This window comes from Eutrema salsugineum, unplaced genomic scaffold (assembly GCF_000478725.1).
Source record: "Eutrema salsugineum unplaced genomic scaffold, Eutsalg1_0 scaffold_1, whole genome shotgun sequence".
Lineage (NCBI taxonomy): Eukaryota > Viridiplantae > Streptophyta > Magnoliopsida > Brassicales > Brassicaceae > Eutrema > Eutrema salsugineum.
Window position 1 is genome coordinate 20,989,453 of NW_006256909.1, and position 71,574 is coordinate 21,061,026.

The window sequence follows — 71,574 nt, forward strand, 5'->3', positions numbered from 1 at the left end:
ATTGGTTGACCCCGCACAATCAGACTATTGCCGCCAAGTGTTCCACATCCAGGTTTGTTTGTAATTTAAATTAATATGTGTTTATAATATAATATTATATTAATTACAAATCTAGTTAATAAATTTTTCATTTTCAGGAACGCTACTGACGATGCGGGAAATCCAAAGAACGTTCCGCACACTTCCGGCCAGGTTCCTTTTCCCGGGAAACGACTTATGATGATAAGTTTTTATTAATAAGTTTTTTTTTCAATAAACCTTATTTGTCTTATTAATAATTTCAAATTGATTTTGTAGGTCGAAAAAAACGGGGGAGAACTTCCTCCGATGACAAAGGTCTGCGCCGAGACCCATAAGAAGAAAAACGGCAAATTCACGGATCCTCGGGCCAAGGCGATCTACTACGCAGCATGTGCGAGGATCGAGGAGCGGCAAATGCAGGTCACGCAGCAGGCACCTCCGACGTCTCTTGGAGGTAGCTCGGTCTAGTCCACACCGACCTTGACGGTGGCGGAGATGGACCAGATCTTCGAAGTGGTAAGTTTAATTTACTTTATTTTTTTATATTTTGTTTAATTTTAACTATATATAGTGTTTTACATAAGTTTTCTAAGTTTTTTCAGTTTACCCCTCGGAAGAAGGGCAGGGTATCAGGGATGGGATCATCCGTGATACCCCGATCGCTACGGCGACTGGTCATGTCCAGGCAGAGGATCTAGTCGTTATCCGCTAGGAGCTCTACCAGATGCGGCGCAGTACGAGACAAAGATCGACCAGTTGTACGGTCTCTTCGAGATTATTGGCGCCAACAACCTGTTGCTCCAGGCACAGTTGGACAGGCTGCGGGGATCTGGAGTCGTCGGAGCATCTTCTTCATCCTCGAGGAGGCAACCACCGGTGCAGACGGACGAGGAGATGTTCCGGTCTCTCGGGGTTGATCCTCGTAGAGCCGGGGATCAGGTGGCGCCGGAAGCCTCCAACCGAAGAGCCAGCAAGGAAATTGCGGACTAAGATGGGGATCCGGAGCGGAACGATGCGGGAATAGATGACATTAGTTTAGATATAGATCTTTGATAGGTTTTTTTGTAATTAATATAAATTTTTTTATTTTTTATTTTAATTTTAATTAAAATATTAATTTTTTTTATTTCAGTGAATATTTTAATTCAAACTATTTTTTTTATTTCATTATAACAAAAACGTCGTATGATCGTCGTAATATATTTATTATTTATTTAATAAATCGTCGTAAGATCGTCGTAAAAAAATATAAAACAGTACGACCCAATAATGACAAAATATTTTTCGTATAATATACGATGTATTATACGATGAATATACGTCGCTGTTTTACGATGTCAAAAATAAAAAATAAAAATAAAACGACTGAATTACAACGAAATGTTCATCGTATAATATACGACAAACCTACGTCGGTTGTTAACGATGATTTTCCGCCGATAACGCTGAAAACCAAATTGAGGCAAATCAATATAAAATCGTCGTAAACATTACGACGCATTTACGACGTTCTATTTACGACGATGTTACGATGATTTTTAACCGTCCTAGATTTTACGACGATTTTACGACCAAATGTCGTTTACGACGATGTATTTATGACGGTTTAGAAACCGTCGCTATTTCGTCGTAATAGTGGTTTTACAACGAACTTACGACGGTTTCAGCCGTTGTAAAACGATGTTTTTCTTGTAGTGTATGGCTTACCGTGTGTTCCACAAGAGGACTCAAGCAATTATGGAATCTATCAATGTTGTGTTTGATGACAAAGGAGGCCCGGTCATCACAGAAATCAGTAGAGAAAACACAAAGGAGTGGTGCTATCTCTGTCGGAGACAAAACAGATGATGGTCTGGTCAAACAGGACACAGTAGAAGTGTTAGAATTAGACACACAGCAATTGCAGGTTCACAGAAATCACTCTGTAGAGGATGTCATCGGAGATATTGCAGAGAAATCAGAATATGAAGAAAGAAAAAAAACTTTAGGGAAATAGTGATGTTTGCCTGTTTTGTTTCATCAATTGAACCAAAGGGAATCACAGAAGCATTAGATGACGAGTTTTGGGTGATAACAATGCATGAAGAATTTGAGCAATTCACAAAAAAATGAAGTCTGGGACTTAGTACCAAGACCAAAGTCAGTAAATGTGGTCAGTACTAAATGGAAATTTAAGAATAAGACTGATGATGAAGGCAACATTTTTAGGAACAAAGCAAGGTTAGTTACTCAGGGGTACTCCCAGATTAAAGGAGTCGATTTTGATGAAACATTTTCTCCTGTAGCACGGTTGGAGTCAATAAGACTACTCCTTGGAATTTCCTGCATCTTAAAGATCAAGTTACATCAAATGGATGTAAAAAGTGTTTTTCTAAATGGTTTTCTTCACGTAGAAGTATTTGTGGCGCAACCTAAAGGTTTCAAAGATCCAGATCATCCAGACCACATATATAAGCTTAAGAAGGCTTTGTATGGTTTAAAACAGGCCCCTATAACCTGGTATGAAAGACTTACACAGTTTCTGATGAAGAAATGGCTTTAAGCGAGGGAGTGTGGATCAGACTCTTTTCATGTATGATGAACGGACGAATATATTGGTAATTCAAGTGTATGTAGATGACATACTGTTTGGTGGAACCAAACAATCTATGGTGGATCAGTTTGTTAAGACAATGTCAAGCGAGTTTGAAAAGAGTATGGTGGGAGAGTTGAACTACTTCTTGGGCCTACAGATTAAGCAGACTCAAGAAGGTAAAACTGTATCTCAGAGTACAAATGCATAAAATATGATCAATAGATTCGAAATGCAGATGAGCAAATCAGCCAGAACACCTATGAGCACGACTGTGAAGCTGGAAAAGGATGATGATGGAGTTAAAGTAAATGAGAAGTTATACAGGTCTATGATCGGTAGTCTACTTTATCTTACAGCAAGTAGACTGGATATCTGTCTCAGTGTTGGGATGTGTGCTCGCTATCAAGCTAGTCCAAGATAGTCACACTTGAATGCTGTTAAACGCATCATTAAATATGTTAAAGGCACACTGGATTTTGGTTTGTGTTACACAAAGAACACTAATGAACATTTAGCTGGTTTTTGTGATGTAGATTGGGCTGGATCTATTGATGACAGGAAGAGTACTTCAAGAGGATGCTTCTTTCTAGGGAATAACATGATAGCTTGGCACAGCAAAAAACAAAATTGCGTCACTCTCTCCACTGCAAAGGCTGAATACATAGCCTTGGGAAGCTGCTGCACTCAATTACTGTGGATGAAACAAATGCTCCATGATTATGTATGTCTACTGGTCCATTACTTGTTCAATGTGATAAATAACTGCTATAAACATATCTAAGAACCCAGTACAACATTCTCGAACCAAACACATAGACATCAGACTTCACTTTGTTCGAGAATTGGTGGAAGAGAAACTTGTGGAGATTACACATCTAGCATCTGAAAATCAGCTAGCAGATATCTTTACAAAACCTATGGATTTAAACACCTTCTTGCGATTGAGAAAATCGCTTGGTATTTTTGAATGCTAACATCTTCTTTGAATAGAGAATACTGCCTAGAGTCTCAGACTAAGAACACACTGCTTTTTAATTGTTTTGCATTTTGTTTATGTTTGCGTGCTTAGATTGGTTCAAGACTGCATTTATGTCAAGGTATTCGACAGTTATCCCATAGTTTGTGATCTTTAGTCCAAAGAGATAGACACTAATCCTAGAGTTGGCGTAAACCCGTCAGTCTCTAAGCTTGATCACTGTTTGGATTGGACAGAAGACTCATTCAAGTTATGAACACAGAGAAATGTATCCAAAGAAATAGACATTCATCTTGGAGTTGGCGTAAACCCGTCAGTCTTTGAGCTTGATCACTGTCTGGATTGGAACACACGACAATCTATATATTGAAGTTTGCTCGACTCAAATATGCAAGACACTCGAGCTAGAATTGGCGTAAAGCCGTCAACATTTGGACTCGCTCTGTCTATGCTTACTTGTAGTCATAGCATTAGCATTTAAATAAAAATAAAAATAAATAGTAATAACAGAGGAGTTTGTCTCCTAAAAATTATTAACTCGTGTGATATAAGCATTTCTCTCTGCTGATTATTGAAGGTCTGAAAGAAATTGTGATCTGATGAACTTGTGGTGTCAACTGATGCATACATTGATCTTGCTCAGTGCAAGGAAGAAGATCTCTATTGGCAAGGCCAGAACCCAAAAAGCTTCCGGTGGAACGGACTATTATCGGATGGGACACAGTCCGAATCCGATCACAACTGATAGTTATGACTTAACTGAAGTTCTGTTTCAGTTTTGTTTTTAAAAAAAAAATAAAAAAAATATAAATAAAAATTATAAAAAGATATATATTTGCAATGCCGTGTTCATGGTCTGAGTATTTGCAGTGTCTTTCTAAACAGAGTAGGGGTTCTGTGTTCAATGTTCGTCTGCTTCATAAGTGTCATTCATGGGTCCTTCTTACCTTCCTTGACTAAATGTGATACGTTGTCCTGTACGAAAGTGAGATTCTTAATTCACCGTGTGTTTAACCATAGTTTGATTCCTGTTTTGGTTCATCAGTGGGCTTCGTGCTACATGTTTAGCTTAATGGGCTTTAGTATTTGGATCTGTTTTTTTTGTTTTTGGGCTTTTGTGTTTCACCGTCTTGTGTAAGGCTTCTTCACAAGCTATTTATACCGCATCTCCTAGAATTTTCATCACCAAGCAAAAACCCTAACCTAGTTTCTCAAACTCTCTCGAGATATCATCCATATCGTCTACGCGTGCCCATGCTTTGAAGTTTCTTGAAGAACTTGCTCAGATGGTTGCTCTGACTACGGTTGCAACTTCTCCCAGTCCTTCGTCTTGGCGACAACACCCCCATACCTCTTAGATAATGCTCAACAATGGTGCCGTGGATGAGAAGAATAGTGATGAGTCAGAGGATAACAATGAGGATGTGCCGCTGTATCCATATGCTTACCTCTCCGCTCGGTATGAGATCCATCGCAAGTTGCATCTCAACAAGGATCACGTCTTCCCTAACTTGATGCTACCTCCTAGGCGTCCATTAAACCGGCGTTTCTACACTGTGGAAGGACAACAAAGACATGCTCAGTTGGAACTACGAGGATTCCTGGATCAACTCTTCTTGTCTCCAAGGGCATCTCAGTTCAAGGAACTTGAACATCTTCTTCGTTGTGCAGGTCTGATTTACTCCGTGATTGATGTACAATCTTACATCATTCAAATTGTTCGTGAGTTTTTTGCCAATCTTGAGGATATGGTATGTCATGAGGGTGTCAACTATGTCTATGTACGGGGGCAAATGTTCGAATTTTTGGCATATGTGATCAACAACATGTTGGAACTTGTCCCTTTTGATCCATCTCGTTACTCTGAGGTCCTTGCTAACCAATCCTTGGATGATGCGGCTGCTCTCCTGTCTGGTGGGAAAGTAGACTGTTGGATTGATTTAGAGCTCCCTGCCTTCACCCCACTGATGGTGCTGGTGTACTGGTGGGCCTCGGGGTTGCAGGTCTTTGCAGGCTGATATATTCATATCTTTGCATGTTTAGGGTGCATTTTTAATCCAAGAATAGAGTCTCCTGCATGCATTTTAGATAGATTCATTGTGTTTTATCTTTGTTTTAGACTTTTAGGACTTTTCATTAGGTCCAAGTGAGTCTTGCATGATTGGAGTGTCAAACATGTGCTCTGAAGGTCATTTGGAGTGGAAAAGGTGAAACCAGGTGATGAAATGGTGAAAGAAAGTGCAAAAATGATGAAATGGACATTTTGAAGTCTCTTGGCAAAAACCTGTATTGCAGGTCGACTTTTCTCGGTTAAAAACCGTACCGCGGGAAGGAAAGCTCGGCCAAATGTATAATCCTCAGCCAAAAATCTCCTGTATCGGTACGCTTCAAAGATCGTGTTACCGGAAGGTCTTTACATCCGATTCAGCTTCCAGGGTCTTCAGAAACGATCAAGATAATTGAGTCAAAGTTCCATAAAAGTTGGAATCAATGGATTTAGAGCAGTGAGCTCAAAGATATGGCCAACAGAGGAAGAACCTGTCTCGCAGCCATTCCGAGCCGATCCAATACGCCTCAGAGATAACGCAGAACGGAGCCTTTCCCATCCGATCCAGTCTCCGGTCCCCTCATGAAAGTTTGAGAGCTTCAATTCTTCTTTTGAGGAAGCTTCGAACCACCCCATTTGGAGTGCTGAGTCAGGAGATATCGCAATCAGGAGACAGGCGTGTTCCATATCAAGAAACCACAGCTTCCTGAGCCGATGCAGAAACCCGTTAACCAGAAGGCCTTCCTCTACCCAAAAATATTTTAGGTAATTGAGCTATCTTCCCTCTGGAATTTGAATCAGGACATTTGGACTAGTAGCCCAGGAGTTTTGCTGTATCAAACGCAAAGTGGTCCGAGAAAATGAGAAATGTTGCGACATGGGTGTGCGACTTAGTTAACTCGCAGCAGTGAAGGTTTAAACTCTGGGAGCAAGCTGCAACTTGAGTGGTGCGGGTAAGGCAACTCGGAGCAGGGTAAAGACTTCCAATATCAAATTGGGCTAAGTCCACAAGGCTGTGCGACTTGGGAGTGCGAGTTGGAAATGAAGTGAAATCAACTAGCTCACATACTCGCAAATGGCACCTACATGGGAGTGCAACATGGCCAGGGATATGACCATCTCGCACACTGGCCTCAAAACCCAACTGAACCGGTTCAGTACCCAGTTTGTCCTGAACTAACCCGGTCCGAAATCCTTAGCTATAAATACATTTTTGGGAAAAAACCCTAAGTATCTTTCTTAGCACTTAGGCTTCTTTGCCTCTTTTGTGTAAAACTTTTTGTGTTAAGAGATATCTCAAGGTTTAATCAGATCAAGAGCTCTTTCTTAGCACTTAACCATCTTTTCATCTCATCACACATCATTAATCATGATCAACAACACATCTTGCAAAGGATTAAGTGTATTGATTATGATTAGTGAGTAGTCACCTCATTAGGGTTCTAGATATGTAGATTAGGCTGCTGAAGTGTTAGATTAAGGTGTTTAGGTGCTAGATTTTTGTTTCTCATTCTCTAGATAGCTGTTTTTAATGTTGGGTTTCTGATAATCACTTAAACCCAGATTCTAGATATTTCATGCACCAAAAGTGTTTGATAAATGCCTGAACCAAGCTATGTTAGAGGTTTATGCATTAAAGCCATGAAAATGATTGTTTAATGCATAGATGATAAGTTAGGATTGATGTTTAATGATGTCTTAATTATTATGTCTCCAGTGATGATTGGGTATGAGTGATAATCTGATTTGTGTTTCGATACTTGGGAAAGATTAAAACTAATTTGGAATCCTAAGTCACTTGAGATCATTTATCATATTGTTTATCAACATCTTAGTTTAGCACCTACAGCATCCTAATTATCATGTCTAGAACTCTATTGTTTTATCATGTTTACATCATCTAAATCATTTGTTTCTTTTGTTTATTGCATGTTTACTTCTTAAATCTTGTTTAGGACTGCTTAGTGTCTTGTTTGAAACCAAAACTCACTTGTCTTGCTTGAATCAAGATACAAATCACATAAACTAGTGAACTAGACCCACAAGATGGATTGATATCCCTTTATACTACATCTGATAAAGGGGATTGATAACCCACAAGAATCCTAAAACTCTTTGTTTATCACTGGCCCGTTGGTCCAAAGTTTTAAATTATAAAACCATAATGTCTGAAAGTGCACAGATGTACGTTGTAGGACTTAGGGTATCTATCCACAGGAAATATTTCTAATCTTTATCTATTTCCAGTATCTTCATTGAACTAGAATAGGCACATGTATGGCTAACCAACTCTCGTTACCTTAACCAACTAATCACTTAATACGATAATTAACTCTCACTCTTATGCCGTAAATAAGATCATGCAATCACAACTGAATTTGTTTGCTCACATCTTCTCTACAAGTAGCTTTCGACTCCTGTAGCAACTATGTTCTTCTGAAGCTAGGTACGGATGATCTGATACAGGACGCTCATGGCTCTGAGCGATCCTAGGCTCATGAAATATATCATGAATGTATCCTCATGTAGTATAAAGAACTTAGAAGAGATGAGATCTAGAATATGGCTTATAACTCTAGAAATCCTAATCGAACATATATCCCGTCGATACTCTTTAGAAACTTGACTCTCTGGGACTAATCTAACGTGATGCAGGAAATGATAAAAGACATGAAATATGCATACAAATGGAATGGAAAAGCTAAATAGATAAAAACAAAAGTAGAATGAACAATGATTCAGGGGAAGAATCCCCATCTCCATCATCTAACCCTAAGAAAACAAATTTTGGTGTTTCAAAAACTCATTACAAGAGCACACACCCCGATTAGGACTGCTAATAAATGTATTTATAGGTCGTAAGGTCTTCCAGGTCTTAATTAGGGCTTCTCTGAAGAGAAATGACGAAATGGGCTTTGATGTTGGGCCTTCTGTCTCGGCGGCAGGTGGAATACACTTTTGCCGTGGGTGAGAGTCTTCTGAGACTGGTGAATTTGGTCAACTTTCTCTTCACATATCTCTTGATTGTACTGTTGGATTGTCCTGATGTAAAGTGCTATGGAAAGCTTGTTGTCTCCTCTTAAATGTCACCAATCTTGACATCTAATTTTCTCATCAATGGTTTTAAGAAGGCATCATGATATACATCTAGGACATTTTTACCTTATTGTTACCACTCTTTGTTTTCCTAGATGGCCAGTTCATTTTTAGCCGGTACCACACCCTTAACCCAAACCTTTATGTTCAAACCTCATGCATTCTCTCTTAAGTTTATATCGACAGATATGTGCAAAAACGCCGGAGAGAGAGGAACAACATAGTTTTCAGTCACTCAAGAGAAAGACTGAAAGAGACCAGGAGGGAGTGTGCCAGAAATCTTATGATGCCTCAGAAAAGCTCATTCTTAAAGGAAAATTTCGTGCTCCCTAAGACTCCAAGTCAAAAGGCAGTTTCCCCTTTCTTAAAAATAAAAAATAAAAAAGGGAAACTAAAATCCTAAAAGAGTCTTAGAAGCCGAAATTACTTGAGCCAAGGCAATATGTATTCACTTAAGGAGTTATGGAATCACAACCTGGACAAAAATGTAAGTCTGGGGGAAATATAAGGAGAACCTGAAGAAAGGAGATCAGAAATCTTAAAGCAAGAAGAATGTGGATGAAACTATGGGGGCATTTACAGCTCCATCCTCTCTTGCTGTTTTGTAATATGTCCTGTCTCTCTAGAAAAAGGTAACCCTAAACACATCAGCCTTACCATTAAAAAGCCTTTTTGATATCTAACCTTGAATGCCTTGTTTAATATCCTTTTGATGAGAACCACTGAAACCTTTAATGAATATTAAGAGCTAGTTGACTGGAAGTTAGTTCTAAGTGTGTGGATTTTTGCATGACGGATCAACGGCCTAGTTATGTTGGTGAGAATTTTCTAGACTTGATCTGATTGATGCATTGTCCAAAATTAAGGTCTATAAGTATGGTTGCTAATATTTTTGAGTTCCCTCTCATTTTTGTTGAATGATATTTTTCCAGATTTGATCTTGTTTTGTTTGAGGACAAACAAAGTCTTAAGTCTGGGGAGTTGATAACACCTCATTTTGACCACTTTTCACAATTGATTTCAAATACTTTTTCAAAGGTTTTACTTTGTTTTAGAAACTTTTATTATGATTTCCATGTAGTTGTACTTTTAAGGCTCTTTTCAGGAAACTTAAGGAATATGATGGCAAATTGGAAGAAATCCACATTTTTAGCTCAGAGTCAGACCGTCAGAAGTTCAGCCTCAAATGAAGTTTTTCACCGTCCGATCCAGCTCAAATTTGGGAACAATCAAGAGGAGACAACCAGCTTTCCATAGCACTTTACATCACAAAGATCCAACGGTGCAATCAAAAGATACATGGAGAACAAGTTGACCCAGTTCACCAGTTCCGGAAGACTCTCACCCGCGGAAAACACATGTTTTACCTGCCCTGAAAGACTCTCACCCCTGGTGGACCTTAGGACGAGCCACAAGGCCCAAAATCAAAGCCCACTTCGCCATTTCTCTTCAGAGAAGCCCTAAATGAGACCTATAAATACATTGTTTAGTAGTCCTAAACGGGTGTGTGCTCCTGTAATGAGATTTTAAGCCACCAAAATCTGTTTTTCTAGGTTTAGGCGATGCAGATGGGGATTCTTCCCCAGATCCATTGTTCTTTCTCCTTTTTATCTTATTAACTTTTCTGTTTCATTCTTTTGCATTCTTCTATGTCTTTTATCATTCATTCCATCATGTAGATTAGTCCCAGAGAGTCAAGTTGTTTGAAGATATCGACAAGCATATATATCGATTAGGATTTCTATTGTTCTTAGCCATATTCTGGATCTCATCTCTTCTAAGTTGTTCGTAAATCATGAGAGTAGATTCATGACCTATTCTCTGAGCCTAGGATCGATCAGAGCCACGAGAGTGCTGTATCAGATCATCCATTCCTTGCTTCAGAAGAACATAGTAGCTATAGGAGTCGAAAGCTACCTATAGAGAAGAAGTGAGAAGACGAATTCAATGTCCAATGCATGATCTTAAGTTTAGCATGAGAGCGAGAGTTAATTGCTAGATCTAAGAGATTAGTTGATTAAGGTGACGACAGTTGGTTAATCATACATATGTCTATTCTAGTTCATTGCAGATTCCCAGAAACATATGAAGATAAATTGCCCAGAAGCTAATTGGAAATGTCATCATACATCGATTAGAGTAACCAGGAGAAGTCTAAATCGCCACCTATGAGTTTGGGAGTCTTTAGTTTGAGTCGATATGTTTTAGATGTTCTTTTAACAATTCATCCTGCATTGCATTTCTTGTGAATACTAGATTAGGTTTAGTTTAGGATCTTAACCAAAAACCCCAAATCTTTTATTGGTTTATGAGTTTGCTTACTTCCCAGTTTGTTGTTTCTTGCAGATTAGACATCCTCCCTGTGGATCGACACCCTAAGTCTTACAACGTATATCTGTGCACTTGCAGACACTAGGGTTTTATAAATTTAAAACTTAAGGAGGACAACCGGGCTTGTTAAAAAACAACCATAGGCCCGCAACCCCATCACTACTGCGTTTGTTGTGCACTTGCAGTTTGTTTAGGGTAAAACCTGTAGTTCCCCACTGCAATCACATCAAGTTTTTGGCGCCGTTTCCGGGATTTGTCGCTGTTGATTTGATTCCTTAATCTAATTTCAATTCTAAACCACAATTTTTTCGAGTTCTGTTGGAGCTTTTCTAACTTCTCTTTTTATCTTTGCTTTGTTTTCTCTCAGTTGCATGAAAATTAGGAGAAATCCTACCAATATTGTACACCCCTAGACGAGATTGACAAACACGAAAGAGAACTTCGAAACTCAGACGAAAAACGCTCAGGATGGCTGATCCAAACGCCCATCGGGAAAATTCTTTAAACCGTGATCAAGATGGTCACAACGGAGACGATGATGATCATGATTTCATTCACAATGATGATGACTGAGAGGCTGCTCATGAAGCAGATGGACAGCCACAACTCGATGGAGAGGGAAATCAACTCCCTAGACATGCTGCTGATAACCAAATGAGACAAGACCAGGCCGATCCAGAAGAGCAAAGGGATGATGAAAACATTGTTCCACCTAATGGAAGAGGAGGAAATCAACCTATAAAACTTGTCAACCCTGCGAGAAGACAGCCCCGCAATAGACTTATTGCTGATTTTGATGCACCTTACCAACACTTTCAAAATAGATCAGCTATTCAAGCACCTGTGCCAGCAAGGGGTGATTTCAAGATAAAACCTCAAATTGTCTCTCTGGTGAAGCAAAATCAAATCCATGGAAACTCTACTGAGCATCCTATGGATCACATAGATTTTTTTGAAGAAATCTATGGCATGGTGAGAACCACTCCATGTTCTATAGATTATGTGAAGTGTAAGCTTTTCCTTTTTTCTTTAAGTGATAAAGCATTTAGATGGTTGAAGTCTATGCCATCTGGCTCTATTACTTCATGGGAAGAATGCAAGTCAGCTTTCTTGAACCACGTTTACACCAAGTCAAGATCTAACCAGCTGAGAAACAATATCCAAAGTTTCCAACAAGGCCCTGTCGAATCATTTTACGAAGCATGGAAGCGATTCAAGGAGTATGAGAGAGACTGCCTTCACCATGGTTTCTCTGGAGCAAATCTGCTAAGCACCTTCTATAGAGGACTTCAGCAGAAGTATCAACTTTCTCTTGACACTGCCAGCAATGGAGATTTTGGTTCAAAAACTGTGACACAAGGGAGAGCACTCATCGAAAACCTAGCTGTAACCAATAGCAACAACAATCCCGAGTATGACAGATCATAGAAGACTATCATTAGTCATGAGTCAAGGGAAATTGCTGAGCTAAAAAGCATGTTAATTCAACTTCTTAAATTTCAAAATAAGATTATACATGCTTGTGATACTGCTGTAGGTAATGAAGAAGATGGATGATATGAAGATGATGACATATATTCTCAAGAAGAGGAGGTGAATTTTGTTAGAGCACAAGGGATATATCAGAACCGATTCAATCCAGCTTTCAACCAAAATTTCAGGAATGCCAACTTCAACAATCTTTCATAAAGAAGTCATTGAGAACCCCCAGAACCAGCCCTATCTGCACCAGCAGATGAATTTTCAAAACAAGTTCCAAAACGGAAACTATGGAGGAGGAAATTTTCAACAAAGACCACCTTTCAATCCTCAACAGGTGCAGACCAGCTCATTAGAAGCAACCCTCTCCCAGCTAAGCAATCAAGTAAAATCGCTTGAACAAAACATGATGCAAAAATCTCAAAGCAATGACAATTTGTCCAGAGAAATGGGAGTAAAGATCGATTGTATGTACAATGACTTGAATGAGAAGTTTGAATCTCTTGCAAACCATGTCAAGAAGTTGGAACTACAAATAGGTCAGACTGCAGATTCTATGAAAAGGCAGCCAGGAGTCTTGCCAGGAAGAGTGGAGGATAATACAAAAAAGTTCTGCAATGCCATGACAGCAGTCACTGAAGGAGAACAGGTGCAAACTCTAAGGAGAATTCAATCCATGAATCTCTCATTAAAGAAGCAAAAACCGAGCATGAAGGAGGTCATAACATTTCGGTTAAGGTAACAAAACGTTTACCCGTCCAAAGACCCAAAAAGTCTAAGGATCCAGAGCATTTTTCTTTCACTTGCTCTATTTCTAGGATTGATTTTTCAGACTTTTTATGTTATTCTGGTGCTAGTGTGAGCATTATGTCGAAATATGTTGCTGAGAGACTTGGTATAAGAACACTTGTCCCATCTCCAGTAAGGATAGTCTTTGGTGATTCATCTCAAAAGAGAACAGAAGGAATGATTCAGAACCTGCCATTAGTCATTGGAGATAGACCTTTGATATTTGGTCGCCCATTCTTAGCAACTGTAGGTGCTATCATTGATCATGCAAATCGCTGTTTAGTTTTCTTAAATGTGGACAGAAAAAAGTTCTACAGAACTACACTGGATCAAGCTCGAATCCGCAAGGACAAGCTCAAGGAGAAAGTTTCGGAGAACAAGAAAGAACTAAAAGCACTTGCATCTAAACAGTTTGCAAAGATCAAGATAGTGGTACCACCAGACATCAGCATGCTGAGAAGACAAAACATATCCTCAAAGATGCAAAACTCTTAAGAGAGGAAAGGAGATTGTGATTCAAGATGAAGGACATCCAAAGTTCAAGCTCAAGAGGACTCTAAGGACTCTTATTTTAAGAGATCCTGCTTCTTCTTCTCAATCCTGATCCCACCAAGAATCTAGTTAAAAGACATTAAACAAAAACGCTTGATGGGAGGCAACCCATTTGGTATGTTTTTTCTTTTCTTTTTATTTCTTTTATATTTGATCTTTTTCTTTTATTGTATTTCAGGCTTTCATCAAACCCAGAAAAACCAAAAACATTTAAAAAACCAGTAAATACAAAAGATAGGAGGAAGAAACCGGAAACTAGAAAGAAGCAGGGAAGGCCGTAGCCATTTTGCCGCGGCCGCGATCATCTCAGCCGCGGCCAGGCCACATTCTGCCACGGTTCCAGACCGTGGCCAAACCATCGTCTGCCGCGGCCGCGATCACGCCACCCGCGGCCAAGCTCTATTTGCTTCCCGACTTGTTTTTCCTGATTTCTCATAAGCCGGAGCTTAAAAATCCTGATTCATCCCGGGATTAAACCGGAGATTCCTAGAAAATCTTTTCCGTGCCAAACACGCCAAGGTAAGTCTTTCAAAACTTTTAAAATAATTTCTTTTTAGAAAAAACACATTTTTAAAAGAAAAAGAGGATTTCAAAGATCAAAAGGCATATTTTCACCATCTTCTCCAACAAGCTTAGAGATTTTGAGAAAAGAATAGATTTCAAACTTGACAAATAGCTTTCAAATTTTTGATTCTGTCGCACTCCTTTTTAAAGGAGATTCCAAATCTATGATCACATCACACTCTCATCAAGGTATGGAGAATTGTGACATCCCGATTTCCGGTATATGTGAAAAAGCTTATAAGAATTGATTTGATTATCTATGTCACTAAAGTGCACTTATCTTTTCTGGTCAAATGTCTTGAGAGAAATCCAGAGTTAAGTGTGCTTATGCTGGAGTAATCTCAGAATGGGTGACCTACTGGAAAGTAGTTTGCATACCGTGCGAGTGAAGACAAAGCACATAATGATTGGCACGGGGCGGTTAAAGACATTCAGAATTGATAACTAATCCAGATGAAAAACGGAATCGAAGTCTCATAGATTTAATAGCCAGTCCATCTAATTCCCGGAAAGGAAGAAAGGAACAGAGTGTCACACTTTTACTTTTCAAATCCAAATTCTAGGGGAATGCGTTAGCTTTTTAGATTATGGGGGCCAAATGTGTAAATCTATTAAAATATAAGACCCGTTTGTCAGAAAATGAAACAAGAAATTATGGAGACTCGGAGTCGGAGAGAAGAAGGGAAAACGAAGAATACACAATACAAAGAGCTATTTTTTTTTCAAAACTAAAATCAGACACTTTGCTCCGATCGTCGATGGATACTCAGATCTGAGGATTAATCCCGTCTTCATTTTCTAGTGGAAAAAAATCAAAAAAATATCCGATTTGGGTTGACGGAGACGAAGCCGGAGGTAGAAATCGAAGGAATCCTCAATGGATGATTTCACAGGCCTCTTAGCGAGAGACTTTGGATTGAAGCCTCAGGGAAAATCTGCTCCGATGGCGCCCCAGACCAACTCTTCTGCCGCTGATTTTAGCAGTTTCGCTTCTTCCTACAGCTTCGCGAACGACTCATCGAAGAAGAAGTCCGATTCGTCGCCGGTATTTGACGATCTGAGTCGCGATGGTGATGATCTTCTCTTCAGCGATGTATTTAGCGGATCCTCCGATTCTCTCTCTCAGCCTAAGCCCTCTGCTCCGGCCTTTGACTACGATGCTATGTTCAGGGAGCGTACAACACCCAAATCGGCGTCCATGCCTGTTTATGACAAGCCTGTGTACGATGAGGATGTGTTTGAGGCTATCCCTGAGCTCAAAATCCCATCGACTTCTCAATCAGCTAGGTTTGATGACGTTTTCTCTTCGATCTCGTCACCTACGAAGCACAGGAAACAGAACAGTTCTCCTTTCGATGATTTGATTGGGAATCTGGGGAAAAGAGAAACGGAACCAAAGGAGACGGAGAGTGAGCGAGAAGAGAAAGGTAGCTCCGTTTTTGATGACTTGATTCCTGGGTTTGGTCGCAGCAGCTCGCCTCCAAATAAAAGGTAATATTTTTCAGCCTATTTGTTGAACTGACTCAAGGGTATAGAGCTTAGAGCTAATGAATTGTAGCATTGACTTTATAGTGCTTATGGAGAGCTGTTTGCTGGTTTCTGTTATGTTTACTTTCTGGAACTTAGAAAGTCTCGAAAAGCTTGAACTTTTTGCTTGTCATTCATATGCAAAATTTCATTTTGATTTAGGTATAGGCATACCTTGTTTATCGACTGAGAGATGCTGTACTCTTTTTGCATAGGCCAACTTCAGAGACGAGTCAATCTCAGAAACCTTCTTATCGGACAACCAAGACATCTTCCAATCTTGTAGACGATCCATTTGTAGGCTTGGAGGAGTCTGCATCAACCTTTAGAGAACCTTCCAAAGGAGAGTTCACTGATCCATTGGAGGAAATTGGTAAATTCAACAGCAGAAAAACTGATCATTCATCTGTCCGAGGAGGAGAATTTGTTGATGTAGATTCTCTCGATGGTCTTAGAAAATCAGGGCCAGATATGAATAGTAGAGGCAAGAGTCACTTGAGACCAGAAAGCATCAGTGGCTCTCAGTCACCAGTAGAAAGTTCTGGGAATTACCATGCGAAGAAAGTTTCATCTGATGAAGTTTTGGAGCCGCAGAATACTTCATCCAGAAGTGTTCCTCAGACTTCTTCTCCAGTGTATGAAAACAAATCAGTCAATTCTGATGGATGTTTTGAATCATCTGATGATGTGTGGCTTACTGTTTCTGAGATCCCCCTATTTACACAACCTACGAGTGCTCCGCCACCTTCGAGACCTCCACCACCAAGACCTACACGTCCTATAAAAAAGAAGGTTAATGAGCCTTCTTTATCGAGTTCTACTAACCACTCACACGTTCCTAACTCAGCTAGAGCTTCTGCAAATAGCCCAACAGTATCTCCAATGGATGAACTCGACGCTTTTTCTATGGGCAGAAATCAGACTGCTGCTAATGGACATCCCGAGCCTCCCTCTGGTGAAGATCCAGATGTTTTCACTGCTGCTGTTGCATCAGCTGCTGCCATGAAGGATGCCATGGATAAAGCAGAAGCGAAGTTTAGGCATGCTAAGGAAAGGAGAGAGAAAGAAAATCTGAAGGCACGTAGAAGTAGAGAAGGCGATCAAATGGATAATTATGATTCTCGGGAAAGGGAACTAAGAGAAAAGCAAGTAAGATTGGATCGTGAAAGGATAGAGAGGGAGGCAGAGATGGAAAGGGAGAGAGAGAGGGAGAGAGAGGAGAAAGAGAGAGAGCAGAAAAGAATTGAGAAAGAAAGGGAAAGATTATTGGCTAGACAGGCGGTAGAGAGGGCTACAAGGGAAGCACGCGAAAGAGCAGCCACTGAAGCACATGCAAAAGTTCAAAGAGCTGCTGTTGGGAGGGCTACCGATGCCCAAGAACGCGCAGAAAGAGCAGCGGTTCAAAGAGCTCATGCCGAAGCACGTGAAAGAGCAGCTGCAGGGGCAAGAGAAAAAGCTGCGAAAGCTGAAGCAGAAGCTAGAGAAAGGGCGACTGCTGAAGCGCGGGAGAAGGAAGCACGGGTTAGGGCAGAACGAGCTGCTGTGGAAAGGGCAGCTGCAGAAGCACGTGGAAGGGCAGCTGCCCAAGCTAAAGCTAAGCAGCAAGAGAATAACAATGATCTTGACTCTTTCTTTAACTCGGTTTCACGGCCCAACAGTGCTCCACGACAAAGAGCCAACCCTCCGGTGAGATGGGATATCTACTTGTTCTGCGTTACGTCCTTTATTGAAGATTCATCTCCTCATATAACTCTAGTTATGTTACAGGATCCTTTTCAAGATTCCTGGAACAAGGGAGGATCTTTCGAATCGGGTAGGACATCAGAGAACCTGAGGAAGGCCTCTTCAGCGACAAACATTGTTGATGATCTGAGTTCAATATTTGGAGGTATTGTACTTTCTGAGGTTTACCCATCATATTCACTTTATTTTCATGTCTTTTATATTGGTCACCTACTGAAACTCTCCTGTTTGTAAAGGTTCAGCAACACAATCTGGTGGGTTTCAAGATGTTGAAGGAGAAACTGAAGAGAGACGGCGTGCCAGGCTAGAACGCCACCAGAGGACACAAGAGCGGGCTGTATGTATCAATAGAGTTGTTAAATCTTTTTCTTTAATGAGTTTTATATCTGAAAAAGACACAAAATCCACCATTACGTTTAGTAATATAAATACTTTTCTCAATCAGGCGAAAGCACTTGCTGAGAAACATGAGCGTGATCTTCAAGTAAAAAGAGATCAAGCTGAGCGAAATGTAAGTTTCACTTTACATGTGGTTTCTTCCCTTTCCCTCCTCTGTTGTGCCCAATCTCAAATCAAGTAGTTTTGTCGAGACACTTAATAAGAATGGGGTGTCTTGTATTCATTAGCATTAAAATTTTGTGCCACCTTAGGGAACTGTCTAAACTATTACTATCCATCTTGTTTTTTCTTTCTCTCTAGTTTGAGCCACTTAATCCTGAATGGCAAAGGATCTGTCTGGTTTTTCAGAGGATCGGTGAGACCCTAGATGTTGAGATAAAACGTTGGGGTGCAGGGAAGGAGGGAAACTTGCGCGCTCTGCTTTCAACGTTACAATATGTATGTTGTATTGTCTATTTTTCTTTATTCTGATGTTCATTTGTACCTTTGATTTTATCAATCTTACAATTTCTTCTAATGTTTCAATGCGAACGAGCAGGTTCTTTGGCCAGAATGCGGTTGGCAGCCTGTTTCATTGACTGATCTAATTACCGCTGCATCTGTCAAGAAATTTTATAGAAAGGCCAGTCTCTGTATACATCCTGACAAAGTTCAGCAAAAAGGCGCCAATCTCCAGCAGAAATACATTGCCGAGAAAGTGTTCGACTTGCTCAAGGTCAGCGATTCACCAATTTTGAACAAAAACACCTTTTAAGTTAACGTATTGTTCAATTAGATTGCATCTCTCATTCATTGTACAATTCCACAGTTGCTGACTTCATCTCTCTTTTTTTTTTTTTTTTTTCTCATAACATTAAACAGGAAGCATGGAACAAGTTCAATTCAGAAGAACTATTTTGAAAGAAACCTGGGATTTTGTTTTGAGATAGTGTTGTTTTGTGTATTACCAGAAAACGATGAAGCATGGTGCGTTCATTAAAATGCAAAAAATGGAGCCATATTGTTGTCCATAGAGTATGTATTCCCTCGGTATTACCCAAGGCTGCACCATTATAGACATCGCAGCAATTGGGCATTCTTATTTTTTGTTTTTGTTAATCTTTTTCCTTTCTCATTACTATTCTTGATTTTAAGGGCACGATGTCAAATGTGTTGATGTTGATTTCTTGTATCAAAACACATACTTGAAGAACTGTATATTGTTGCTTCCTAACTATATACACGAAATGTTCTAACCTTAACCCCGAAAATGTGCAGATGTTTCCGAATTGGGTCATAGAAAACCTTTACGTCACCTAGGCTTTGTGCAATGGCTTGAGGTCGCTCCAATAAAAAACGGAGAAGCCATAAAGAAAGATTTTGTCTTCAAACCACATAACAAGCTCAAGGGTGTTTCTGGCATAACAGGTTTTGGAACAATTGGCAAACACCTAGAGCACAGAATCGTAATAAAACTAATAATTGTAATATATATACATATATATATATATTTATATATATATATTTATTAAAAATAAATATAAATAAAATTTAATATTATGCTTGGGTTTACTATTTCCAATTTAGGTTTTAGTTTTTCTTTATTTAAAATTCCAAAAATAAAACAAATAACTATGTAAAAATATATTTTTATTAAAATTAATTCTACATAAACTTCAATATTATGTTTGGGTTCACTATTTCGAAATTAGGATTTAGTTTTTTCAATTAAAAATAATTTAATATTATATTTGGGTTCACTATTTCCAATTTAGGGTTTAGTTTTTTTTTTCTTTTAAATTTTGACACTAAAATAAATAATTATGTAAAAATATATTTTTATTAAAAATAGTTCTACATAAATTTTAATATTATGTTTGGGTTCACTATTTCCAAATTAGGCTTTAATGTTTTAAAAAAATATTTAAAATGTGATATTTTGGTAAGTTACTTTAATTGATTTTATTATATGGCAGATTCTCATTGGCTAAAATAAGAGGGGGTGAATGAATGAATTCACCCCTAGGGGTGAACCCAAGAATTGTCCATCTTTCTGACACATTAGTAGCTCATATTGTCTTCGTTGTATCGCCACATCGATGTTTTTGTTAACAAGTTTCATGTGTCAACACGCTCATGTCCATGTCACTCAAGTTCCTATCTCACTACCGATATGGATATTTTTCACATTATTCCATCACCAAAGAAAGATTCTTTCGAAAAATAAAAATACAATATTTAAACGATATTTGTGTAATTATGACCGTATAATTAAATTTTAGATTAATAATATATGTATTTAATTACCTAGAAATTACGTTTTGTAAATTCAGTAAAGAAACTCCTAAATTAATCCAAATTACCTATAAATAGAGTTGAAATTATTATCTGCTATCCATGATCCGATCCGCTCCGAAAAATCCGGATATCCAAGAGGGTCGGATCCGGATAGTAAAACCCCATCTCGATGAGGCTGTCAAACTTGTCTAGCTTCTGCTCGTAGTGCGTCTTCATCTGGTTTAGTTATTGGTATAGAACAACTGGGTTCTCGACACTTCAATGAGATGAAGCCGAAGCAACAAAGTTATCTCAGATAGATCCCATCCTGATATGATCATGAAAAGCAATGAAGATTTGGAGCTTGAACCAGAGGCTGGAGAGGAAGTAGCTGAGGAGTTAGAAGAACCATTACATGTTTCAAGGGATCCAATGATTAGATCAAGGTCTAAGAAGCCGTTGGAGCCATCATCATACGCAGTTTGGATACAAATCATGAGGAAAAGGAGTGCAACACCGATACCTTAGTTGTGATCCAGGTCCAAACGACTTAGTAGGCTTGTGATTCAACTTTGTATCTTTTTCCTCATTTCTAGTTTTGTCCCAATGGGTTTTCTAGAGATGGTTTTTTAATGAGGCAGAGTTGGGTCACCACGCCTAAGTCCACTAAGTAGAAGCCCAAGCTGAATCAACTACAAGAGGCGCGTCTAAGTCTAGTTCAAACTTGCCAGCTTGTGTTTTTATTTCCGAGATGTTTTAATGTTTGCCAGACTCATCTCTTCTCCTTCTTTATATTCTCTTGTAACGCTATAGTATCCATCATCTTATATTTTATTCTAAAACTCTTTCAAAGAATAAGATCTTGTTTGTTGGTGTGTTATATCCTTCGAACAAACCTTGAATCAACTGTGTGTGTGTTATATCACTTAGAAGATTCAAGTGGCCTATCAAAAGTAATCTGCAACTCTTGTGTGTGTCCATTCACTTCCACCTCTCTTGATTCAAACTTTGTTTGTCTGCAAGATCTATCCTTTTTATTTCCAGTCATTAGAGTGTCGATCAAAGGCAGATCCTATCCACGATCATATCACATCCCCAAAACCCTGCCCTTTTTCTTAGAGCAACCTATAAAACATAACGAGAAACATATATATATATATATACATATGTTTGTCCATTCATATATATACATATAGATATATGTTTATAGAATCATATACATATATACATATATATATATTTGTTAGAAAATATTGATAAAAAGTAAAGATGTATTTATAGAAACTTTGAACTTTCCAACAAATTTTTAACATAATATTACATAGATTTTACAATAACATATATATATATATACAACGATTTTACAACGACTTTACAACATAATTACGACGAACAAATTCCACGTACACAGTAATATGATCTTGGCTAGATCTTCCCTTTTGATCGTCACTCTAGTGAAGGATTCCGTAGAGGATAAGCCTTGCAAACAAAGGATTTGTTTCAAGGGATGTGGAGTCAAATCACACAAGAGATTGCGGAAAGATCTCTTGATTCACCGGTGATCTTCTCTGGATATGACACACCAAAGAGAGATCGGATTTCTTGAGGATATTACAGACCAACAAGTAAAGGAGTTTGATCTTTTATTTGAAAGAGATTTAGATTGAACTAAATCTAAGTGTAAATCGAAATAAAAAGGTTGTAAAACAATAGGAACAAATCGCTGGGTCTAAAGGGTTTTTGCAGGGGTTCATGAACTGATCAAAAGACATATAAATCGATAAAGGTAATCATCTAGTGAGGATCCCGAACTAGAATAGACTCATATAAGATTAGCCAACTCTCGTCACCCTAATCATCTAATCACTCAACACATCAATTAACTCTCGCTCTCATGCTGCAAATAAAATCATGCATTATAAACAGAATTCATCCACGCTCGCGATTCTCTGTAGGTAGCTTTCGTCTCCTACAGCGAATTCGTTTGATCACTTCTAGGTCTGGTAATTCGATACAGCACTCTCGTGGCTCCAATTACTGAGATCAATTTCTAAGCGGTTAGCAACAGAAACAGCATAGGGAACAAGAATGAACGAAGGACTCCTAGAAGATTTTGAACCCTAAATCGAATAAAGCATAAGATAAAGACATGAAATTTCCCTTTGGAAAATCCCTTAAAAACCCAACTAGGAAACTACTCAGACATAGTTGAATTCAACATTACAAGAGTATTTAGAATTGTAGAGAATTGAAATAGACAGAGTTTAGAAACGAAGAACAGGTTGAAGAAGGAGGGTCGATGGTGCCCCTCTCGGTGGCTCCTCTTCTGGGCGAGCTTCTCTTCTAGGGTTCCTGGTGAAAAATGTGGCATCCTTTTTAAACGACTTAAAAGGGGTTTATATAGTGTCTTGAGTCCTCGAGAACACCTAGGAATTGCAGGAATAATGACGGGAGTGACTTGGGCTTTAATATGGGCTTCTGAAGCTCGGAATTGAGCTCCCTGCGGTCTAAAATTTCACACCCCCGGTGGATGACGTTTTGGCCGCGGGTGAGCTTCTGACTGTGATGATTCGCCTTCAGTGTATCGACCATATCTGGAGATCTAACCGTTAAATTTCTTCGATTACACTTGTATTGGAAAGCTGGTTGTCTCCTATATCTTGTGTCAAAATTTGGGGATGATCAGACAGTAGGAAGGCCTCCGTTTGCTACCAAATTTCCGACGGTCTGAATTTATCCAAAGTTATGCTTTTTCTCCCAAGTGCATTCCTTTTGTCAAAATATCCTGAAAACTCTTTTGAGATTCTAAAACATAGAAATCACTTTAAAAACTTTCAAACTGAGTGAAAACACCTGCATAAGATATTAAAAATGATCCATAAAAGTGGTCAAAATCAGGTGTTATCACAAATCCCAAAGGCTTTGCATCTAAAGTAGAGAGTAAGGCATACCACGAGACAATGCATCAGCAACAACATTGTCTTTACCTTGTTTATACCTGATGACATAAGGAAAAGTCTCGATGAACTCAACCCACCTGGCATGTCTCTTGTTGAGCTTTTGCTGTCCTTTGAGATGTTTAAGCGACTCATGGCCTGTGTGAATGACGAATTCCTTAGGCCATAGATAATATTGCCACGTTTTAAGTGCCAGCACCAACGCCTAGAGTTATTTATCGTAGATGGGATAGGTTAATGTAGCTCCTCCGAGTTTTCGCCGAAGAAAGCTATAGGCTTCTTGTCTGAATTAAAACAGCACCGATTCCTACACTAGAAGCATCACACTCAATTTCTAATGTTTTAAGAAAATCAGATAAGACTAATAGAGGTGTGAGGGTAAGTTTATCCTTTAGAGCTTGGAACGCCTCCTCTTTCTCCTGTTCCTATTTGAATCCTACATCTTTCTTGATGGTTTTGGTAAGGGGAGCAACTATAGTGCTAAAGTCTTTGACAAATCTTCTGTAAAAACCAGCAAGACCGTGGAAACTCCTCACTCACCAGCGGTTTTAGGCGTTGGCAAGTCTTTGATGGCTTTGATTTTCTCTTCATCGAATTTAATACCATCCACACTCACAAAAAAACCTAGAAACACAAGATTATCTTTGAAAAATGTGCATTTCTTGAAGTTAGGAAACAATCTCTCCTTTCTAAGCACATCTAGAACAGATCTTATATGCACAATATGTTCGTTTAGACTCTTACTATAAACTAGAATGTCATCAAAGTATATGACCAGAAATACTCCTATGAAAGCTCTAAGAACATGGTTCATCAATCTCATGAATGTAGTACGGGCATTTGTTAACCCAAAAGGCATAACTAACTACTCATATAGGCTATGCTTAGTCTTAAAGGCAGTTTTCCATTCATCCCCTTCTTTCATTCTAATCTGATGATAGCCACTTTTCAAACATATTTTAGAAAAGATACTAGAACCGTGCAATTCATCAAGTATATCATCTAATCTGGGAATGGGGTGTTGATACTTAACCGTTACATTGTTGATTGCTCTACAATCAACACACATGCGCCAGATTCCATCTTTCTTGGGCGCCAGATTCCATCTTTCTTGGGCACAAGTAGCACATGAACAACACATGGGCTCATGCTCTCTCGGATATGGCCCTTCTCCATGAGTTCATTTACTTGTCTTTGAAGCTCTTTGGTTTCCACCGGGTTGGTTCTGTACGCAGGTCGATTAGGTATTGTTGGTCCTGGCACAAAATTTATTTGATGCTCTATGCCTCGAATTGGTGGCAACTCCTTTGGATTGCCTTGAGGAAAAACATCCTCATAAGCCTGCAATAATTCCTTCATTTCACTCGATAGAACCGGTACAAAGTTAGCCATACTAGCTAGAGATCCTTGAAAGACAAATAAGAGAATTGATTGCTTAGCCGTTAAAGCCTTCTTAACATCTCCAGCCCTCAAGAAAAAAGTTTGACGGTTTGCTTGGGGGTTTCTCCTTCTGTTTCATCTGGATTTGATCCTGGTATACTTCTTGTGGCGTCAGAGGACTAAAGTTGTTTTCCTGCCATTAAAAACAAAAGAGTACTTATTAGTAAAGCCATCATGCAATACCCTCCTATCCGATTGCCAGGGTCGTCCAAGAAGTATATGTCCAGCCTCCATTGGTAACACATCTCATAAGATCTCCTCTTCAGATTTGCCAATTGAGATAGGGACCATCACTTGGCTGCTGACTTTAATTTCCCCTGAGTCATTAAGCCACTGAATCTTGTAAGGTCTCGGATGCTTAATTGTTTTCAGACCAAGTTTCTTCACCATCGTTTCACTAGCTACATTGGTGCAGCTTCCTCCATCAATAATGGCTACATACTTTGCCTTGGACAACACAGTGAGTGTGAAACAAGTTTTTTCTTTGCTCTTGCTCATCAGTCGTTGTCTGAACACTTAGGAATCTCCGTGCCACCAGAAGTTCTCCTTGAACTAGTAAAGCTACATATACACCGTGGGCTTCTCGTCCTCTCCATGTTCTAATAGTACCATGACTCTCTTGTTTTAGCACTCATTGGCATAATGTCCTCGGCTGTGACACTTGAAGCACTTAACATCTCGTAATCTCGTCATAGTTGATTCTGCTTTGCCCTTGCTTTCTTGTACTGAAGTAAACGGCTTAGTTTCCACTTTAGCAGGTATGTCTGGTTTGACTTCCTTTTAATTTCCCCTGAGCTCAAAATCACATCGACTTCTCAATCAGCTAGGTTTGATGACGTTTTCTCTTCGATCTCGTCACCTACGAAGCACAGGAAACAGAACAGTTCTCCTTTTGATGATTTGATTGGGAATCTGGGGAAAAGAGAAACGGAACCAAAGGAGACAGAGAGTGAGCGAGAAGAGAAAGATAGCTCCGTTTTTGATGACTTGATTCCTGGGTTTAGTCGCAGCAGCTCGCCTCCAAATAAAAGGTAATATTTTTTAGCCTATTTGTTGAACTGACTCAAGGGTATAGAGCTTAGAGCTATTGAAATGTAGCATTGACTTTATAATGCTTATGGAGAGCCGTTTGCTGGTTTTTATTATGTTTACTTTCTGGAACTTAGAAAGTCTCGAAAAGCTTGAACTTTTTGCTTGTCATTCATATGCAAAATTTCATTTTGATTTAGGTATAGGTGATGTGGTGTTGAGTGTGGGTGTCAAGTTTTACCCTAATTTAAATCAATAGCCGCAAGTGCACAGCTGATCAATTGTAGTACTTAGGGATCGAATCCACAGGGAAGGAGGATCTTTTCCTGCAAAAAGCCTTTGAAATAAGTTAAAGTAAGGAAGTCTAGAACAAAAACGGTTTTGTGGGGGTTTGGTAGTGTGTTTAAAATGTAAAACCGAAATATTAAAAGAAAATACGGGAATTAAATGACGTAACAACTAAACTTAATGAAAATGACTAAAAATGATAAAAACGGATATTCTAATGCTTAAATGAAAATGAACTAAAAAGGAAAGACAATATTGAACTAAAGCTTTAAAGAAAAATAGGTGTAAATCGATAAGGAAGAAAGCGTTGGGGTTCAGGGAAGTTTTCTCAGGGGTACGAACGATTCAAAACATTGCTAGAGAGGAAATTTTGTAAGATCTTAGCTTAAACTTTTCGAACTGGAGTCACGGACGTATGAATACGCCACTGTCGTGATCATAGACAACTATTTCTCTCAATCCTGACCAATAGGTTTCCACTCTGGCCCTGGAAGAGAAGAGATGCATTATGTTTAAGACTCGTCCTAATTCACAAATCGCCCATAGGTAGGTTTCCACTCCTATGTTTGTTTTGCTCTCCCAAACTAGATCTGATACCTGATGAACACTTTCGTGTCACCAAGCATCTGGATCAGATTGTAGTTCATGACGCTACTCTCATGCAGTAAAAACGAATTCAGAAGAAAAAGTTCTAAGATTCGGCTCAAAAGCTCATGGAATCCTCATCGAACATATAAATCCCCATCGAAAATCCCTTAATCCCAACAATAAAACTACTCAGACATGATGAACAAAATCAAAAGCATAGTATTAATAAATAGAATAGAAACCGAAATTGAAAAAGAAAGAACAAGGGTTCAAGAGAACAAATCTCTCTCTCCCTAAAACCTAAAGCTTAAAAGTATTCTAAAACAATAAGAAAGATAGCATGTGATATCGATTAAGGTTCCTAAGACATGTATTTATAGTGCTCAAGACCTCTCTGGACGTTATTTAGGGTTTCTCCAAATGTGGGCTTCAGAAATGGGCTTTTTGGGCTCGGAGGTTGATGGCCGCGGTCGGGAGTGCTCTGACCGCGGGGAATGGGTGGTTTGCCGCGGTCGGGATGCTCCTGACCGCGGGAAAATGCTTGTTGGCCGCGGGTGGAAGTGCTTGCCGGCTGGTTTACGGGACATCTTGCTCTTAGCGTATCTTTTGATTAAACCGTTGGATTGCCAATCTGTAAAGTTCACTAGAAAGCTGATACTTCCATCTTTAAGGTCTCCAAATTTGAGCTGGATCAGACGGTGAGAAGGCCTTCAATCAGGGGTGAACTTCTGACGGTTTGCCTCTGAGCTGAAATCTGGTTTTCTATCCATTTTGTTAAGCTTTTCCCTAAGTTACCTGAAAAGAGTCTTGGAACTACAAATACTAGAAAAACATGATAAAAGTACTTAAAAGCAATTAAAAACATAGAAAAAGTATTTCAAAACGATCATAAAAGTGGTCAAAATACGGTGTTATCAATAGGCATACCTTGTTTATCGACTGAGAGATGCTGTACTCTTTTTGCATAGGCCAACTTCAGAGACGAGTCAATCTCAGAAACCTTCTTATCGGACAACCAAGACATCTTCCAATCTTGTAGACGATCCATTTGTAGTCTTGGAGGAGTCTGCATCAACCCTTAGAGAACCTTCCAAAGGAGAGTTCACAGATCCATTGGAGGAAATTGGTAAATTCAACAGCAGAAAAACTGATCATTCATCTGTCCGAGGAGGAGAATTGGTTGATGTAGATTCTCTCGATGGTCTTAGAAAATCAGGGCCAGATATGAATAGTAGAGGCAAGAGTCACTTGAGACCAGAAAGCATCAGTGGCTCTCAGTCACCAGTAGAAAGTTCTGGGAATTACCATGCGAAGAAAGTTTCATCTGATGAAGTTTTGGAACCGCAGAATACTTCATCCAGAAGTGTTCCTCAGACTTCTTCTCCAGTGTATGAAAACAAATCAGTCAATTCAGATGGATGTTTTGAATCATCTGATGATGTGTGGCTTACTGTTTCTGAGATCCTATTTACACAACCTACGAGTGCTCCGCCACCTTCGAGACCTCCACCACCAAGACCTACACGTCCTATAAAAAAGAAGGTTAATGAGCCTTCTTTATCGAGTTCTACTAACCACTCACACCTTCCTAACTCAGCTAGAGCTTCTGCATATAGCCCAACAGTATCTCCAATGGATGAACTCGACGCTTTTTCTATGGGCAGAAATCAGACTGCTGCTAACGGACATCCCGAGTCTTCCTCTGGTGAAGATCCTGATGTTTTAACTGCTGCTGTTGCATCAGCTGCTGCCATGAAGGATGCCATGGATAAAGCAGAAGCGAAGTTTAGGCATGCTAAGGAAAGGAGAGAGAAAGAAAATCTGAAGGCACGTAGAAGTTGAGAAGGCGATCAAATGGATAATTATGATTCTCGGGAAAGGGAACTAAGAGAAAAGCAAGAGATACGCGTGCCAGGCTGGAACGCCACCAGAGGACACAAGAGCGGGCTGTATGTATCAATAGAGTTGTTAAATCTTTTTCTTTAATGAGTTTTATATCTGAAAAAGACACAAAATCCACCATTACGTTTAGTAATATAAATACTTTTCTCAATCAGGCGAAAGCACTTGCTGAGAAACATGAGCGTGATCTTCAAGTAAAAAGAGATCAAGCTGAGCGAAATGTAAGTTTCACTTTACATGTGGTTTCTTCCCTTTCCCTCCTCTGTTGTGCCCAATCTCAAATCAAGTTGTTTTGTCGAGACACTTAATAAGAATGGGGTGTCTTGTATTCATTAGCATTAAAATTTTGTGCCACCTTAGGGAACTGTCTAAACTATTACTATCCATCTTGTTTTTTCTTTCTCTCAAGTTTGAGCCACTTAATCCTAAATGGCAAAGGATCTGTCTGGTTTTTCAGAGGATCGGTGAGACCCTAGATGTTGAGATAAAACGTTGGGGTGCAGGGAAGGAGGAAAACTTGCGCGCTCTGCTTTTAACGTTACAATATGTATGTTGTATTGTCTATTTTTCTTTATTCTGATGTTCATATGTACCTTTGATTTTATCAATCTTACAATTTCTTCTAATGTTTCAATGCGAACGAACATGTTCTTTGGCCAGAATGCGGTTGGCAGCCTGTTTCATTGACTGATCTAATTACCGCTGCATCTGTCAAGAAATTTTATAGAAAGGCCACTCTCTGTATACATCCTGACAAAGTTCAGCAAAAAGGCGCCAATCTCCAGCAGAAATACATTGCCGAGAAAGTGTTCGACTTGCTCAAGGTAAGCGATTCACCAATTTTGAACAAAAACACCTTTTAAGTTAAGGTATTGTTCAATTAGATTGCATCTCTCATTCATTGTACAATTCCACAATTGCTGACTTCATCTCTTTTTTTTTTCTCATAACATTAAACAGGAAGCATGGAACAAGTTCAATTCAGAAGAACTATTTTGAAAAAAACCTGGGATTTTGTTTTGAGATAGTTTTGTTTTGTGTATTACCAGAAAAAGATGAAGCATGGTGCGTTCATTAAAATGCAAAAAATGGAGCCATATAGTTGTCCATAGAGTATGTATTCCCTCGGTATTACCCAAGGCTGCACCATTATAGACATCGCAGCAATTGGGTATTCTTATTTTTTTTTTTGTTAATCTTTTTCCTTTCTCATTACTATTCTTGATTTTAAGGGCACGATGTCAAATGTGTTGATGTTGATTTCTTGTATCAAAACACATACTTGAAGAACTGTATATTGTTGTTTCCTAACTATATATACGAAATGTTCTAACCTTAACCCCGAAAATGTGCAGATGTTTACGAATTGGGTCATAGAAAACCTTTACGTCACCTAGGCTTTGTGCAATGGCTTGAGGTCCCTCCAATAAAGATTTCATCGATCTCCAGAACGGAGAAGCCATAAAAAAAGATTTTGTCTTCAAACCACATAACAAGCTCAAGGGTGTTTCTGGCATAACAGGTTTTGGAACAATTGGCAAACACCTAGAGCACAGAATCGTTTATCATGTAACTAAAACTTAAAAAGTGGGTCAAAATGTAATAAACTCTAAAGAAATTGAGTTTAAGGCATAGCTCATCTATATCTTTCTGACATATTAGTAGGTCATATTGTCTTCGTTGTATCGCCACAGCGATGTTTTTGTTAACAAGTTTATGTTAAAACTATTTTTTATAAAGCTTGCGGGCTTATAAAATTGTTTATGTGTGAATTGAAATGAGGTCTTATGCCCCAGTAGAAAAGCTTTGTAATAAAGAAAATAATATTTTATAAAAAGAAAAACATTGTAAAAAGGAAAACCTTGTAAAAAGAAAAACCTTTATAAAAAAGGAAAACTTTTGTAAAAAAGAAAACTTTTGTAAAAATAAAAATCCTTGTGAATGAAAAGAAAAAAAAGGGACATGTAAAAAAATCTCACATTGGTAGTTGGAAAAGTTTTCCACTATGATATTCTACTATAAATACATAGCCTCTCTTGAGAGAAAGGCATCCCAGTAAAATCCAGTCTGATCCAGACAGAAAAGAAAACAACACAGAAAAACAATAGCTTCGAGCAAATCTCTCTTGTCTTAATATAGTAAGTGTCTCGAGAGTTATGGCGTAGTTATTTCAGTTCGCAGATTCTATTATGGGTCTTGCATAATAGTGTTATCACGGTTTTATCCTGGGATTCAAAAATCGCAACAAACCGTCACACATTATGGGCGATTTATTGAGTTAAGGAAAGAGATCAAATCTCGACTCCGTGTTAGTCAGTGTTTTCAAATCGGTTTTCAAAGTCTCGTTTTCATACTCTTTCCTTAAGATATTGTTTATAATTTCATTGATTTACTTCGTGATTTCAATTCAGATTTTTGCGGTCTTACAGTTTCATGTGTCAACACGCCAATGTCCATGTCACTCAAGTTCCTATCTCACTACCGATATGGATATTTTTCACATTGTTCCATCACCAAATAAAGACTCTTTCGAAAAATAAAAAAATAATACTTAAACGATATTTGTGTAATTACGACTGTATAATTAAATTTTAGATTAATAATATCTGGTCCATATCGCTCCAGGGCTCGGCCCATCCTATTTTATAGACGGGCTCGGCTTGCCTCTTCACAGGGCTCGTGTTTGTCAATGTCTTATGACACTTAGTCATTTTAAAATAGTTAATTCAGCTGGTGTGGAAACCGACCCCAACATTTAGCCCCCCAGCTCGTCGGTCTCGGAGACGAGAGCGATGAGGTACAAAACTCTGAAGGCTGGATTTAGCCGAGCCTCTCCACCGAGCCATCATGAAGAGGTTTTGCCGAGCCTCTCCAAGATGGAATGATATCGAACCGTTGGGATTCTAGTGAAATGCCGAGCCGTTTACTCGGCGAGGCAATTGAGGAACCGAGCTGTTACAGAGTAACAACGACGAGGCACTTTAGAACGATACCGAGCCGCGTTAATGATAATGACGAGGAGTTTTGTGAGGTGACGCCGAGCCGTGTTCATGATAACGACAAGGCGATGACGCGGGGTGCAGCCTGTGCTGTCTGTCGAGATATTCTAAGATAGGTGATCGTACAGAGCCATTTTGTTGAAGGCGAGGCGATTTTGACAAAGGACACAAACGAACCGGTTTTCCTAGTATATTTCAAGATGTCGAGGCGTTTTTGCGAAACTGTGTCGAGCCGAATAAACGACGAGGCGTTTTGTGAAAGTTAGGCCGAGCCGAATAATCGACGAGGCGTTTGTGACAGCCATGCCGAGCCGAATAAATGACGAGGTATTTTGTGACAGCCATGCCGAGCCGAATAAACGACGAGGCATTTTGTGACAGCCATGCCGAGCCGAATAAACGACGAGGTGTTTTGTGACAGGCATGCCGAGCCGAATAAACGACGAGGCGTTTTGTGACAGCCATGCTGAGCCGAATAAACGACGAGGCTTTTTACAAGTGAATCACCGAGACATTTTTAGTGAAGGACACAGATTTACAATTCGTTGGTTCTCCGAAAGAAAATCTTGGATACTGGCGCGTGCAACAGACGCACCTAGAATTTGTTCATACGCCGAGGATTTCACGCGCCGTTATTTATTAACCTTTGCGGCTTCCCAAGGTTCACACGGACCCCACGCGTCTCGGCTTGTTCTATAAGAGGATGAGCGCCCTTCCCTTCTCCTCATAACTTCAGATCTTCGTTTTTTACTAAAGGTAGCTCTCCCTTCTCTCTTCATTCTCTCTCTAGTTTATTTATTTTCCGACTAGAGTTTCCAGGCCTCCGCCGTTTCAGATCTTTTTCCGACGAAAACTCGCCGTGTAGTATTTGTAATTTTGTGCACGAGCTGTAAATCATGTCGAACCGTTCCGATGATTCTCTAGACCCCCTTTTCTACTACGAGCCGAGCCGTGTAGATGCCGAGGTGAGAGGTATGACGGGGTCTTCTGAGGCGCCTGTCTTGCCGAACCCTTCCAATCACTCCTATGAAGGCAACGAGGTGTCGAATCACTCGAATCCCTCGGGTTCTTGTTCTTCAAATAATGAGTCGTCAGTTTCGACGAGCTGCTCCCGGGGTCCCGTCTGTACTGATGATGTTGATTACGCCGCAGTGAAAGCCAAGGAAGAAGCGTTTCTTTTTGATCCGGTGGAGGCGAGACTTGTGTTAGAACGTCTTATGGCATTCCGAGGTGCTTCTTCTTCTGGGAAGAGGTGATATAAGCGAGGGAAAAGGCAAAGACCCGACCCTCCTGGTTCCACACTCTCCTCCCCTAAATCACTCGAGGCGGTAGAATTCGTCCTTCCGGGGAAGAGTGACCGAGCCGACAAGCCTCCTCAAAATTACTTTACCCTATACGAGGCGTTTTTTGAACTCTGTTTCCTTTGGATCCCGATCCCTGGAGTAATCCTCGAGTACTTGTGGAAGTACGAGATCTCGATTGGACAGATCATGCCGAGGGGCTTGCGGCATATGATTGGCATCCTGGTTCGGGGCTTTGAATGCGGACTCGACATCGAACTGGGTCATCTGAGTAAGATCAGAAGAGCTCCAGGAGGAGGTTGATTTTAAATCTCCAATAAGTCCAACCGCCAGATTATAGACGGTTTTCCAAGCAGAGATCAGTTTTGGACCGAGCGCTTCTTCTACGTTTTGGTGAACGAGGTGTCGATGGGCGAGGACTTCGTCCAAAAAACCAAGACCACCTGGGGACCACTTGGTAGCCGATCCGAAGCCTTGCCTCGGCTCGGAGCTGTTATGGTGCGATTTTCTCCTACTAACCTGGTCATTTTTGTGTTGTTTTTGCAGTTCGTAGCATCCTTCCTTCTATTCCTGACGACCTCTTCGCTGTTCGAGATGCTCTCGCGGCTCGAAGAGTCAATTGGAGGAAGCACTTCACGTTTGAGAGAGTGGAGAGAGCTCGAGCCATTTTTGCCGCGGTGTCTATTAGCTCTTCGTCGTCGAATTCTTCAGGGGATACAAGAGAAAAGATGGTGATCATTACTATTAGGGACATGAACAGGCGCGAAGCCGAAGAGGATGCCAAACAAGCCACCCAAACGACTCAAGCAGAGACCAAGGCTAATACTCAGGAAGATCCGCCGAGCCGTGAAGGGGAAGACGCGACCCGAGCCGTGGAAGCAAATGTCATCGAGGTGATTGCGAAAGAGACAGCGCCCGAGGTGGAACCGGGTGAGATCATCCCCGAGCCGGCTAAAGAGGATTCCGCGGTTCGGAGCAAGATGTCGTCCAACTCTGCTATTTTGGCCCTCCCAAAATTGTCAAAGCCCCGGCTTCGAATCTGCTGAAGCATTACGCTGGTCAAAAACGATCAGCTACTGAGAAGGGGAAAGGGGTGGCCATTCAGAAAGGCGAGCCGCCCAAGAAGAAACGCAAGCCAGCGTCCGGCGAGCCTACGTCGCGCAAGCTGGTCGTTGACAACCCGGATGCTTCCGCAGTGTTGTTTTCGCGTGTTAACAATGCCAACACACGTCTCCCTCCTCCCTAGCAGTTGAGGAAACCGATATCTTATGGCATGATGGCACAGCGCGGCACTAAGGTTTCTTGTGTTTGTTACTCATTTCTCTTTTCGCATCAAATTGTGGCTAAGTGTTTAACACATAACTTCCTTTGCAGTTTGTAGCGGATATCAACGAGCTAATGGCTGAGTACGAGTCGGATTTGGTCAAGGTCGAACGTCGTCTGGAGGGGGCTCCGAATAAGGCTACGACGGCGAAGGGAAAGCTGGACGAGGCGATGGTCAGAGTCAAGAGGCTAGAGGAGGAGAAGATAGCCCTACGCGCTGACATCCGCAAGGTGTCTTCCGCAGTCACTCGCCTTGAGGAGGCCATGAGAGCCAAGAGTGCTGAGGTGGCCGCTGCTAAAGAGGCGCATCGAGGCCAAAGATGCCTTGTTTAATGCCAAGGTCAAGCGCGCTAAGAAGGAGGCGAGGCATGAATTGACAGCCAAATTCCAGGAGCGCCTTGCCAAGGTGGAGGAAGGTCTTGCCAAGTTTGAGAAGGCCAAGAGTGACGAGAACGAGCTAGGGCAAATCAAGAGCAACCTTGCTATGATCGACGAGCTTTGGAAGCCGGACGGCTCAACTTTAGATGCCGAAGAAGCAAAGTTAAAGAGTTGGGAGAGCGAATACGTCAATGATGAGGCGTATGAGCGCATCGCATCCGAGATCCGAGGCGAATTGGTCTTTTCGCCCGTGTCGCCAGATTTCGTGGACACCTGCTTGGGCAACGAGTCGATCGAGGAAGCAGCGGCTAATCTGGGTGTCGAGGATCCAACCAGATAGAACGCGGGTACGCCAGCTCTTTCGAACCTCCTCGCCGAGCGAGAGACGCACTCTGCAACTTTACTCTTCCCCTCTTTCCTTTGTCTTTGAAATACTCCTTCTTAAGCTAAGTGCCTGGATGGCTTTATCCACCTTACGTACTCGTATTATTTTTGTGACTGATGCCTGGATGGCTTTATCCTCTCGAACACATCTGTAGCTATTGAATTTATCTGATTCTCGAATTTTCTCTAAAATAATGAGCTAATCGTATGGTAGCGATTTTATCCGTTTCTTTTTGAGCTGCTAGTTTTTGCCTTAACGATTTTATGAGAATTATTCGGTCCAAGCTTGTTGAGGAAAACTCTTGTTGGACCGAGCTGTTCCTAATTGTTTTTGCGGAAGGCTCGCGTCTAGGCGAGCTGTTTCTGGGTAGTTCGCCTTAAACGATTTATGGACGTCTGTCAAGTTGAGCTAAGGCTACTGTTGTCTTATCCCTTGGCCGGGCTATTGATGGACTAAACTGAATGGTGAAGATCTCTATATACTTTGAAGATTAAAACAGGTTTCCGAGCTGGTTCTTTTTAAGTTGTAATATATATGAGGACCGGTGTTCCCGAACTGGGGGGTATATTCTCATATAGACAATCTGGTAGTTGTTTTTGACTTTATTACCCGACTCTTGTAAAGGGGATTTGACGCTCTTTATGGCTTTGGCTGTTAATGCCGAGGTGTTGAGTTAGAAGGGAGAAAGTGTATAACGAGGTATTTTAACTCGGATTTAGTTTTGGCTTTCTGAGGCGCTAAGTTTGAATTTCTTGTTGCCGAGGTTCATTTCGAAGTAGACGGTATCAAAGTTTGATTATAGACCGGTGTTCCGGAGAGGGTGAATGTGTTTGCCGGGTTTTAAGAGTTCGCCTCAGTTTTAGAGAAAGCGATGTAGTCTCGACTTATAATCTCGTGTGCGATGGCGAACCGTGGCGACCGATACGTTTTTGGTCTGAAATTTGTATAGCGCGCTTGATTTTAATCCATAGAAGATGTAACTTGCACCTTCGTCCTAGGAAAGGTGGTAAAAGTTCGTTTAAAGAACTTTGAGATTGTTGTCTCGTTGTGGCCAGCAACGAGGCGAGGTGTTTGAAACTATATATCAGAAAGTTTTGCCGAAGCGAATGCAAGGACAAATAAAAGTCTAGGCGAAGTGAAAACTAGTGAATGAGTGACTGAAAACAAGTTTCTCAAAAATCTCCGAAGTGACAATAAGTGAATGAAAAATTAGCCGAAGTGAAAATAAGTGAATGAAAAATTAGCCAAGTGAAAAATGAATGAAAAACTAGCTGAAGTATGAGTGATCCTAGAGACAGTAGACTTGACGAGCTAAAAATCTTAAAATGATGTAGGTATAAGTGTATACGTACCCACTCCCCCCCCTTTTTCGGAGGGACAGCTGAACCCGTCCGAGGATGGACTGCCTACGTACCGTTTGCAGGGATCAAGCCGTCCCGTAGTTCATGCTAGTCGTGCTGTAGCTTTACTGATAATACTTCTTCAGGTGCATTGCGTTCCACGATCTTCGAATTGCTTCGTCAGCTATTGTCGCGAGTTCGTAGACTCCTGGGCGAACTACTTTCATAATCTTGTAGGGGCTTTCCGAATTCGTTCCGAGCTTTCCTGCATTCCTCTCGGCAATGTTTTGGAAAACTTTTCGAAGGACGAGCTCTGCTTCTTTAAACCTCCGGCTTCGGACGTTTTTGTTGTAGTACCTCGCTGTTGCTTGTTGATAGTTCTGGACTCGGATTAAGGCCATGTCGCGCCTTTCGTTGATTAAATCGAGCTCATCCAGCATCATCAAGTGATTCAAACCATTCTGTCCTGGCAGAATTTTTGGTTGAATTCCGGGGAAATCCACCTTGGGTGGGATCACACACTCTGTTTCATAGACGAGAGAGAATGGGATTTCCCCGAACTCAGCGCGGAGTTGTCTGATGCGACCAAAGGACTCCTTCGAGTTCGTCTGCCCATCGTCCCTTCTTGGCATCTAGCCTCTTTTTCAGGCCGTTTAGGATTTTCTTGTTAGCTGCTTAGGCTTGTCCGTTTCCTTGGAGATATTTTGGCGTGTATTTGCTCAGACGGATTTTCCATTTCTCACAGAAAGCTTCGAAGCGAGTCGAGATGAACTGAGATCCGTTATCGGTGACTATCTCGTAGGGAACCCCGTGTTGGCAAATGATATTTTACCAGACGAAGTGTTCAACCTGAGTGTCATTTATGCTTGCGTAGGAGTCTGCCTCGACCCATTTGGAGAAATAGTCTGTAAGGACAAGCAGAAAACGCTTCTGCTTTGATCGATGTAAAGGCCCGACTATATCCATCGACCATCTCATGAAGGGGTAAGGCGATGAAATAGACGACAACAGCTCAGCAGGTTGATGGATAGTCGGCGCGTGTCGTTGACATTTCTCGCACTTTGCAGTGAACTTTTCACAGTTCTTGACCATCGTAGGCCAGAAGTACCCGTGCCGTTTTATCTTAATCGCTAGTGACCTTCTGCTAGAGTGATTACCACACGCGCCGCTACGCACCTCGTGCATTATTTTTCTCGCTTCGAGTCCTTCAACACATGTCATTAGTGGTCATGAAAACCTCCACTTGAACACCTCACCGTCAACGAGGACGTATCGTGCATCTTGAGCCCTTAAATAGCGAGCTTCCCACTTGTTGAGTGGCACTTCTCCGTCGGCGATGTTGACTCGAATAGCTCAGAGCCATTCCTTATCACAGTCGTACTCCAGTTCAGCTGACGAGGCGTCTTCTTCCATTGCGATTGCTTTGCTGTTATCTGGTTCTTCCTCCGGAGGGTTGATTAGCTGAACTTCTTCTACCTCCTCTATGCTCGGACGTTCGATGAATTCGACCAAAATTGTTCGTCGGAGATCCGGGTCTGAGGTCGAGTGCTAAGGCGTCCGCCGAGGTGTTTTTGCCTCGGGGAATTCACGTAAGCGTGAACTCGTCAAACTTTTGTACTAAATCCTGGACTACTCTGTGGTAAGCTCCCATTCTTCCATCCTTCGCCTCGTACTCTCCGTTTAACTGATTTGCTATGAGCTGTGAGTCGCAAAAAGCTCATATTTTCCGAACTTTGATTCCTTGCGCTAGTCGTAGGCCAGCGATCAGTGCTTCGTACTCTGCTACGTTGTTCGAGGCATAGAAATTCATGCGGAAGGACTGCTGCAAGATCTCTCCGGTGGGCGAGGTGAGGCGAATTCCTATTCCCGAGCCGTGTTTGGATGACGAACCGTCGACATGCAGCGTCCAAACTTCATCAGGAGTTGGCTCTGTTGTTGCCTCGGTCGGAAGTTCGACGAGGAAATCTGCGAGCACCTGGGATTTTGCAGACGACCTATTCCGATACTCGATATCATACTTGCTCAACTCTATGGCCCATTTTGCGAGCCGCCTAGATTGGCTCGGGCTGTGCAGGATCGAGCGCAGCGGAAGGGTCGCGAGCATAATAATCGAATGCGATTGGAAGTAAGGATGCAGCTCGCGAGCTGTAACTACTACGAGTCTTAGCATCGGTCAATGTCTGACTGATGTAAAAGATGGGTTTTTGTTTGGACAGCTCTTCTCTTATCAATACTTCGCTTACAGCCGTAGCGGATACAGCGATGTAAAGGAAGTGGGGTTCTCCTTCTACTGGTTTCCCCAAGACTGTCGGGCTTGCTAGATAGTTCTTCAACTCCTCGAAAGCTTTTCGCATCGCTCGTTCCACTCGAACTTTTTATTTCATCGAAGGACATCATAGAAAGACAGACACTTGTCGGTAGATCGAGAGATGAATCGGTTTAGCGCCGCGACTCTTCCTGTGAGCCTTTGAACTTCTCGCTTCGTTCTTGGAGAGGCTATCTCGATTAACGCCTTGATCTGATTGGCGTTTGCTTCAATGCCTTGGTGTATCACCAAATAGCCGATGAACTCTCTTGAGGTGACAGCGAATCTACACTTTGCTGGGTTTAGTTTCATGTTGTGCTTGTTTAATTGGTCGAAGCATTCACGTAGGTGCACGATATGGTCTTTTTCTTCGAGCGATTTGACCAGCATCTCGTCGATGTATACTTCCATGGTTCTTCCGAGCTGATCTGAGAATATCTTATTGACGAGCCGTTGGTACATTGCCCCAGCGTTTTTGAGTTCGAACGGTATGCCTTTATAGCAATATATCCCACAGTCGGTTATGAACGCCGTTTTTTTTCTGTTGTCGGGATGCATTAGGATTTGGTTGTAACCTGAAAACGCGTCCATGAACGTCAACAGCCTGTTTCCCGCTGTAGCTTCGACGAGCCAGTCGATGTGCCGTAGAGGGAAGCTGTCTTTTGGGCACGCCTTGTTGAGATCTGTGAAGTCTACACAGACTCGCCACTTGTCGTTCTTCTTCTTCACGACTACTGGGTTTGCGAGCCAATCCGGGTATTTTGCCTCGGCGATTGATCCTACTTTGAGCAATCTTTCTACTTCGTCGTTGACAGCTTTAGCTCGTTCAGGGCCGAGCTTCCTCCTTTTCTGCTTGATTGGTTTGAAGGTTGGGTCTACGTTCAGCTCGTGACAGGTCACATCGATGCTTAATCCCGGCATATCCTCCGCGGTCCAGGAAAAAGTGTTCATATTTTCATTAAGGAAGGAGAAGAGTTTGTTCTTGAAAGGTTGTCTCTGGATGCGCTTCGTCTAAGCACACCGAGTCCACCGCATCGCATTCTGGCTCGGTGCGTATTTTGCTGCTCTCCGAAATCTGTAATTGCTATAAGAGTTTTGAGAGCTCGTTCGCGGGCTCTCGATCCGTCTTCAGCTTCTTGCGATCCACATCTGCGTGTGCGTCGGTGACAGGGTTCCTCAATTTATGCTCCGTCAGGAAACACATTCGCGACTCCTTCTGATTTCCCCAAATCTTTTTGATGCCTGCTGGAGTCGGGAACTTGAGGCAGAGGTGATAGGTGAAAGGGATCGCCCTCATCGCATTTATCCATGGAGTCCCCATGATCACGTTGTAGATCTCTGGGTGATCGGTGACAGAGAATTCGACGATCTTAGTGACTCCACCGGCCACCACGGGGAGTCTAATTGTGCCCATCATCATCCTTGTTTCTCCTGAAAACCCAGTTAGAGGCTTAGGCACAGCTGTCACCTCGGAGAGGTCGATTCCCATCCTTCTGAGTGTCTCCCTAAAGATAACATCTACCGAACTCTCGGTGTCGATGAGTACTCTTGCTACGTCATGGTCTCTGATCGTCAGCTCGATCACCAATGGATCGGTGTGTGGTCTGTCTATCCCTGCCGTTTCCTCCTCGGCAAAATAGATTACTGTGTTCGGGATATTGGTCGGCTCGGTCCAAACGTCCTTTGCTTCGGCTTGACACTGATAGGCTTTGATGGAGGATACCGTATCATGGTACACCCATGATCATGTTGATCCTTTGCCTCGGCTCGGGTCGTTCTTCAGGTTCGCCTCTCCTGTCGCGCTTGGTATTATCGCCTCGTCGCGGCGGATTTCTGGGTTCTGCCGCGCCGTTCGGCTCGGTTCCCTCTTTTGGCTCAGTAGGGGTGAGGTCTTTTAGATTCACCGCGCTCTGGATTTCTCCCGCTGCGAGTTTTGCTTCTAGGGTTCGGCATTGCGCCGTTGAGTGCCCGTGGGTTTGATGATACTCGCAGAACGCCTTTTCGTCGTAGTTAGTGGGCCTCCTTACCCAAGTGTTGCTACACGGCTCTCCCATTCCGCGTCTGATACCTACTTGGTAGTTGTGGGCGCCTCCGCTTCTTGGTTTCTCCGAGCTCTGCGTTGTTGCGTTGTTTGAAGGGTTACCTTTCTTCGAGGAGCGCGTTAGGATTGAGCTCCGGATCGCTGCTTTTGTCGCTTCATACTGCTCGTCCAAAACTTTCATTTCTTCTTCATTTATGATGAAGTCTGACGATCGATGTAAGGCATCCTGAATTGTTTGCGGCGTGTTGAGGGCCATCTGCAGTCGAAATTCGGATTTGTACCACAAAGATCGCTTCAGAGCCTCGAGTGCAGCCTTGTCGCTTATTCCTTCTGCTTTGGACACAACTTCCTTGAATCTTTCCATGTAGTCCCGAAGCGGTTCGTTTGGTCCTTGGGATAGTGTCCATATATTGGCGTCGGAGGTTCCTCGATCCATGAACATCGAATACTGCTTGAGGAACAAAGCGGACAGCTGTTGGAAGCTGCTGATTGAGATACTCTCCTGTCTCGAAAACCATTCCAGAGCGGCTCCCTTGAGATGCTCTACGAATAACAGACAATAACCGGCATTTTTTTCCTGCTCGGTCAGATTGGCAGCATTCCTTGTGAAGGCTCGTCCCATTGCTATCCTAGACGCTGTGATGTGCGCCTTCGGGTTGGTAGTGCTTTCGTAGAATGGGATTCTGACTTTCCCAGGTTCAGGAATCCTTGCCTCCGTGATTCTTGTTGTGAACGGTGTTCTCTGGGTTTCTTCAAGCAGTCGATCAATCTCCAGCGCGGCACTCGTCGCGTTATGCACTTGAGATTTCATGGCGCGTATCTCGGCCACTGTCCGAGCCATCGAGGCTCGCAGCTCTTCGATCTCGAGGGTTTGTGCACGGGTCATTCTCTTAGATTAGCGAAGTCGCTCCTGATCTTCTCTCCTTGGCTCGTCTTCGTACTCTGCCTGCTCGACCCATTGGAGATTTTCCTCTTCCTCAGTTGGGTTGTTGTCGCGAACCGGGTCGGTGGCTTCGTCAGCCTGAATGTCATTTAGTACCGAGGCAAGTTCATCATGTTTCGCATCTCCTCTTGGGCTTCGGTTGTCACCGTTGTTGTGCCCGATGGCGGGGCGTCCTTTTCCGCGTCGTTGTCGTTGTTGTTGTTGTTGTTGTTGTTGTTCTCATCATTGGAGGTGTTGCTCGCCATTTTCTTCAGATCTTAAAGTCTTGTCGATTTTAGAGTAAAAAAAGTTTCGAGTTCCTCACAAACGGTGCCAAATTGTGTGTACTACCAGAAAAAGATGAAGCATGGTGCGTTCATTAAAATGCAAAAAATGGAGCCATATAGGTGTTCATAGAGTATGTATTCCCTCGGTATTACCCAAGGCTGCACCATTAAAGACATCGCAGCAATTGGGCATTCTTATTTTTTGTTTTTGTTAATCTTTTTCCTTTCTCATTACTATTCTTGATTTTAAGGGCACGATGTCAAATGTGTTGATGTTGATTTCTTGTATCAAAACACATACCTGAAGAACTGTATATTGTTGTTTCCTAACTATATATACGAAATGTTCTAACCTTAACCCCGAAAATGTGCAGATGTTTATGAATTGGGTCATAGAAAACCTTTACGTCTCCTAGGCTTTGTACAATGGCTTGAGGTCGCTCCAATAAAGATTCCATCGATCTCCAGAACGGAGAAGCCATAAAAAAAGATTTTGTCTTCAAACCACATAACAAGCTCAAGGGTGTTTCTGGCATAACAGGTTTTGGAACAATTGGCAAACACCTAGAGCACAATGTCGGTTATCATGTAACTAAAACTTAAAAAGTGGGTCAGAGTGTAATAAACTCTAAAGAAATTGAGTTTAAGGCATAGCTCATCTATATCTTTCTGACATATTAGTAGCTCATATTGTCTTCATTGTATCGCCACAGCGATGTCTTTGTTAACAAGTTTCATGTGTCAACATGCCAATGTCCATGTCACTCAAGTTCCTATCTTACAGATATGAATATTTTTCACATTATTCCATCACCAAAGAAAGACTCTTTCAAAAAATAAAAATACAATATTTAAACGATATTTGTGTAATTATGACCGTATAATTAAATTTTAGATTAATAATATCTGTATTTAATAACTTAGAAATTACATTTTGTAAATTCAGTAAAGAAACTCCTAAATTAATCCAAATTACCTATAAATAGAGTTGAAATTATTATCTGCTATCCATGATCCGTTCCGCTCCGAAAAATTCAGATATCAAAGAGGGTCGGATCCGGATAGTAAAACCCCATCTCAAAGAGGCTGTCAAACTTGTCTAGCTTCGGCTCGTAGTGCGTCTTCATCTGGTTGAGTTATTGGTATAGAACAACTGGGTTCTCGACACTCCAATGAGATGAAGCCGAAGCAACAAAGTTATCTCAGATAGATCCCATCCTGATATGATCATGAAAAGCAATGAAGATTTGGAGCTTGAGCCAGAGGCTGGAGAGGAAGTAGCTGAGGAGTTAGAAGAACCATTGCATGTTTCAAGGGATCCAATGACTAGATCAAGGTCTAAGAAGCCGTTGGAGCCATCATCATACACAGTTTGGATTCAAATCATGAGGAAAAGGAGTGCAACGCCGACACCTTAGTTGTGATCCAGGTCCAAACGACTTAGTAGGCTTGTGATTCAACTTTGTACTCTTTTTCCCCATCTCTAGTTTTGTCCCTATGGGTTGTCTAGAGATGGGTTTTTAATGAGGCAGAGTTGGGTCGCCACGCCTAAGTCCACTAAGTAGAAACCCAAGCTGAATCAACTACAAGAGGAGCGTCTAAGTCTAGTTCAAACTTGCCAGCTTGTATTTTTATTTCCGAGATGTTTTAATGTTTGCCAGACTCATCTCTTCTCCTTCTTTATATTCTCTTGTAACGCTATAGTATCCATCATCTTATATTTTATTCTAAAACTCTTTCCAAGAATAAGATCTTATTTGTTGGTGTGTTATATCCTTCGAACAAACCTTGAATCAACACTGTGTGTTTTATATCACTTAGAATATTCAAGTGGCCTATCAAAAGTAATCCGCAACTCTTGTGTGTGTCCATTCACTTCCACCTCTCTTGATTCAAAATTTGTTTGTCTGCAAGATCTATCCTTTTTATTTCCAGTCATTAGAATGTCGATCAAAGGCAGATCCTATCCACGATCATATCACATCCCCAAAACCCTGCCCTTTTTCTTAGAGCAACCTATAAAAAATAACGAGAAACATATATATATATATATATGTTTGTTCGTTCATATATATACATATATATATGTTTATAGAATCATATACATATATACACACATATATATATATATATTTGTTAGAAACTATTGATAAAATAAAGATGTATTTATAGAAACTTTTAACTTTCCAACAAATTTTTAACGTAATATTACATAGATTTTACAATAACATATATATATATATATACAACAATTTTACAACGACTTTACAACACATTTACGACGAACAAATTCAACGTACACAGTAATACGATCTTGATCATCACTCTATTGAAGGATTCCGTAGAGGATAAGCCTTGTGATTGCGAGCAAAAGCGGGGTTGTTGTTTTCGTTTTACTAAGCTTCAGTTTTTACATTTATAATCCCTAAATGTCTGCAAGTGCACAGATGTGCGCTGTAGTACTTAGGGTATCGATCCACAGAGACTTAGTTGTTTCAGTACGAATTCACGGCAATGCTTAAATCAGATTAGAACTAAACAGATTTGGGTTTTGATTGTCACGAAATCTAAACTAGAAAGTTAAACAAGTAAAATGAATTAAAAACAAGAGCAAACAAAAGCAAGTAAAAATCGAATGGATCAAAGGCGAATTGAAGCAAGTAAAAGCAAATGAAAAGCAATAGAATTGAAGGTTGTAAGCAATGAAAAACAAACGTTGGGCATCAAGGGGAGTTCGCAGGGGTTCATGGTCTATGCTAAGTGGATTTCAAACAAGTGATAAAGGTAATCAACTACGTATGTTCTAGAACTCGAGGCGCGGAAGTATGAATAGTCTACTTTCGCAGCACTAAACAACTATCTCTCGCAACCATGATCAGTAGGTTTCCACTTTGATCCTGGAAGGGAGAAGATGCAATAGAAGAACAAGACTCATCAATATTTACAACTCAACTACAGGTAGGTTTCCACTCCTATAGAATTATTGCTCGTTTCACCCTAGTTCAGTCAATCAATTAAAGCTTTCGCAACATATCAGATCGACTTCTAAGTGGCCAGCAGAGAATCATGCAGTAAGATTAAAGGCAAACAAAGAACATCTAGAAGATTAATAATCCTAAATCTATAAATTCATAAGCAAAGACACATGAAATTCCATTTGAAAAATCCCGTTAAACCCAACTGGGTAACTACTCAAACATATAGTAAACAATCATCACAGAGTATTGAAAGTTGCAGGAAATGAAAGAAAAGAGGGAAGAAAAACGAAGAACAGAGTCGACGGCGGAGGCACGATGATTTCTCTCCTTCGGCAGCTCCTTATTTAAAAACGGCGGCCTCTCTCTCTCTAGGGTTTGTGAGTCCCACGAAAATCTAAGCACAGAAACGAACACACCCTTTAGAATGACCTAAAGGGGGGGTATTTATAGCTTCTGGAGTGATCCTGGACACTTAGGGCTTCAAAAATAACGAAAGGAATTGATCTGGACTATAATTAAGTCGTCTGGAAAGTGAACGACCAATGTCCGTGGTCGCGGTGGCTCTACCCGCAGCAAAATGGGTGTTGGCCGCGGTCCCGGCACATGTCTCTCTTCCGGAACTGCATTTTCTATCATTGTTGCATCGGGAGTATCTAAAGATCTAACCGTTGGATTGTCTCCAAACCAAGTGAATTAGAAAGCTGGTTGGATCTTCTATGTTGTCTCAAATTTTGGGGGTGATCAGACGATGAGAAGGTCTTCATCGCTTGTCATACTTCTGACAGTCTGTATTTATCCAAATTGCTCATTTGTTCCAAATTGCATATCTTTTGCCCAAGTTTTCTGTAAAGTCTTTTGAAACTCTAAAACATTGAAAATACTTTAAAAAGCATTGAAAACAGAGTTAAAACACCTGCATAAGATATAATTATGATCCATAAAAGTGGTCAAAATACGGTGTTATCAACTCCCCCCGACTTACCTTTTTGTTTGTCCTCAAACAAACTTAAGTCAGGAAAGAAATTTTTAAAAATCGCAGGAACTAAAAAATATCTCAGTGACCGTCCTTCTAAACCATAACTTATCGTGAAACATCTATTTGGATCTAGTCTAGAAAATTCTCACCAAAATACAAGCGAAACTAATACGTTAATCCGTCATGCGAAAATCTACACACTTAGATCTAACTTCCAGTCAACTAGCTCTCTATATTCATTAAGTATATTGTGAGTTCTCATCAAAGACATTATTCAGGGTAGACGGCGTTTGGCATTATGGCTATTTAAGTGGTGTAGTTTATGTGTTTTGGGTTACCTGAAGAATATGGAGGATGCAAGATATTATGCAAAACCGCAAGAAAGAGAAGGACCTGTTGGTGATCGCAGATTTTCAGTCACTTCTCCTTTGCCTAATGTTGTTGCATACTCTTCCTCCTTTGTTGTAAACAGCTGTTCCCCCAGACTTAGATCTTTTCCGAGAATCATAAAGATAATCTCCAAAACTCCAAATGATCAAATCAAACTTGCCTCATGGATAAATTCGATCCTCCTAGACTCTCTAAGGTTTTAAATTTCCTTTCCCTTCTATTTTTTTTTTCTTTTCTTTCTCGTTTTTTTTTTTCCGGAAAGAGAAAACAACCTTTTATAAAGATAGTCTAAGGGACAAAATTGTACCAAGATTTTTGAAGTTTTTCTCTTTTGTTGAATTGTTCCAATGAAATCGCAGGTCTCCGTCTTCAGTGACTGAAAACCGCGTTGATCCTCTTTCTCCGACGTTTTTGCACATATCTGCATATAGGACAATGAAAAACAAGAGTGCATGTGGTTTGAAAGAGGTTAGGTTTTGTGGGGAACTAGCTAAAGATGAACTAGCCATTCAGGATCAACAAAGAGTGGTAAAAGGATAAAGGAGTCCCGAATGTATGATTCGCTTCCCTGATCTAATGCTTCAATGAGAAAATTAAATTAAAATTAAGTCCAGATAAAATGAGCTAGTATATCCTGTCAGAAAGAATCTCCATGAATAGAAGTCCTCTGGTGGGATTTCATAATGCAAGTATTCTAGCTACCGCCTAATCTAGGCCTAAATCACAAAAGAGCAAAAAACGAGGAAATAGCGTAGAAGCACACTGGTCTAATTCATCATAGTATTGTTTATTGTGTTCCTGGTTCGAAAAAGATTTTTGAAATTTTTTATGAAAACCATTTTGAAAAACTTTTTGAAAAATTTTATGTATCCAAAACAAATCAAATTTCATTAGTAACGGATGAACATCCTCCCCCAGACTTATTTCACACTGTCCTCAGTGTGATAAATCTTGGAAAGAATGGTAAAGAAAATAGAAAAGTTGAAATGTTTAAGAGTACTTATCATGCTGGAGAGTGCTGCTCGTCTTTTGTGTTTGTTCTTCCTTATTGAAAACCTGAATTTAAATGAAACAGAAGCAAAGTAATGGAAATAGAAAATAAAGGTCAAAGGAAAATAGATAAAATACCAAGTGTGTTGGCTCCCACTAAGCGCTTGTTTCAAGTCGTTAGCTTGACATTGTTGCTCGATTAGACTTAACCGGGGTCGTGACACTCTTTGGTCTCATCATTGGCCGATGATGGATCAATCAAAAACATCAATTATCTTTCGTCTTCTCTTTCTTCAGCCAGATATGGCTTTACACGCTGTCCATTCACTGTAAATGAGTTTCCGGTTTGTCCAACAGGACAATGGCTCGTATGGCTTGACTTCCTTTATCGTGAAGGGTCCCGACCATCTTGAACGTAATTTTCCTGGAAAAAGCTTAAGACGAGAATTGAAAAGAAGAACCTTATCGTTAGGATCAAAAGTTTTATGAATAATCTTCTTATCATGATATGCTTTAGTCTTCTCCTTGTAGATCTTCGAGTTTTCGTAAGCATTGTGTCGGATTTCTTCTAACTCGTGAAGTTGAAGTAGTCTTCTTTCTCCAGCTGTTTTCAAGTTCATATTCATCTCTTTGATAGCCCATTGCGCTTTATACTCGAGTTCTACTGGAAGGTGACATGCTTTTCCGTAAACTAGGTTCAATGGTGTTGTTCCTAATGGTGTCTTGAATGCTGTTCGATATGCCCATAATGCGTCGTCAAGCTTTGTAGACCAATCCTTGCGATGAATTGCAGTAGTTTTCTGCAAAATATACTTGATTTCTCTGTTTGAGATTTCTACTTGACCGCTGGTTTGGGGATGGTATGGAGAAGCAACTTTATGTGTAACTCCATTCTTTCTAAAAAGATTCTCGAAAACTCTGTTGATGAAATGCGATCCTCCATCGCTTATCACAATTCTAGGAACTCCAAAACGCGGGAATATTACCGATTTAAACAGCTTCATGACGACTTTCGCATCGTTGGTGGGACTAGCGACTGCTTCAACCCACTTAGAGACGTAGTCTACTGCTACTAAGATGTATTGGTTTCCAAAAGTAGGAAATGGTCCCATATGATCTATTCCCCAGACATCGAAAATTTTGACTTCGAGAAAAAATTTTGGGGCATCTCATTCCTTTTGCTTATGTTACCCATCCTTTGGCATTTATCGCATCGCGATATATAAGCTTGAGTATCTTTGAACAATGTAGGCCACCAAAAACCTGCTTGTAAGATCTTTGAAGCAGTTTTGAAAGTTGCGAAATGTCCTGCGTAAGACGAGCTATGGCATCCGAATAAAATTCCTTCCAGCTCTTCTTCAGCCACGCATGTTCGGAATAAACCATCAGTACATCTCTTATAGAGATAGGGTTCATCCCAAAAATAATGTCTTACGTCTTTCAGAAACTTTTTCTTCCTATAACCGAAAAATTGTGGTGGTTCTACATCAGCTGCTAGGTAATTTGCTATGTGCCTAAACCATGGGGTGTTGAAAGCATCTGCTCGTCACATGAGTCGACGTGGTGGTGCAGCACTGGGATTGGGGGGGGGGGGTAGTATCTATTGCGTAGATGTTTTCCTCTGGCAAACTATCATTTAGAGGCAATCTTTCTTCGACTCGAATTTGTGAAAGATGGTCTGCAACTCCATTATCTGCTCCTTTCCGATCTCGAATTTCGATGTCGAATTCTTGCAGTTGGAGGGTCCATCTTACCAACCGAGGTTTAGCGTCTTTCTTAGACATTAAATACTTGATTGCAGCATGATCAGTATGAACTATAACCTTAGAACCTACGAGATAAGAACAGAATTTCTCAAATGCAAATACAACAGCTAAGAGTTCTTTCTCTGTTGTAGCATAATTGCATTGAGCTTCGTCAAGAGTTCTGCTTGCGTAGTAGATTACGTGCAGTTTCTTATCTTTTCATTGGCCAAGCACTGCTCCGACAGCATAGTCAGTTGCATCGCACATGATTTCGAATGGGAGTTCCCAATCAGGTGCTTACACGACTGGAGCAGAAACAAGGGCATCTTTGATCTTATGAAACGCGGCTAAGCACACATCATCGAACTCGAAGTCCGTTTCCTCTCAAAGCAAACGCGTAAGAGGTCTAGCTATTTGAGAAAAGTCTTTTATGAAGCGCCTATAGAATCCTGCATGTCCTAAGATACTACAGATGCCTTTTACGTTTGTAGGTGGTTATAGGGTGGTCATGACTTCGATTTTAGCTTTGTCAACTTCAATTCCTTTTCCCAAAATTCTGTGCCCAAGCACGATTCCGTCTCGTACCATAAAGTGACATTTTTCCCAATTTAATACTAAGTGCTTATCTTCACATCTTTGCAGAACTTTACCAAGGTTGCCTAGGCATTTTTCAAAAGAAGATCCATAGACGGAGAAATCATCCATGAATACTTCCATGAAGTCTTCGATAAAGTCTGTGAAGATCGACATCATGCACCGCTGGAAGGTAGCAGGTGCATTACACAATCCAAAAGGCATACGTCGGTAAGCGAACATGCCATATGGACAAGTGAATGTCGTTTTTTCTTGATCCTCCGTGCGAATAAGAATTTGGAAAAATCCAGAGTATCCATCAAGGAAGCAATAGTAGGGGTGATTAGCTAACCTTTCTAACATTTGATCTATGAAGGGAAGTGGAAAATGATCTTTCCTAGTTGCTGCATTCAGTTTCTGATAATCGATGCACATACGATGTCCAGTTACTGTTCTTGTAGCGATCATTTCATCTTTATCATTTTTAATGACAGTGAGTCCTCCTTTCTTCGGAACAACATGAACTGGGCTAACCCAAGTGCTATCTGAGATAGGAAAGATTATTCCAGCTTCTAAAAGCTTCATAATCTCCTTCTCACAACATCCATGAGATTAGGGTTCAGTCTTCTTTGACTTTCGATTGAGTTTGTAGCATTATCCTCTAGATATATCTTGTGCATACAAAGATCTGGAGAGATTCCAGGTATATCATCAAGTGAATATCCTAAGGCTTTTCTATGCTTTCTCAGCTCATTCAACAGCATTGTGGTTTCTTCTTGTGTCAAACCAGAGTTTATTTTGACAGGATAAGTAGAATTTGGTCCAAGGAAAGTGTACTTAAGTCCGACGGGAAGAGGTTTAAGCTCGACTTTAGGGGCTTTGAGCTCGCTCCAAGGATCATTAATTGCTGCAGCAGTGTCTTTAGGAGGTGTAGGAATGTTTATTTGGTCCTTAAGATCTAGATAGTTTAGAGGTTTCCTATAAGTTTCAGATTTATCAAGCATACGCACGCATTCACTCGAAATTTCTTCAAGGAAATTGCGTTCATCTTTTGCGGGTGAAAGTGTGACACTTAAAGGGTCGTCTAGAAGCAGATCTTCATATACTTCCTCAATAATTCCTTCTAACTCATCAACCCAACAAATTTTGCCATCCAGATCGGTTTATCGAAACTTTTGTTCATGTCAAACTGCATAACTAGACCGGCTAGATGAAGGTCAATTTTTCCTTCAGGAACATTGATTATGGCTCCGACTGTATATAGAAATGGTCGTCCAAGAATAAGGGGATCCTTAGGTTGTCTTTTTAGTTCTAGAACTACGAAATCAGTTGGTATGGAACATTTTTCGATTTCTACAGGAACATCTATTAAGATACCTACAGGTTGTCTAACGGAACGATCAGCTAATACTAAGGAGATTTTAGCATGCAGGAAAGTGTGATGTCCTAAACGTTTTGCTACTGAAAGAGGCATCATGTTTATGCTAGATCCTAAATCACAGAGAGCAAGCTCAAAAGCTACATCATTGATGGTGCCTGAAAGTACGAAGCTTCCATGATCGATTTTCTTTTCAGGGATTCGGCTTTGCAGGATAGAACTACATTCATGGGTAATCATCATAACGCATTCTTCAAGAGTTAAAGAATTTGTTAAAATACCCTTCATGTATTTTCTTAAAGCGGGAATCATAGGACAAGCTTCTACGAAAGGTAATCTCACATTTAATTGATCGATCAACTCTTTCAGCTTATCTTTTTCTTTCTCTTTCTTAGGGTCTCTTAAGGCTCTAGGATATAGAGGTTTAGGTTTATAAACACGAGTTGGTGGAGGTGGAATCGGGTATTCTCCAAAGATTTCCCGAGATGAATCTTCTCTTACTTCTTCTCCATCCTTTTCTCCTACCACTTCTTTTTCAATGTCTTCAATCGTGACTTTTTTTCTTTCTTTTTCCTTTCCCTTACCCTTTTCCTCATCTTCGGGATCTTTAGGAAAGTCAGGCTCTTTGTAAGCTAATCCATTCCTAAGTGTGATAGCTTTCACATGATCGGAGGGATCTGCTTCGCTTGAGCTTTCGAAAGAATTTTCACTTAGCTCCTCTTCAGATTTTTCTAAGTTTTTTTAATTAGTTTTGATCATCAGGCTAAGGAGGGTGGAAAATTTTTCATTGAAATCCTCTTGCATCGTTTTTAGTTCAGATCTAAGATCACTAATCTCTTGAGACCTAGATTTTTCAAGCTCTAGAATCTTTTTGTTTAGGTTTTCAGCTTCAGAAGAGGGAAAACTACAATATGGAACAGGATTAGATTGAATAGCCAAGATTGGTTCAGAAGGTGGTTTCCAGTCAAGCTCGGAAGACAGTTTCCCGCGGTCAGAAGGCTCGCGACCGCGGTGAAACAGGTCTTGGCCGCGGTCAGAAGCAATACGACCGCGGTGAAAGCTTGGTTTGCCGCGGTCTAGATGAATGGACCCGCGGTGATCAGAAACGAATGGAAAATCCTGAATTTGGTAGACTTCTGACACATCATCTCTTGATCATAAGAATCCATTGGGTTGTCCCAGCCGTCAAAGTTACATGTATTGTGTACCTTATTTTGTTGTTGGAATCCAAGATGACTCATTATGTGATGGAGACACTTTATAACTTCCTAGATCTCTTCTTTCTTCTCAGGAAGTGCAGAATACCAAAGGTTGCTTGATTACGGATTTTGTTTGCGAAATTTTTGATGAAAACGTGAACATCTTCTACAGATCTAGTTGAGAAGTCTCCATTACTTGCTGTGTCGAAAGAGTGTCGTAACTCTGGAGTTATACCGCGATAGAAGATACCCAGCAGGTATTCAGCGGTATATCCATGGTGTGGACAATTTCACTGGTATTCCCTAAATCTTTCCCAAGTATCTAAAAGATCTTCATCTTCTTTTTGTTTAAAAGTTGTTATCTTGTTTCTTAAGAGATTTGAACGATTTCTAGTATAAAAACAATTTAGGAAAGCAGTTCTACACGCTGCCCACGTTTTTAGTGAAGCAGGTGGCAAAGATTTTAGCCATTTGCTGGCATTGTCTCTCAAAGAGAATGGGAAAAGATTACACTTTTGGTAATCCCCATTTTCTGTAATGGTTGCACATAATTCTTCGAACGTCTCGATATGGTCAATCGGGTGTTCGGAATTGTAACCATGGAATTGATTTTGTTGAACTAAATGGATATAAGGTACCTTAATTTTGGTTTTGCCATCCTCTGGTAAGGCTGGTTGAATAGCTCTTCGATCTCCCAAGAATTTCTCGAGTGAATCGAAACTTCCAATCTGTTCATCTTCATCTTCATGTTTTGTCGATCCGATTAGCTCATTGTCATCATAAATCGGTTCTTCAAACTCATCATCAGTCAGGTCATCATCGCTTGGATCACCATTCACACGATATGGTGGATCACCAAGAGTCCCGGGAACATGTTCCCGGTCTCTCATTGCAGAGAAACCTGAAAAATTCGAAAGAAAAAGTAAAAGTAAGCAAGTGTTCTAATGGATTTAAGCTGGGATTCGCAACGAAACAAATCAAAGTCCCCGGCAACGGTGCCAAAAACTTGATTGCGAGCAAAAGCGGGGTTGTTGTTTTCGTTTTACTAAGCTTCAGGTTTTTAATTTATAACCCCTAAATGTCTGCAAGTGCACAGATGTGCGCTGTAGTACTTAGGGTATCGATCCACAGAGACTTAGTTGTTTTAGTACGAATTCACGGTAATGCTTAAATCAGATTAGAACTAAACAGATTTGGGTTTTGGTTGTCACGAAATCTAAACTAGAAAGCTAAACAAGTAAAATCAATTAAAAACAAGAGCAAACAAAAGCAAGTAAAAATCGAATGGATCAAAGGCGAATTGAAGCAAGTAAAAGCGAATGAAAAGCAAATAGAATTGAAGGTTGTAACCAATGAAAAACAAACGTTGGGCATCAAGGGGAAGTCGCAGGGAGTCATGGTCTATGCTAAGTCGATTTTAAACAAGTTATAAAGGTGATCAACTTCGTATGTTCTAGGACTCGAGGCACGGAAGTATGAATAGCCTACTTTCGGAGCACTAAACAAATATCTCTCACAACCCTGATCAGTAGGTTTCCACTCTGATCTTGGAAGGGAGAAGATGCAATAGTAGAACAAGACTCATCGATATTCACAACTCAACTACAGGTAGGTTTCCACTCCTATAGAATTATTGCTCGTTTCACCCTAGTTCAGTCAATCAATGAAAGCTTTCGCAACATATCATATCAGATCGGCTTCTAAGTGGCCAGCAGAGAATCACGCAGTAAGATTAAAGGCAAACAAAGAACATCTAGAAGATTAATAATCCTAAATCTATCAATTCATAAACAAAGACACATGAAATTCCCTTTGAAAAATATCTTTAAACCCAACTGGGTAACTACTCAAACATATTGTAAACAATTATCACATAGTATTGAAAGTTGCGGGAAATGAAAGAAAAGAGGGAAGAAAAACGAAGAACAGAGTCGACGGCGGAGGCGCGATGATTGCTCTCCTTCGGCAGCTCCTTCTTCTAAAACAGCGGCCTCTCTCTCTCTAGGGTTTGTGAGTCCCACGAAAATCTAAGCACAGAAACGAACACACCCTTTAGAACGACTTAAAGGGGGGTATTTATTGCTTCTGGAGTGGTCCTGGACACTTAGGGCTTCAAAAATAACAAAAGGAATTGATCTGGGCTTTAATTAAGTCGTCTGGAAAGTGAACAACCAATGTCCGTGGTCGCGGTGGCTCTACCCGCGGAAAAATGGGTGTTGGCCGCGGTCCCGGCACATGGCTCTCTTCCGGAACTGCATTTTTTTATCATTCTTGCATCGGAAATATCTGAAGATCTAACCGTTGGATTGTCTCCAAACCAAGTGAATTAGAAATCTGGTTAGATCCTCTATGTTGTCCCAAATTTTGGGGGTGATCAGACGGTGAGAAGGTCTTCAACGCTTGTCATAATTCTGACTGTCTGCTTTTATCCAAAATTGCTCATTTGTTCCAAATTGCATATCTTTTGCCCAAGTTTCCTGTAAAGTCTTTTGAAACTCTAAAACATTGAAATTACTTTAAAAAGCATTGAAAACAGAGTTAAACACCTGAATAAGATATAATTATGATCCACTGATAGTAGGAATTTTTCAATCCTTGATCAATTCCTCAACTACTCATGTCATTGTAGCACTTGAGGTATCAATCCAAATGGAGAAATTTTAGGCACTAAGACTATGAGGATCAATTATTAATCCAAATCTAATAAGCAGATGAGTTGGTAACAAGGTGATCTAAAAACATAAAGCAAACAAGAACAAACAGTAATTAAGAATTAAACAAGCAAACAAGACAAACAAAACAAAGACTCAAATTCAAATAAAGATAAAGCTAAACCTCTAGATGTGATCATAGACTAGGGTGCTTTAAATGTGAGTTCATGATGCTAAGCAAACAATGCAACACTTGCAATTCTTTAGTCTAGACTTCCAAATCAGAATGATTCATTCTCATGACAAAAATCCCTTTGTTATTTACCAAATCAAGACTAATTCCCATTAGATGAATAAGCAATTAACAAGCATAAGGTTCCAAGTCTAAAATGACCAGACAGCCTCTTTGTGCATCAAAATAAGAGCTAAGAAAGACTGAATCTTATACAGAAAGATAAAGCAAGCATCACATGATCTCAAATTCCAATTAACTTAGAACTCTAATCTAGATTAATCCTCTCATGAATGCATTAATCCTCTCACGATAAGAAACAGCTTTAAGATTATTAAATCTGCTAGATATCTCTTGATCAAACTCTTTTTACACTAAAGAGGCAAAAAAAACAAGAGAGAATAAAGCTTAGTCTTGGAAAAAACCCTAAAAACCATTTATAGTATCTCTTGCGGACCGGACAAACTGGGTACTGACCCGGCTTCAAATGAGTCATGTCTCAAGTGTGCGACATGGTCAGGTGCTTCCCAAGTCGCAGGCCCAAGTCGCACAGCTATAGAAACAGCCTTGTGCACCTTACAAGCTCAAGGGTGTTTCTTCAAACCACATAACAAGCTCAAGGGTGTTTCTGGCATAACAGGCTTTGGAACAATTGTCAAACACCTAGAGCACAAACTCGGTTATCATGTAACTAAAACTTAAAAAGTGGGTCAGAGTGTAATAAACTCTAAAGAAATTGAGTTTAAGGCATAGCTCATCTATATCTTTCTGACACATTAGTAGCTCATATTGTCTTCGTTGTATCACCACAGCGATGTCTTTGTTAACAATTTTCATGTGTCAACACGCCAATGTCCATGTCACTCAAGTTCCTATCTTACCGATATGAATATTTTTCACATTATTCCATCACCAAAGAAAAACTCTTTTAAAAAATAAAAATACAATACTTAAACGATATTTGTGTAATTATGACCGTATAATTAAATTCTAGATTAATAATATCTGTATTTAATAACTAAGAAATTACGTTTTGTAAATTCAGTTAAGAAACTCCTAAATTAATCCAAATTACCTATAAATAGAGTTGAAATTATTATCTGCTATCCATGATCCTATCCGCTCCGAAAAATTCAGATATCCAAGAGGGTCGGATCCGGATAGTAAAACCCCATCTCAAAGAGGCTGTCAAACTTTTCTAGCTTCTCCTCGTAGTGCGTCTTCATCTGGTTTAGTTATTGGTATAGAACAACTGGGTTCTCGACACTCCAATGAGATGAAGCCGAAGCAACAAAGTTATCTCAGATAGATCCCATCCTGATATGATCATGAAAAGCAATGAAGATTTGGAGCTTGAGCCAGAGGCTGGAGAGGAAGTAGCTGAGGAGTTAGAAGAACCATTACATGTTTCAAGGGATCCAATGACTAGATCAAGGTCTAAGAAGCCGTTGGAGCCATCATCATACACAGTTTGGATTCAAATCATGAGGAAAAGGAGTGCAACACCGACACCTTAGTTGTGATCCAGGTCCAAACGACTTAGTAGGCTTGTGATTCAACTTTGTACTCTTTTTCCCCATCTCTAGTTTTGTCCCAATGGGTTGTCTAGATATGGGTTTTTAATGAGGCAGAGTTGGGTCGCCACGCCTAAGTCCACTAAGCAGAAGCCCAAGCTGAATCAACTACAAGAGGAGCGTCTAAGTCGAGTTCAAACTTGCCAGCTTGTATTTTTATTTCCGAGATGTTTTAATGTTTGCCAGACTCATCTCTTCTCCTTCTTTATATTCTCTTGTAACTCTATGGTATCCATCATCTTCTATTTTATTCTAAAACTCTTTCAAAGAATAAGATCTTATTTGTTGGTGTGTTATATCCTTCGAACAAACCTTGAATCAACACTGTGTGTTTTATATCACTTAGAATATTCAAGTGGCCTATCAAAAGTAATCCACAACTCTTGTGTGTGTCCATTCACTTCCACCTCTCTTGATTCAAAATTTGTTTGTCTGCAAGATCTATCCTTTTTATTTCTAGTCATTAGAGTGTCGATCAAAGGCAGATCCTATCCACGATCATATCACATCCCCAAAACCCTGCCCTTTTTCTTAGAGCAACCTATAAAAAATAACGAGAAACATATATATATATGTTTGTCCGTTCATATATATACATATATATATATGTTTATAGAATCATATACATATATACACATATATATATATATTTGTTAGAAACTATTGATAAGAAATAAAGACGTATTTATAGAAACTTTTAACTTCCAACAAATTTTAAACATAATATTACATAGATTTTACAATAACATATATTTATATACAACGATTTTACAACGACTTTACAACACATTTACGATGAACAAATTCAACGTACACAGTAATATGATCTTGGCTAGATCTTCCCTTTTGATCGTCACTCTATTGAAGGATTCCGTAGAGGATAAGCCTTGTGATTGCGAGCAAAAGCGGGGTTGTTGTTTTCGTTTTACTAAGCCTTCAGATTTTACATTTATAACCCCTAAATGTCTGCAAGTGCACAGATGTGCGCTGTAGTACTTAGGGTATCGATCCACAGAGACTTAGTTTTTTCAGTACGAATTCACGGCAATGCTTAAATCAGATTAGAACTAAACAGATTTGGGTTTTGGTTGTCACGAAATCTAAACTAGAAAACTAAAAAAGTAAAATCAATTAAAAACAAGAGCAAACAAAAGCAAGTAAAAATCGAATGGATCAAAGGCGAATTGAAGCAAGTAAAAGCAAACGAAAAGCAAATAGAATTGAAGGTTGTAAGCAATGAAAAACAAACGTTGGGCATCAAGGGGAATTCGCAGGGGTTCATGGTCTATGCTAAGTCGATTTTAAACAAGTGATAAAGGTAATCAACTACGTATGTTCTAGATCTCGAGGCGCGGAAGTATGAATAGCCTACTTTCGCAGCACTAAACAACTATCTCTCGCAACCCTGATCAGTAGGTTTCCACTCTAATCCTGGAAGGGAGAAGATGCAATAGCAGAACAAGACTCATCAATATTCACAACTCAACTACAGGTAGGTTTCCACTCCTATAGAATTATTGCTCGTTTCACCCTAGTTCAGTCAATCAATTAAAGCTTTCGCAACATATCATATCAAATTGACTTCTAAGTGGCCAGCAGAGAATCATGCAGTAAGATTAAAGGCAAACAAAGAACATCTAGAAGATTAATAATCCTAAATCTATCAATTCATAAACAAAGACACATGAAATTCCCTTTGAAAAATATCTTTAAACCCAACTGGGTAACTACTCAAACATATTGTAAACAATTATCACATAGTATTGAAAGTTGCGGGAAATGAAAGAAAAGAGGGAAGAAAAACGAAGAACAGAGTCGACAGCGGAGGCGCGATGATTGCTCTCCTTCGGCAGCTCCTTCTTCTAAAACAGCGGCCTCTCTCTCTCTAGGGTTTGTGAGTCCCACAAAAATCTAAGCACAGAAACGAACACACCCTTTAGAACGACTTAAAGGGGGGTATTTATTGCTTCTGGAGTGGTCCTGGACACTTAGGGCTTCAAAAATAACAAAAGGAATTGATCTGGGCTTTAATTAAGTCGTCTGGAAAGTGAACGACCAATGTCCGTGGTCGCGGTGGCTCTACCCGCGGAAAAATGGGTGTCGGCCGCGGTCCCGGCACATGACTCTCTTCCGGAACTGCATTTTCTATCATTCTTGCATCGGGAGTATCTAAAGATCTAACCGTTGGATTGTCTCAAAACCAAGTGAATTAGAAAGCTGGTTCGATCCTCTATGTTGTCTCAAATTTTGGGGGTGATCAGACGTTGAGAAGGTCTTCATCGCTTGTCATAATTCTGACAGTCTGCATTTATCCAAAATTGCTTATTTGTTCCAAATTGCATATCTTTTGCCCAAGTTTCCTGTAAAGTCTTTTGAAACTCTAAAACATTGAAATTACTTTAAAAGCATTGAAAACAGAGTTAAACACCTGCATATGATATAATTATGATCCATTGATAGTAGGAATTTTTCAATCCTTGATCAATTCCTCAACTACTCATGTCATTGTAGCACTTGAGGTATCAATCCAAATGGAGAGATTTTAGGCACTAAGTCTATGAGGATCAATTATTAATCCAAATCTAATAAGCAGATGAGTTGGTAACAAGGTGATCTAAAAACATAAAGCAAACAAGAACAAGCAGTAATTAAGAATTAAACAAGCAAACAAGACAAACAAAACAAAGACTCAAATTCAAATAAAGATAAAGCTAAACCTCTAGATGTGATTATAGATTAGGGTGCTTTAAATGTGAATTCATGATGCTAAGCAAACAATGCAACACTTGCAATTCTTTAGTCTAGACTTCCAAATCAGAATAATTCATTCTCATGACAAAAATCCCTTTGTTAATTACCAAATCAAGACTAATTCCCATTAGATGAATAAGCAATCAACAAGCATAAGGTTCCAAGTCTAAAATGACCAGACAGCCTCTTTGTGCATCAAAATAAGAGCTAAGAAAGACTGAATCTTATACAGAAAGATAAAGCAAGCATCACATGATCTCAAATTCCAATTAACTTAGAACTCTAATCTAGATTAATCCTCTCATGAAGGCATTAACCTCTACACTAATCCATTTTCAAACCAAATCATCATTTGTGAAATATGAATCAATGAGCATTAAGAAATAGTTCTAATATGTCATTCATGCATTTAAAAATCATTCCCATGATGAAAAAGGCATAAACCCTTAAGTTAGCTCATTCAGGCATTTCATCAAACACCTTGTGGCTGGAGAAATGCCTAAGTTCTAGATCATGCTTATAATGAGAAATCTAGCATTAGGATCAGCTAACTAAGGAAAGGAGAAGATAATCTAAGCTTAAACAATCATTAATCTACATCTAAGCACCATATCTACACACCTAGAAGCTTAAAAGAAGACTACTCACTAATCATGATGAACACACCATTTATTTTGCAAGAGGTGATGTTGATCATGATTAGAAGTTAAGATGAGATGAAGAAACGATAAGAAACAGCTTTAAGATGATTAAATCTGCTAGATATCTCTTGATCAAACTCGTTTTTACACTAAAGAGGCAAAGAAAACAAGAGAGAATAAAGCTTAGTCTTGGAAAAAACCCTAAAAACCATTTATAGTATCTCTTGCGGACCGGGTCAGCCCAGGACAAACTGGGTACTGACCCGGTTTTAAATGGGTCATGTCTCAAGTGTGTGACATGGTCAGGTGCTTCCCAAGTCGCAGGCCCAAGTCGCACAGCTATAGAAACAGCCTTGTGCACCTTACAAGCTCAAGGGTGTTTCTTCAAACCACATAACAAGCTCAAGGGTGTTTCTGGCATAACAGGCTTTGGAACAATTGTCAAACACCTAGAGCACAAAGTCGGTTATCATGTAACCAAAACTTAAAAAGTGGGTCAGAGTGTAATAAACTCTAAAGAAATTGAGTTTAAGGCATAGCTCATCTATATCTTTCTGACACATTAGTAGCTCATATTGTCTTCGTTGTATCGCCACAGCGATGTCTTTGTTAACGAGTTTCATGTGTCAACACGCCAATGTCCATGTCACTCAAGTTCCTATCTTACCGATATGAATATTTTTCACATTATTCCATCACCAAAGAAAGACTCTTTCAAAAAATAAAAATACAATATTTAAACGATATTTGTGTAATTATGACCGTATAATTAAATTTTAGATTAATAATATCTGTATTTAATAACTAAGAAATTACGTTTTGTAAATTCAGTAAAGAAACTCCTAAATTAATCCAAATTACCTATAAATAGAGTTGAAATTATTATTTGCTATCCATGATCCGATCCGCTCCGCAAAATTCAGATATCCAAGAGGGTCGGATCCGGATAGTAAAACCCCATCTCAAAGAGGCTGTCAAATTTGTCTAGCTTCTGCTCGTAGTGCGTCTTCATCTGGTTGAGTTATTGGTATAGAACAATTGGGTTCTCGACACTCCAATGAGATGAAGCCGAAGCAACAAAGTTATCTCAGATAGATCCCATCCTGATATGATCATGAAAAGCAATGAAGATTTGGAGCTTGAGCCAGAGGCTGGAGAGGAAGTAGCTGAGGAGTTAGAAGAACCATTACATGTTTCAAGGGATCTAATGACTAGATCAAGGTCTAAGAAGCCGTTGGAGCCATCATCATACACAGTTTGGATTCAAATCATGAGGAAAAGGAGTGCAACACCGACACCTTAGTTGTGATCCAGGTCCTAACGACTTTGTAGGCTTGTGATTCAACTTTGTATTCTTTTTCCCCATCTCTAGTTTTGTCCCAATGGGTTGTCTAGAGATGGGTTTTTAATGAGGCAGAGTTGGGTCGCCACGCCTAAGTCCACTAAGTAGAAGCCCAAGCTGAATCAACTACAAGAGGAGCGTCTAAGTCTAGTTCAAACTTGCCAGCTTGTATTTTTATTTCCGAGATGTTTTAATGTTTGCCAGACTCATCTCTTCTCCTTCTTTATATTCTCTTGTAACGCTATGGTATCCATCATCTTATATTTTATTCTAAAACTCTTTCAAAGAATAAGATCTTATTTGTTGGTGTGTTATATCCTTCGAACAAACTTTGAATCAACACTGTGTGTTTTATATCACTTAGAATATTCAAGTGGCCTATCAAAAGTAATCCGCAACTCTTGATTCAAAATTTGTTTGTCTGTAAGATCTATCCTTTTTATTTCCAGTCATTAGAATGTCGATCAAAGGCAGATCCTATCCACGATCATATCACATCCCCAAAACCCTGCCCATTTTCTTAGAGCAACCTATAAAAAATAACGAGAAACATATATATATATGTTTGTCCGTTCATATATATGCATATATATATGTTTATAGAATCATATACATACATACACACACACATATATATATATATATATATATTTGTTAGAAACTATTGATAAAAAATAAAGATGTATTTATAGAAACTTTTAACTTTCCAACAAATTTTTAACGTAATAATATTACATAGATTTTGCAATAACATATATATATATATACAACGATTTTACAACGACTTTACAACACATTTACGACGAACAAATTCAACGTACACAGTAATATGATCTTGGCTAGATCTTCCCTTTTGATCGTCACTCTATTGAAGGATTCCGTAGAGGATAAGCCTTGTGATTGCGAGCAAAAGCGGGGTTGTTCTTTTCGTTTTACTAAGCCTTCAGTTTTTACATTTATAACCCCTAAATGACTGCAAGTGCACAGATATGCGCCGTAGTACTTAGGGTATCGATCCACAGAGACTTAGTTGTTTAAGTACGAATTCACGGCAATGCTTAAATCAGATTAGAACTAAACAGATTTGGGTTTTGATTGTCACGAAATCTAAACTAGAAAGTTAAACAAGTAAAATGAATTAAAAACAAGAGCAAACAAAAGCAAGTAAAAATCGAATGGATCAAAGGCGAATTGAAGCAAGTAAAAACGAATGAAAAGCAAATAGAATTGAAGGTTGTAAGCAATGAAAAACAAACGTTGGGCATCAAGGGGAATTCGCAGGGGTTCATGGTCTATGCTAAGTGGATTTCAAACAAGTGATAAAGGTAATCAACTACGTATGTTCTAGAACTCGAGGCGCGGAAGTATGAATAGCCAACTTTCGCAGCACTAAACAACTATCTCTCGCAACCATGATCAGTAGGTTTCCACTCTGATCCTGGAAGGGAGAAGATGCAATAGCAGAACAAGACTCATCAATATTTACAACTCAATTACAGGTAGGTTTCCACTCCTATAGAATTATTGCTCGTTTCACCCTAGTTCAGACAATCAATGAAAGCTTTCGTAACATATCATATCAGATCGACTTCTAAGTGGCCAGCAGAGAATCATGCAGTAAGATTAAAGGCAAACAAAGAACATCTAGAAGATTAATAATCCTAAATCTATCAATTAATAAGCAAAGACACATGAAATTCTCTTTGAAAAATCCCTTTAAATCCAACTGGGTAACTACTTAAACATATTGTAAACAATCATCACATGGTATTGAAAGTTGCAGGAAATGAAAAAAAGAGGGAAAAAAAACGAAGAACAGAGTCGACGGCGGAGGCGCGATGATTGCTCTCCTTCGGCAGCTCCTTCTTCTAAAACGGCGGCCTCTCTTTCTCTAGGGTTTGTGAGTCCCACGAAAATCTAAGCACAGAAACGAACACACCCTTTAGAATGACTTAAAGGGGAATATTTATAGCTTCTGGAGTGGTCCTGGACACTTAGGGCTTCAAAAATAACGAAAGGAATTGATCTGGGCTTTAATTAAGTCGTCTGGAAAGTCATCGACCAATGTCCGTGGTCGCGGTGGCTCTACCCGCGGCAAAATGGGTGTTGGCCGCGGTCCCGGCACATGGCTCTCTTCCGGAACTGCATTTTCTATCATTCTTGCATCGGGAGTATCTAAAGATCTAACCATTGGATTGTCTCCAAACCAAGTGAATTAGAAAGCTGGTTGGATCCCCTATGTTGTCTCAAATTTTGGGGGTGATCAGACGGTGAGAAGGTCTTCATCGCTTGTCATACTTCTGACGGTCTGCATTTATCCAAAATTGCTCATTTGTTCCAAATTGCATATCTTTTGCCCAAGTTTCCTGTAAAGTCTTTTGAAACTCTAAAACATTAAAAATACTTTAAAAAGCATTGAAAACAGAGTTAAAACACCTGCATAAGATATAATTATGATCCATAAAAGTGGTCAAAATACGGTGTTATCAACTTCCCCAGACTTACCTTTTTGTTTGTCCTCAAACAAACGTAAGTCAGGAAAGAAATTTTTAAAAACCGCAGGAACTAAAAATTATCTCAGTGACCGTCCTTCTAAACCATAACTTATCGTGAAACATCTATTTGGATATAGTCTAGAAAATTCTCAGCAAAATACAAGCGAAACTAATACGTTAATCCGTCATGCGAAAATCTACACACTTAGATCTAACTTCCAGTCAACTAGCTCTCTATATTCATGAAGTATATTGTGAGTTCTCATCAAAGACATTATTCAGGGTAGACGGCGTTTGGCATTAAGGCTATTTAAGTGGTGTAGTTTATGTGTTTTGGGTTACCTGAAGAATATGGAGGATGCAAGATATTATGCAAAACCGCAAGAAAGAGAAGGACCTGTTGGTGATCGCAGATTTTCAGTCACTTCTCCTTTGCCTAATGTTGTTGCATACTCTTCCTCCTTTGTTGTAAACAGCTGTTCCCCCAGACTTAGATCTTTTCCGAGAATCATAAAGATAATCTCCAAAATTCCAAATGATCGAATCAAACTTGCCTCAAGGATAAATTTGATCCTCCTAGACTCTCTAAGGTTTTAAATTTCCTTTCCCTTCTACAATTTTTTCTTTTCTTTCTCGGTTTTTTTTTTTTTTATCGGAAAGAGAAAACAACCTTTTATAGAGAGAGTCTAAGGGACGAAATTGTACCAAGATTTTTAAAGTTTTTCCAAGGCAAACTGAGTTTTCTCTTTTTGTTGAATTATTCCAATGAAATCGCAGGTGGAGGTCTTCAGTGACTGAAAACCGCGTTGATCCTCTTTCTCTCCGACGTTTTTGCACATATCTGCATATAGGACAATGAAAAACAAGAGTGCATGTGGTTTGAAAGAGGTTAGGTTTGGTGGGGAACTAGCTAAAGATGAACTAGCCATTCAGGATCAACAAAGAGTGGTAAAAGGATAAAGGAGTCCTGAATGTATGATTCGCTTCCCTGATCTAATGCTTCAATGAGAAAATTAAATCAAAATTAAGTCCAGATAAAATGAGCTAGTATATCCTGTCAGAAAGAATCTCCATGAATAGAAGTCCTCTGGTGGGATTTCGTAATGCAAGTATTCTTGCTACCACCTAATCTAGGCCTAAATCACAAAAGAGCAAAAAACGAGGAAATAGCGTAGAAGCACACTGGTCTAATTCATCATAGTATTGTTTATTGTGTTCCTGGTTTGAAAATGTTTTTGAAAAACATTTTGAAAACGATTTTTGAAAATTTTAATGAAAGCCATTTTGAAAAACTTTTTGAAAAATTTTATGTATCCAAAACAAATTCAAAACAAATCAAATTTCATTAGTAACGGATGAACATCCTTCCCTAGTCTTATTTCACACTATCCTCAGTGTCATAAATCTTGGAAAGAATGGTAAAGAAAATAGAAAAGTTGAAATGTTTAAGAGTACTTATCGTGCTGGAGAGTGCTGCTCGTCTTTTGTGTTTGTTTTTCCTTATTGAAAACCTGAATTTAAATGAAACAGAAGAAAAGTAATGGAAATAGAAAATAAAGGTCAAAGGGAAATAGATAAAATACCTAGTGGGTTGGCTCCCACTAAGCGCTTGTTTCAAGTCGTTAGCTTGACATTGTTGCTCGATTAGACTTAACCGGGGTCGTGACACTCTTTGGTCTCATCATTGGCCGATGATGGATCAATCAAAAACATCAATTATCTTTCGTCTTCTCTTTCTTCAGCCAGATATGGCTTTACACGCTGTCCATTCACTGTAAATGAGTTTCCGGTTTGTCCAACAGGACAATGGCTTGTATGGCTTGACTTCCTTTATCGTGAAGGGTCCCGACCATCTTGATCGTAATTTTCCTGGAAAAAGCTTAAGACGAGAATTGAAAAGAAGAACCTTATCGTTAGGAGCAAAAGTTTTATGAATAATCTTCTTATCATGATATGCTTTAGTCTTCTCCTTGTAGATCTTCGAGTTTTCGTAAGCATTGTGTCGGATTTCTTCTAACTCGTGAAGTTGAAGTAGTCTTCTTTCTCCAGCTGTTTTCAAGTTCATATTCATCTCCTTGATAGCCCATTGCGCTTTATACTCGAGTTCTACTGGAAGGTGACATACTTTTCCGTAAACTAGGTTGAATGGTGTTGTTCCTAATGGTGTCTTGAATGCTGTTCGATATGCCCATAATGCGTCGTCAAGCTTTGTAGACCAATCCTTGCGATGAACTGCAGTAGTTTTCTGCAAAATCGACTTGATTTCTCTGTTTGAGATTTCTACTTGACCGCTGCTTTGGGGATGGTATGGAGAAGCAACTTTATGTGTAACTCCATTCTTTCTAAAAACATTCTCGAAAACTCTGTTGATGAAATGCGATCCTCCATCGCTTATCACAATTCTAGGAACTCCAAAACGCTGGAATATTACCGATTTAAACAGCTTCATGACGACTTTCGCATCGTTGGTGGGACTAGCGACTGCTTCAACCCATTTAGAGACATAGTCTACTGCTACTAAGATGTATTGGTTTCCAAAAGAAGTAGCAAATGGTCCCATAAGATCTATTCCCCAGACATCGAAAATTTCGACTTCGAGAAAAAAATTTGGGGCATCTCATTCCTTTTGCTTATGTTACCCATCCTTTGGCATTTATCGCATCGCGTTATATAAGCTTGAGTATCTTTGAACAATGTAGGCCACCAAAAACCTGCTTGTAAGATCTTTGAAGCAGTTTTGAAAGTTGCGAAATGTCCTGCGTAAGACCAGCTATGGCATCCGAATAAAATTCCTTCCATCTCTTCTTCAGCCACGCATGTTCGGAATAAACCATCAGCACATCTTTTATAGAGATAGGGTTCATCGCAAAAATAATGTCTTACGTCTTTCAGAAACTTTTTCTTCCTATAACCGAAAAACTGTGGTGGTTCTACATCAGCTGCTAGGTAATTTGCTATGTGCCTAAACCATGGGGTGTTGAAAGCATCTGCTCGTCACATGAGTCGACGTGGTGGTGCGGGACTGGCATTGGTGGGGGTAGTATCTATTGCATAGATGTTTTCCTCTGGCAAACTATCATTTAGAGGCAATCTTTCTTCAACTCGAATTTGTGAAAGATTGTCTACAACTCCATTATCTGCTCCTTTCCGATCTCGAATTTCGATGTTGAATTCTTGCAGTAGGAGGATCCATCTTATCAATCGAGGTTTAGCGTCTTTCTTAGTCATTAAATACTTGATTGCAGCATGATCAGTATGAACTATAACCTTAGATCCTACGAGATAAGAACGGAATTTCTCAAATGCAAATATGACAGCTAAGAGTTCTTTCTCTGTTGTAGCATAATTGCATTGAGCTTCGTCAAGAGTTCTGCTTGCGTAGTAGATTACGTGCAGTTTCTTATCTTTTCATTGGCCAAGCACTGCTCCGACTGCATAGTCACTTGCATCGCACATGATTTCGAATGGGAGTTCCCAATCAGGTGCTTGCACGACTGGAGCGGAAACAAGGGCATCTTTGATCTTATGAAACGCGGCTAAGCACTCATCATCGAACTCGAAGTTTGTTTCCTTGCAAAGCAAACGCGTAAGAGGACTAGCTATTTGAGAAAAGTCTTTTATGAAGCGCCTATAGAATCCTGCGTGTCCTAAGAAACTACAGATGCCTTTTACGTTTGTAGGTGGTTGTAGGCTGGTCATGACTTCGATTTTAGCTTTGTCAACTTTAATTCCTTTTCCCGAAATTCTGTGCCCAAGCATGATTCCGTCTCGTACCATGAAGTGACATTTTTCCCAATTTAATACTAAGTGCTTATCTTCACATCTTTGCAGAACTTTACCAAGGTTGCCTAGGCATTTTTCAAAAGAAGATCCATAGACGGAGAAATCATCCATGAATACTTCCATGAAGTCTTCGATAAAGTCTGTGAAGATCAACATCATGCATTACACAATACAAAAGGCATACGTCGGTAAGCGAACGTGCCATATGGACAAGTGAATGTCGTTTTTTCTTGATCCTCCGGGCGAATAGGAATTTGGAAAAATCCGGAGTATCCATCAAGGAAGCAATAGTAGGGGTGATTAGCTAACCTTTCTAACATTTGATCTATGAAGGGAAGTGGAAAATGATCTTTCCTAGTTGCTGCATTCAGTTTCCGATAATCGATGCACATACGATGTCCAGTTACTGTTCTTGTAGCGATCATTTCATCTTTATCATTTTTAATGACAGTGACTCCTCCTTTCTTCGGAACAACATGAACTGGGCTAACCCAAGTGCTATCTGAGATAGGAAAGATTATTCCAGCTTCTAAAAGCTTCATAATCTCCTTCTTGACAACATCCATGAGATTAGGGTTCAGTCTCCTTTGACTTTCGATTGAGTTTGTAGCATTATCCTCTAGATTTATCTTGTGCATACAAAGATCTGGAGAGATTCCAGGTATATCATCAAGTGAATATCCTAAGGCTTTTCTATGCTTTCTCAGCTCAGTCAACAGCATTGTGGTTTCTTCTTGCGTCAAACCAGAGTTTATTTTGACAGGATAAGTAGAATTTGGTCCAAAGAAAGTGTACTTAAGTCCGACGGGAAGAGGTTTAAGCTCGACTTTAGGGGCTTTAAGCTCGCTCCAAGGATCATTAATTGCTGCAGCAGTGTCTTTAGGAGGTGTAGGAATGTTTATTTGGTCCTTAAGATCTAGATAGTTTAGAGGTTTCCTATAAGTTTCAGATTTATCAAGCATACGCGCGCATTCACTCAAAATTTCTTCAAGGAAATTGCGTTCATCTTTTGCGGGTGAAAGCGTGACACTTAAAGGGTCGTCTAGAAGCAGATCTTCATATACTTCCTCAATAATTCCGTCTAAGTCATCAACCCAACAAATTTTGCCATCCAGAGTCGGTTTATCGAAACTTTTGTTCATGTCAAGCTGCATAACAAGACCGGCTAGATGAAGGTCAATTTTTCCTTCAAGAACATTGATTATGGCTCCAGATGTAGATAGGAATGGTCGTCCAAGAATAAGGGGATCCTTAGGTTGTTTTTCTAGTTCTAGAACTACAAAATCAGTTGGTATGGAACATTTTTCGATTTCTACAGGAACATCTATTAAGATACCTACAGGTTGTCTAACGGAACGATCAGCTAATACTAAGGTGATTTTAGCAGGCAGGAAAGTGTGATGTCCTAAACGTTTTGCTACTGAAAGAGGCATCATGTTTATGCTAGATCCTAAATCACAGAGAGCAAGCTCAAAAGCTACATCATTGATGGTGCATGAAAGTACGAAGCTTCCAGGATCAGTTTTCTTTTCAGGGATTCGACTTTGTAGGATAGAACTACAGTCATGGGTTATCATCATAACGCCTTCTTCAAGAGTTAAAGAATTTGTTAAAATACCCTTCATGTATTTTCTTAAAGCGAGAATCATAGCACAAGCTTCTACGAAAGGTAATCTCACATTTAATTGATCGATCAACTCTTAGCACAAGTATTTTCTTAAAGCGAGAATCATAGCACAAGCTTTTTCTTTCTCTTTCTTAGGGTCTCTTAAGGCTCTAAAATATGGAGGTTTAGGTTTATAGACGCGAGTTGGTGGAGGTGGAATCGGGTCTTCTCCAAAGATTTCCCGGGATGAATCTTCTCTTACTTTTTCTCCATCCTTTTCTCCTGCCACTTCTTTTTCAATGTCTTCAATCGTGACTTATTTTCTTTCTTTTTTCCTTTTCCTTACCCTTTTTCCTCATCTTCGGGATCTTTAGGAAATTCAGGCTCTTTGTAAGCTAATCCACTCCTAAGTGTGATAGCTTTCACATGATCGGAGGGATCTGCTTCGCTTGAGCTTTCGAAAGAATTTTCACTTAGCTCCTCTTCAGAATTTTCTAAGTTTTTAGAATTAGTTTTGATCATCAGGCTAAGGAGGGTGGAAAATTTTTCATTGAAATCCTCTTGCATCGTTTTTAGTTCAGATCTAAGATCACTAATCTCTTGAGACCTAGATTTTTCAAGCTCTAGAATCTTTTTGTTTAGGTTTTCAGCTTCAGAAGAGGGAAAACTACAATATGGAACAGGATTAGATTAAATAGCCAAGATTGGTTCAGAAGGTGGTTTCCAGTCAAGCTTGGAAGACAGTTTCCCGCGGTCAGAAGGTTCGCGACCGCGGTGAAACATGTCTTGGCCGCGGTCAGAAGCAGTACGACCGCGGTGAAAGCTTGGTTTGCCGCGGTCCGGATGAATGGACCCGCGGTGATCAGAAACGAATGGAAAATCGTGAATTTGGTAGACTTCTGCAGTGTTCAACATCTATTGATCATAAGAATCCATTGGGTTGTCCCAACCGTCAAAGTTACATGTATTGTGTACCTTATTTGGTTGTTGGAATCTAAGATGACTCATTATGTGATGGAGACACTTTATAACTTCCTAGATCTCTTCTTTCTTCTCAGGAAGTGCAGAATTACCAAAGGTTGCTTGATTACGGATGCTGTTTGCGAAATTTTTGATGAAAACGTGAGCATCTTCTACAGATCTAGTTGAGAAGTCTCCATTACTTGCTGTGTCGAAAGAGTGTCGTAACTCTGGAGTTATACCGCGATAGAAGATACCCAGCAGGTATTCGTCAGTATATCTATGGTGTGGACAATTTCATTGGTATTCCCTAAATCTTTCCCAAGTATCTAAAAGATCTTCATCTTCTTTTTGTCTAAAAGTTGTTATCTTGTTTCTTAAGAGATTTGAACGATTTCTAGTATAAAAACAATTTAGGAAAGCAATTCTACACGCTGCCCATGTTTTTAGTGAAGCAGGTGGCAAAGATTTTAGCCATTTTCTGGCATTGTCTCTCAAAGAGAATGGGAAAAGATTACACTTGTGGTAATCCCCATTTGCTGTAATGGTTGCACATAATTCTTCGAACGTCTCGATATGGTCAATCGGGTGTTCGGAATTGTAACCATGGAATTGATTTTGTTGAACTAAATGGATATAGGGTACCTTAATTTTGGTTTTGCCATCCTCTGGTAAGGCTGGTTGAATAGCTCTTCGATCTCCCAAGAATTTCTCGAGTGAATCGAAACTTCCAATCTGTTCATCATCATCTTCATGTTTTGTCGATCCGATTAGCTCATTGTCATCATAAATCGGTTCTTCAAACTCATCATCAGTCAGGTCATCATCGCTTGGATCACCATCCACACGATATGGTGGATCACCAAGAGTCCCGGGAACATGTTCCCGGTCTCTCATTGCAGAGAAACCTGAAAAATTCAAAAGAAAAAGTAAAAGTAAGCAACTGTTCTAATGGATTTAAGCTGGGATTCGCAACGAAACAAATCAAAGTCCCTGGCAACGGCGCCAAAAACTTGATTGCGAGCAAAAGCGGGGTTGTTGTTTTCGTTTTACTAAGCTTCAGGTTTTTAATTTATAACCCCTAAATGTCTGCAAGTGCACAGATGTGCGCTGTAGTACTTAGGGTATCGATCCACAGAGACTTAGTTGTTTCAGTACGAATTCACGGCAATGCTTAAATCAGATTAGAACTAAACAGATTTGGGTTTTGGTTGTCACGAAATCTAAACCAGAAAGCTAAACAAGTAAAATCAATTAAAAACAAGAGCAAACAAAAGCAAGTAAAAATCGAATGGATCAAAGGCGAATTGAAGCAAGTAAAAGAGAATGAAAAGCAAATAGAATTGAAGGTTGTAAGCAATGAAAAACAAACGTTGGGCATCAAGGGGAATTCGCAGGTGTTCATGGTCTATGCTAAGTCGATTTTAAACAAGTGATAAAGGTGATCAACTACGTATGTTCTAGAACTCG

The 71,574-nt window shown here is 39.9% G+C and overlaps 3 protein-coding genes, 1 long non-coding RNA gene and 3 other non-coding genes across 8 annotated transcripts; 5 read left to right on the forward strand and 2 right to left on the reverse strand.

Annotated features, from left to right (window-relative positions):
* Positions 1–12,190: 12,190 nt before the first annotated feature.
* Positions 12,191–12,296, reverse strand: LOC112082526. The gene has a single exon (XR_002897200.1). It is a non-coding gene; the product is annotated as a small nucleolar RNA R71 (small nucleolar RNA).
* A 2,802-nt stretch (positions 12,297–15,098) lies between these two features.
* Positions 15,099–19,346, forward strand: LOC18030558 (auxilin-related protein 2). 2 transcript variants are annotated; one of them, XM_006414942.2, is made up of 8 exons: positions 15,099–15,921; positions 16,173–17,643; positions 17,725–17,845; positions 17,937–18,037; positions 18,146–18,211; positions 18,400–18,537; positions 18,638–18,814; positions 18,961–19,346. In XM_006414942.2, exons 1-8 carry the CDS (start codon positions 15,308–15,310, stop codon positions 18,997–18,999), a joined length of 2,727 nt encoding a protein of 908 aa, XP_006415005.1. In that variant the 5' UTR covers positions 15,099–15,307; the 3' UTR covers positions 19,000–19,346. The 2 variants fall into 2 exon arrangements, with proteins under 2 accessions (XP_006415005.1, XP_024004535.1); XM_024148767.1 differs by having other exon boundaries at positions 18,448–18,537.
* A 5,836-nt stretch (positions 19,347–25,182) lies between these two features.
* LOC18030559 (auxilin-related protein 2) lies at positions 25,183–28,499 on the forward strand. Its single transcript, XM_024149259.1, has 5 exons — positions 25,183–25,212; positions 25,254–25,307; positions 25,420–25,510; positions 25,576–25,783; positions 27,626–28,499. Exons 1-5 carry the CDS (start codon positions 25,183–25,185, stop codon positions 28,497–28,499), a joined length of 1,257 nt encoding a protein of 418 aa, XP_024005027.1.
* A 66-nt stretch (positions 28,500–28,565) lies between these two features.
* On the forward strand, positions 28,566–29,080 carry LOC112081897. The gene is made up of 3 exons (XR_002896774.1): positions 28,566–28,606; positions 28,715–28,780; positions 29,017–29,080. It is a non-coding gene; the product is annotated as an uncharacterized LOC112081897 (long non-coding RNA).
* Positions 29,081–40,317: 11,237 nt separating this feature from the next.
* LOC112082160 lies at positions 40,318–41,517 on the reverse strand. The gene has a single exon (XM_024149260.1). It carries the CDS (start codon positions 41,515–41,517, stop codon positions 40,318–40,320), a length of 1,200 nt encoding a protein of 399 aa, XP_024005028.1.
* A 10,822-nt stretch (positions 41,518–52,339) lies between these two features.
* LOC112082525 lies at positions 52,340–52,447 on the forward strand. Its single transcript, XR_002897199.1, has one exon. It is a non-coding gene; the product is annotated as a small nucleolar RNA R71 (small nucleolar RNA).
* Positions 52,448–70,381: 17,934 nt separating this feature from the next.
* On the forward strand, positions 70,382–70,489 carry LOC112082529. The gene has a single exon (XR_002897202.1). It is a non-coding gene; the product is annotated as a small nucleolar RNA R71 (small nucleolar RNA).
* The last annotated feature ends 1,085 nt before the right edge of the window (positions 70,490–71,574 follow it).

Bases quoted from the DNA above. Each gene is read 5' to 3' on its own strand.
- LOC112082160 (XM_024149260.1), bottom strand. From the start codon at position 41,517: ATGACCCGTGCACAAACCCTCGAGATCGAAGAGCTGCGAGCCTCGATG.
- LOC18030559 (XM_024149259.1), top strand. From the start codon at position 25,183: ATGGCTACATACTTTGCCTTGGACAACACA. The intron at 25,308-25,419 runs GTAAAGCTACAT...TGACACTTGAAG, and splicing joins CAGAAGTTCTCCTTGAACTA to CACTTAACATCTCGTAATCT. The intron at 25,784-27,625 runs GTAATATTTTTT...CTTTTTGCATAG, and splicing joins AGCTCGCCTCCAAATAAAAG to GCCAACTTCAGAGACGAGTC.
- LOC18030558 (XM_006414942.2), top strand. From the start codon at position 15,308: ATGGATGATTTCACAGGCCTCTTAGCGAGAGACTTTGGATTGAAGCCT. The intron at 18,538-18,637 runs GTATGTTGTATT...GCGAACGAGCAG, and splicing joins TGCTTTCAACGTTACAATAT to GTTCTTTGGCCAGAATGCGG. The intron at 18,815-18,960 runs GTCAGCGATTCA...AACATTAAACAG, and splicing joins AAGTGTTCGACTTGCTCAAG to GAAGCATGGAACAAGTTCAA.